The sequence below is a fragment of the Lagenorhynchus albirostris genome, chromosome 18 (genome assembly GCF_949774975.1).
Source record: "Lagenorhynchus albirostris chromosome 18, mLagAlb1.1, whole genome shotgun sequence".
Classification (NCBI taxonomy): domain Eukaryota; kingdom Metazoa; phylum Chordata; class Mammalia; order Artiodactyla; family Delphinidae; genus Lagenorhynchus; species Lagenorhynchus albirostris.
The window spans coordinates 58,046,743-58,118,831 of NC_083112.1; positions in this window are offsets into that span (position 1 = coordinate 58,046,743).

Here is a 72,089-nt window from a genome sequence, read left to right on the forward strand (position 1 = left end):
CAAGTTACATGACCCTTGATTATTCTTCAACCTGTATTATATTGATATTATGTGCACTCACAATATCTTAGCCACACCGTTCTTCTGTCCATTGCCTATTCTGTCCATTGTCTATTCTACAGGCTAGGATTATTCCCCTCACTTGGAACTTTTGCACTTTCTATATTCCTTTATACTAAAATAACTTCTTTACGATTCTTTCCATAGGCAGCTCTTTATTTTTTTCTAGGTCTTGTTGTCGGTATCAACCCCTCAGAAATGCTTTCTCTATCTTGCTATCTGAAGCAACCCCTCTGCCTGTTATTTTGAATAGTTGTACTCTTTCTGTTTTTCTGGAAATTCTTTGTTTCTTTACACGGTTGTCGGTTGTCTTCTCCACTAGAATAGATGCACTATGAAGGCAAGTAACAAAATTTTATTTTTTGTCCTGCTATCCTCAATTCTTAGTGCAGTACCAAGAAGCCCCAGTTTCCTCATTTGTAAAATAGGGATAAGTTATAATATGACTTCATGGGGGTGATTTTTTGAATTAAATAAGAAAATGCATCTAAATATTTAAAAGAGTGACTATAGTGACTGCCAAAAAATATATTTTTTTTCACACCTAAATTTTTGTGCTGATAATCTTCTACATGCTACAAGTGTTTGGCTGCAGAGGGGAATAAATACTATATTTAAAATACATTCAGTATATAGAGATAACAAAAGTTTCATATTTTATATATAATGGATACCAATGATATAATTTATACACATAATGGACATTATACATGTATACAATAACAATCAGTGTCATAAACAACAGATATTACATATCTATCCAAATACTAGATGTAATTCTTTATGATGTGAATAAAGTTTTGTGTTAAATATCATCATGTCAACAATAAAAGTGACTAAAGTAAACACATAATACTTCTGACTCTCTCTTTATACATTTATATTCAATTTAATGGGATGGTCTTGTGAAAAAATAAAATTGGTCTTAAATGTAATTTAAAATTGTAAGTTAAAAAATGCTATTATGAAGCAAATGTAAAGTAAAAAAGAAAATAATTTGTCTTTTACTAAATTTCCAATTTTAGGAGGACTTCTTTTCTTCTTATTATCAGAGTTTCTGTAAAAAATTAAATGAGTATAATGATGAGCAATTACAGAATGAGATATCTTTAAATCAAATCAGCCTGTATCATTACTGCTTTCTTGAAAAACTGATACTGTAATTGTTAGAATAATACCTGAACCTGTGGTGAGCTTATGATCTTACAATTACATGGGGAAGGCAAATGAGAGCAGTTATAAATATTACACCACTTGTCTCTCACAAAAAATGAAAAAAATAGTAAATTCAAAGAATAGAAAAATTCTGTTACTTTTTAAAAGAGATTTTTATTAAGAAGAACATAATTTCCATTACTGTACCTTATAATTACCTTAAAAATTGGCAAAATAATCGTTGTAAATGGAAGATAAGTTTAAAATGAAAAAACAGTCCTAGGTTGAAAGGATGCAGCACAAAACAGGGGATTCTTGTGAAGGGAGAGAGTATCAGTGGTGGCTAGGAAGTGGGAGGAAGATTTGAGGAAATACCTTAGATACACATTTTACACCAAAACCCCCCCACAAACAAACAAACAAAAAACCCTCAAGCACACCATTAGACTACAACTGGCCCTGAATAATCTTTTCTGAAACATAATGTTTTAAAATATATTCAAAATGTCACTCTTTCATTTGAACATTACTTAAAGTCATGGCATTTAATTTTCCTAACTTTATAAAAAGTAATGAAATTAATGTGACATTCTGTGTTTTATCTTCTCCCCATCTTCACCCCATCATAGTTCATATGATCACTTTCTCGATAACACTTTCTACTTCTGTTGAATGCTCTCTCAATTAATTAAGTTTTCTTGTTATTTTAAATATTAGTTATCTATGCCTCTTTAGTAATTTTATGCTCCATTTTCTCAATTAGTAGTTATAGCTACAGACAATATGCCATTAAGAGGAGGGTTCATAGGTTATAGATTATGATCTTCTTCTAAATGTGAGCTGACTGTTTAGATGCCATGTCCATAGTAAGAAAGAAAGAGAAACAGATTTATTGTGACCCTTTTCTTGTTTATATCTGCCTTCAGGTTTCTATCAGATTTAATTATGTTAATACAACAAATATTTTCAAATACAAAATGCCTTTGAAGAACAAAGAATAGAAGCAGTTGATAACTTAAAAAGTCAGCCTTGTGTTTACTTTAAAAATATGTCAGATTTATGGGCTGGAAATTTTCTTTTTCAGAATCTTAATTTGTTAATCTGACACAAGCCTAGCCATATAGTTCAAAATAAGCTTATTTTTCCTTTTAATTTCTATAGAATTATTTTATATTACATTTTAAATTAAAAATTTTTAAGTGGTCATTGTGAGGGACTTAATACTGTACTTTGTAAGAAAAATATCTTTTGTTTAAAATACTGGGCAACTCACTGAATCTGTGGTAAAGTTGAAATATTGTCAACTTCTAGAGGGATTCTAGGAAACACTCATCGTAAGGAATACACACCAACCATTTTCAAAGTTTACGTTTTGGAGAATATCCTTGAATTGGTCGACTTTTTTTTAATCATAGTTTTTCCCTCTGTTCCAGAAAAGAAGTGTATCTTATTAATTTCTGGCGTATACACAATAGTGTGAAAAGTAATTCTCTACCCAAAAGGAAATTTGAATTTTTAATCAAGAGATAATTTGGGACCAGTAAAAATAATTCACAACCATAATAGCCTCTTTCACTTCCCAACATTCTTTTAAACTATTATCTCTGATATCTCATGAGTAACCCAATCATTTAATCTCAGTGGCTACAGCAGGTAGGTTTTTTTTTTGTTGTTGTTTGTTTTTTAATCATGCAGGTAGTGTAAATAGATTCAGATGAAATTCAGCAGAAAGTAACTTCATATGTTATTGGTGAGGTGACCAAAATACCAGTAAACCTCTACAAAAATTTTCAGATGGTAATTAACAGAATTCCATCCAAAATAACACCAAGGAATTAGTCTGGTGAAGACGCCATTGCCACTAATATAGAACACTGTACCCTGCAGATTTTACCAATTGAATTGAACATGATATTGCTGTGAGCTCCACTGCTACTGCACCACAAATACTGGATGCTGCTGCAACAGTGCAGATATGACGTCAAATAGACAAGCAGTGAAAGAAAACTAGATAAATTAGATTACAGCAAAATTTACATCTTTTGTGCTCTAATTTCTACCATCAAAAAATGAAAATATTTGGAAAAAAATCTTCAAATCACATATCTCACAAGGGACTTTGATTCAGAAACTATAAAGAGCTCTTACAACTCAATAATAAAAATACAACCAATAAAAAGACAAACCAATAAAAACTGGGCAAATGCATATTTATGGAATCTAAAAAAAAAAAGGTACTGATGAACCTAGTGACAGGGCAGGAATAAAATATGTAGACAGAGAGAATTGACTTGAGGACATGGGGAGGGGGAGGGGGAGGGGGAAGCTGGGGTGAAGTGAGAGAAGCATCTACATATATATGCTACCAAACGTAAAATAGATAGCTAGTGGGAAGAAGCCACATAGCACAGGGAGATCATCTCAGTGCTTTGTGACCACCTAGAGGGGTGGGATAGGGAGGGTGGGAGGGAGGTTCAAGAGGGAGGGGATATGGGGACATATGTATGCATATGGCCGATTCACTTTGTTGTACAACAGAAACTAACACAGCATTGTGAAGCAATTATACTCCAGTAAAGATGTGTAAAATAAAATAAAAGTATTTAGAGTTTGAAATAAAAAAAAACTGGGCAAAAGACTTAAATGTTTTCCACAATCAACTTCTCTAAATTTATATTAATTTTTTAATCTTTCATAAATATGCACACCTCTTGCACATTGGATTTCTTGCCACTTTTTTATGTTATTTTATTTTTTTATTTGCTTTTACATCCCCCAGGTCTTTTATTTATTTGCTCCTCCAAGTTAAAATGCAGAGGGAGAACTCCTATCATCCTGTAAAATTTCTACGTGCACTTCAAGACTCCGATCAAATATATTTCACTCATTAACATTCATGAAAACGTCTGTGGTGAAATTAGTCTCACCATTATTTTACCCATGTAGTAGTCTATTTGCATCTTTATATTGTTACTTATTTTTGTGGGTCATGTTTGTGTACGTAACTGCCTCTCTTTTGAAGACAGGAAAAATACCTTGGTTCTCACTTTTTGTGAGCTTTGTATTTCCCAGGAATCTAAACAGGGTCCTATAAATATAGAAGTTCAATAAATTTGAAGAATTGAATTCAGCACACTCATACCCAGTATTATTTAACAAATCAAGATATATTATTTCACACCTATATGTGAGGTAAATGTTAGTTATCACTTGGGAATACCTGGATGTATACTTTGCTTATGAACACTATACACTTTACAATTGTGTTTTGGAACATTCCCCTTTCCTAGGATATGGGCTTTATTAAGATTTATTAATTTTAAAGTTAAAATCTCTTGGGTGAAACAGGGGTATAAAAAGGTATTTCAGAAATAAATTTTAACAGAAGTTAAAATTATTTATACTTTTAAAGAAAGAAATTTCAAAACATTCATTACCAGGCAATTGCATAATATGATGTATTCATAAACTCTTCCATGATTTTAGTTTTAATGAAAACGTACGTAAAGTGTTTAAACATGATTGGTGTGTATTTTCAGTATTATTCAATCATTAAATAAGCTGTGAGGAAAACTACTAACTTGAAGGCAGCAAATATATTCCTCCTACTTGTTTAAAAATAATCTCTACAAAATATTACATATTTAGCATAGTGATTTTATAATAGTGTTCAGAAAACTCTTAAATATCAGGCAAGGTTCCTGGAAGTTTTCCTCTTGGAAAGTTAATTCAAATCTCCCAGTGCTGTTTCCATCAGAAAAAAACAACTTTTACGTACTGGCATTTCATATTTTTTTGTGTGTGAAATACAGTTTCACTGGTAAAATATTATTTGCAAATATTTAGCTTTATTAAATGATTGACATTAACCTCTGATATATGTGAATAAAATATTTGGTTCAAAATTATTTTAAAATTTCAGTACAGTTTATTATTCCAGAATTAGCCACATTATAATTTAACCACCTTTTAGAAAATATTTTGAAATAGTAGTTTTTGGGGATCAATAAGTAAGCTATTATATAGAATACTGAAAATAATTTCCCTTAATTTTAAGGTGGCATATACTAAATCTGTGATATTTTATAGTAAAGTGTTAGGAGTTTTAAAGTAAATGGAAAATTATGCCAATTAATGATTCCAGGTGGTAGGTATCAGTCATGAGAATTAATAACACAAAAGGCAGTGGTTCACAGACAACACGTTTGGTGATATTTAAGTATAGTTTATAGGCAGAAGAAATGTGCTAATTTAGGAGACCATGGAAGGAACGCTGAGTAATAGACTAGGAGGTATAATTTCAAACTATAGAAAGACTATCAAGGAAGGAAAGATTATCAAAGAATACAGCCTTAACTGATATTAATTTGCAGTGTGACTGAGGAGGCTGAAGACTAAGAAAATATATTTCCACTTGGCAACAAGTATATGATTGCTTAGTTTTGAGAAATGTTTTCAATAAAATAATGTTGAGGGTCAAATGATAGATGGCTAAGCACTAAGTGCTTGATGACAATAACAGCATATATTTTGTATAAGAAATTTTGTAGTATAAGGAGAATACATTAAAAAAATTAAGTAGGAGTAGATTTGAAAATTAAGTAGGGGTGACTCTGAAATGGAAGACGTAGATTTAGAAAATAATGAAGCACTACGACCTCATACCCACTAGAAGAAATAAAGTGGGAGAGAAGTGAAAACAGATGAGTATGACTGAAAAAAATAATTTGCAAATTCTTGCAAACCATGTCTTCTTTCTCAGATAAGGTAGTTTTATATATTAATTACATTTATATATTAATTACGTTTTTGTGGAAGATGCTAAAACTAAGTCTTTGATTAGATAAAAAATAAAAAACTATATATTAAAGTAAAATAAGGAAAAGGTTATTTTCAAACCTTTGGATATTTTCAAACTCGGATATTATTTCAAGTACATGCTCTGCAAGTGTTTCCTTTAAGCCAAGATGATCTATTAAGAATATGTAGAGAGTAAGATGAATCACAATTCTTTTAGATGGTTTCTTTCAAACAGGATAATCACCACTAAAGTTCACAGTGAGACATGACAGCTATAAAAGAACTCTAATATTTTCTGATGAGAGTATCACATTCTGGCACCTTATATTGCTGACTAAGATCTAATCGAAAAGTTATAAACTGTAGCACACGGTAGAATAACAATCAGTCGATCTTAGGAAAACCTTTTTAGGTAAGATTTTATACTTAATTTTTGGGTATTTTCCAAGTTTCTGTGCAGCCTTGGTGTTATATGACTTCATAATATTTCATTATGATACCATTTATGCCCATGTCTAACAAAATGTGTTAATTAAAAATGTTCATTCCCTAGTACTGACATCAGTTTGAATTTTCATATTTTTCCCTTCCTTATTTTGCTATCATAATGATACTAAAAAAAAAAAAACGATATGTATTTTTGTATTAGTCAAGGTTCTACAGGGAAACAAAATCAATAGGATATATTTCTTTGTTTGCTTGTTTATTGTAGGAATTGGCTCACATGGTTATGAAGCCAAGAAGCCCCTTAATCTATTGTCTGTAAATTGGAGAATCAGGAAGCCAATGGTGTAATTCAGTCTGAGTCTGAAAATTTGAGAACCAGGAACTGTGATGTCCAGGAGAAGGTGGATGTCCCAGCTCAGGAAGAAAGCAAATTTGCCCTTCAACTTCTTTCTGTTCGGGCCCACGCTGATGAGAGTGGATCTATTTATTCAGTCTACTGATTCAAAAACTAATCTCTTCCAGAAATATCGTCACAGACATACTCCGAAATAGTTTTATTAGCTATTTGGGCCTCTGTTAGCCCAGTCACGTTAACACAAAATTAGCCATCACACTGAATAGTTTTTTCCTTTCTTTTTTTAATGTTTTGGATTATTTTCTTAAAATAAATTCCTGGGATTGAGATTATCTGTCCAAGATGTGTAAATATTGTGTGACTTAAAAAAGTTAACCTAAACATTTATATGTATTCATCAGTATAGAATCGTTATTCCACCTAGAAATCCTTTTGCAGTCAGTACCCAAAGGGTTTAATGAGCTCATCATTTAAACCACATTGTCTGCAACAATTATATATATATATATATATATATATATTTTTTGCGTTACGCGGGCCTCTCACTGTTGTGGCCTCTCCCGTTGCGGAGCACAGGCTCCGGATGCGCAGGCTCAGCAGCCATGGCTCAGGGGCCCAGCCGCTCCGCGGCATGTGGGATCTTCCCAGACCGGGGCACGAACCCGTGTCCCCTGCATCAGCAGGCAGACTCTCAACCACTGCACCACTAGGGAGGCCCAACAATAATATTTATATGCTAAGATACTGAAATATTTTCAAATGTATACGATTTGGTGTATGTTTTTCAGTGTAATAATTTTTATAAATTATAAGAAATGCTACATATGACAAATAAACATAATTTATACTCTAGCCTTCCATGAATGTGTAGAGCTTTATAGAAGAAAAAATGTATTCTTGTCAAGATTTATCTCAAAAAGTTATAATTCATATTAAATGTCCTATATACTAAAAAAACCCTTTTTTCTAAATAAATATTTATAAATTCATATTATTTTATTTTCTCTCTTATTCCAGAAATGTAGCTGGATTTAATTTTTGAAGAATTTCAACATAAAATTATTTATTTTGTTCATATTTCCTTATGTTCTAAAGTTGTGATTTTAAAATTTGTGTTCTTATATAGATGATTTTAAGCACATGCATTTAAAAAGATGCAGTAAGAGAAATTACATATTATATTTTTATATTTACTGTAGCGGGGTAGAATATTTTACTGTGATTTTTCTTAGATTTTTCTCATAAAATAGACAAACTATGGTTTGAAATTATCATGAACAAGAAGAACTAGTGATAAACCATCTAAAATTACTGGGACCTCTTTGAGTAAGAACAAATATTTTTAATATGAGTATCTTTTTTTGGAGCCAATCAGTTGATTGTAAATTTATGTCATGTATAATTTGGTCATTTTAAATTTCAATTAGATACATACTTATGATACTTAATTTGAAGTATTATCATGACAATACTCTGAATTTTAATTAGATATTTAGGAGATGGCTTGACTATGAGGATATGTTTTATAATATTTAAATATAAAAGTACTTTTACTAAAAATTATATTTTTATTTATATTTCATTATTTATATAATTTATCTTTTCATTGAAAGGCAGTTTAAGTCCAACACTTAATGCAATACATCTATTTTAAGGAGAGAATAATCAATTATCTTTCCTATATTTTACACTAAATATATTTCTTTTATATCTGTGTATGTTAATATATGTGGATCTCCTACCAAGAATGCATTTAGATGTTATATTTTTATATTTTTCCCAGCTCTCTAATGATAGATATCTAGGTCAGTTCCTACTCTGGGAAATAACAAACACCACTGCATTGCACATTCTTATAATGTCTCCTTACAAATGTGTGTGTGTGTTTCTCAAAAAGGTGAATAGTGGGAAAATTGTTGGGTCACAATGTATTACTATATGTCATCGACTATATTTATAGACTATTCATTACATGCTCTCAAGAAGCAGTTATCCCAAATTTTCATTAGTATTTGATATTATTTGACTGAGTTTTTCAAATATCAAGGATCAAGTCTATACCTTTTAAAAATTTACCTTGCATGCTAACTTATAACTTTATAATCTCTTTATAGATTACCTTCATGATATGCCATTCTATGAATAGCTAACTCACATTTACTGCTCATTTTATTCTAATTTATGTTATTTATTTTTCAGGAACTTATTGGATAGTGTCAATAGCAATTTTTGTCAGCTTATTTACTGTAAGTATTTCTCTCAGTTCATCTGCTCTACCAAGGAGCAGAAACACAAAAGCCAGGATTGGTTTACTTGAATGTTAAAATATGGACACCAGTTTCAAACCATACTCATGCTGCCTCAGTATGAGCTGCCTTCCTTACATAAATATAAGACACATATTCAACTTTCTCTTTTCCATTCAAACAAAACATTTTTTTTACTCTTTCATCCAGTATCCATTGACCAAAATCTTTTTATAGTTTCATTTTATGTGAATATATTATATGATATTACTCAGTAATCATTAATCTATTTAAACAACTTTAAAGGACTATGTTCTTAATCAATGTATATATTATATTTATATAGAATATGAATATAAATAAGATACATTATTTATATCTTCATTATTAATATAATAGATAAAAGAATTTATGCTTACACCACCTATATTCTTAAGATTTTTTATTTTCTTCTCAGACAACCTAAAGTTCACATACTGTTAGCTTTTTGAGAAAGCTTCAGTAAAATTCCTTAATCATGTTAATGTAAAATTAAATTAAATATAAAGCCTTAAGTATAAGGAAGAAATATACAATCAAATTAAAAAATTCAGAACATATATTACTAAAAATCATGGTTAAGTATATCGTATATTCCTGAGGTAAAGAGTGACTTTTAACACTAATGACAAAACCTGTAGAGGCAATACATAAACACATTCTAAAAAGTAAATTTTAAATACCTAGAATGCTTCCAAATTAAGGCAAGTTTAAATAATGCAACCTAAAATGACTTTTAAAAATAACGTTACATAAACCCATCCCACAAGTCAAACAATGTCAAAATCTTGGTGTATATTCCTTTACGCATATACTCTATGTATATAATAATGCAAATTTTATTTTATTAAAAATATTTTAGTTTATCCATCCTGTACTTTAACTTGCTGTTTATTCTCTTTAACATCAAAAAGGATATAACATGCAGAATTAAAATTACATTGCAAACCAGTGAAATATCTGTAACACATCTTATTAAAAGCTATTTAAAAGTAAAAATTTAGGAGATAAAAACAATTTAAAAAATTGCCAAAAGAGACTGGTTACAATTACTTGAAAAATATATTCAACTTCACTAGTAATAAAATACATGCAACTTAAAATAGAAATTTAATGAACTTTAATTTTTTCATAAAATAATTATTTAGTTAAAATACTAATTTTTAATAGAAATTTCTGTACAAGATACTTGTAATTCGCCCATACTATTTTACACTATTTAATTGGTAATATGTATCAAAAGTTTTAAATATGTTTCTATCCCTTACTTGGAAGTGGTGACTGGTTAATTAAATCATAATAATATTAAATATCAAGTCATTAATGGCACTGCAAAATTATAATGCCATATTTTAATCGGTAAAACAAGTTTAAAGAACATTCAAGGGGCTTCCCTGTATTTAGAACCATGGTTACATTGTTATGGTTATGCACAGAGAAAAAGAATATGGCTTTATATATTTATATTCTAAACAAGAGAGGAAAAGAAATGATTTAGCATTTGAACAACAAATACATAGCAATGTAAGTATAGGCATTTCATAAAGTTTATGTGGAAAAGTCTATATGAGAGAACAGCTAGAAAGGTTTTGAAAAAAGAATGGTCATATGAAGACCTAACCTTACTAGGAATTGAAATGCCTTTAATATTAGTATGTTTAAGCTGGTGCTACTGAAGGAATAGCAATCATAGCAATAAAGCAAAGTTGAAAGTACAGAATAACTGGGGGAACTTACTATGCTAAAGATTACATTTCAAACTAACATGGGAGAGTAGATGTTTTAGTAAATTGTTTTGAAAGTAGCTATTTTGAAAAGTAAATAAAGCTAGATATCTACACAAATCCATTATCCCAATAACTTCTTCATCAATGATCTAAACTGAAGACACATTAAAACTACAGAACAATACAGAGACTGTTACATTCATAACACTGTAATGGAAGAAGGTCTTTCAAATAATCAAAGGAATCCCACAGGCTGGAAAGGCTAATGAAATTGGACACACACAATTAAAAAAAAAAAAAAACTTTTGTGGAGTGAAAGGGAAAAAAAAGCCTAAACACACTAAAATTAAATATAGATACCTACACAGAAAATATATAAGCATAAAATATATAAATATATATATTACACACTTATATGTGCACACACATATATATGCATATAGTCTATGTAAAATTTAACATATGTCTATTTAAATAATAAATTTATGAATACCTGAGCATATTTTTACAATAATAGGAATTTTTCTTATTACAGTAACAGGGACTATTCCTAGAACAGGAGATAAGAAAATTTCACATCTATACATTTTCACACATAAGCCTACATACATACATATGCACTCAAAGACAGTGAATGAGTTAGAAATACTGTTAAAGCCTTCTTTGATGCAAATGTTCTTTGCATTCTCCACTTCTGAGAAGGTGGTGTGGTCATGTGACTTGCTTTGGCCAGTGAATTATGAGTGGTTATGAGTAGTATATCTGTAGAATAGATTTCTAGACAAACAGTTTTGGCATCGAATAATAAATGCAGTTTAAACTTCAATAGATAGTTTTCAAATAAAAGAGACTGCATAGATGCACGTTCTGAATTGTGTTATCTGGAGTTCCTTAAAGCAGAAGCATTTATGATCCAGTACATAATTTGCAAAATCATCTTTCCAATGCAAAAGTGATTGATCTTGTTCTAGATAATGACTCCTTTCGCTCTGTCCTGGAGGTGAAGTATAGCCCCAACTTAACTGCAAGTGATCTGTGACATGAGTTAGACATAACTTTTTTTTTTTTTTTGGTGCAAGTGGGTGGAATTAAACCCCTGAGATACTAGGCATATAAGCACTGCAGCATAGTCTAACCTGATCTGATACCCTGGTTAGGTTGTAAGCCTTACTTTAGATAAAACTTCCCTTTTTATTACTTATTAATCTTGGGAAAGTAACAATATCTGTCTAACCCTCAGTTTTCTTATACCAAAAGTGTTAAATGCAATTATTTATATAAAAATTGATGTCTTCTTATCTACTTTCAATAGAGAAAATTAGAAGTTGAATGGATCTCTGATTCATCTGCTTAACTAAAGTACTTCCTATGATTTTTTACCTCACCATTTTAGGAAACATTTTTTATTTTCAGCAGTCTTTGACATTTCCCATTGATGAGAATATGAAATTAAGATTGTCTATTATGTCCTAGGATTTTTTAAATTATTTATTTATTTTAACCTTCTTAATAGTTACATAATACTACTTAAGGCTTCTCTTGTGACTATAAATTTTAATTAATATGAAGGCAGGGCAAAAGAATGTCACTATTTATACTTTGAAATATTTTCAGTAGGCATTTCTTAAGTTTTCTCATTGAAACCACCTTGTAAAAGAAAAATCTAAATCCTACCAACGTTTAGACTTTAGGAAGTGATATGTTTAGTTTAAAATATGTTTAGTAGAAACAATTGGAGACAATTCTGAATTAATCAATTGGACCTAGCCAAAAACATTTTGATTTCTATTATTGAAAATTTCTTTTTCTCTGAGTTAGATAAACTTAAATCAGGGTTTGTTTCTCTGATTCATCTCAATACAGTACACTTAACAGAGGGTGCTCAGTGGAGATCTGAGATCTGTTCCTGATGAAGTCCAAAGCCTCCATAGGCCTAGAGGGGATGGCTAGATGGGAAAGAAATCACTGTAAGAGTTTTGAGAATTAGCTAGTTGTGGGAATCCTACACAACTTGCTTCATCATATGATACTTGGAGCTCAAAATGGCAGAAGTAATGATTTGGTCGACGAAGGGTTATTAATACCATATCCATGTGTAACACTGAATAAGGATATCAGGACTACCAAGGTGTGTTACCTTAGGGTAACAGTTACTTTCTTGCTAGTGGAACTTAATATAGCCCATACATTAAAATAAAAATAAATAAATCTATTAAATATATATATATATATAGCCCAAGCATTAAAACTACTCAAAATGAAATATAGCATAGTGTGGAAAATTGTATACAATTCAATTATAAAATTTAAAAAAATAGATCACAATGTTGGGTCCATAGATATTTAAACTTATTCACATTTTGATTTATTAGTGCTGTTATTATTATATAGTAAACACATACTTCATAATTTACTACTTTCTCAAATACGAACCTCCATACTTAACATTTTAAAATTATTTATGAAAACAATTGCAGAAAGAATGCTGTCCATATACACTAAAATTGAGGCTATGTTAATACATACTTTGAGGAGAGGAGGTTCACATAGAAAATTTTTATTTTTTTTTGGCCTCAGTCCAAGTATACCTTTAGGTTATGTGCACTTTGATGGCAAAATATATAATGGCAAAAAATATATAATTCAAGGATAGAATTTCAAAGATGCTAAATGAATGCATGTTAAAAAGTCTTAAAAAATATTTAGTCCAGGTTGAATTTCACCAGGGCTAGATTAATTGTCTTAGTTCTGAATTGATTAATGAATTTGACTTCATTTCTAATGAAAAATATTGTTTAAATATTTGATAGATTTTCCCTAGAATGACTAATGGAATATAAAATATACATTCTTATTAATTCATATAGTTTATTCCTCAAAGAACATTTTAATTCATTTTTTTTGATTAATAACAATGTCCACAAGAAAGGCTAGTCCCCAGCGACATACTGCATCATTGCTGACAACTAAAAGAAAAACAAACCCATGAATATTTAATGTTTAATAACAATTTACAAAATTACAGACCATAATAACGAGAAGAGATTGTGGTATTTGAATTCAGTCTCTTGGTACTAATCATGTAGTACAAATAATGACACTGGAAAATGTATTGAAGCAAGATTTTACAGGTGCCTAAATTCTAATAAAACTTTTTAAAAAGATAACTAGATTTCAATAATCTTAAAGTAGTTCAGGAATGTTGTTTTTAAATTACAGAAACTAATTACCATATTCTTACTTCTTGGAACATGATTAGTACTAGAAATGAATGCAAATATTGAAATTGGCCTCAGATGACCTAACCAATAATACAAAATGCAAGGGGCTAATTAGGTTCATTTCATTAAACACAAAATGAGGGTAAAATTCCTCTCTCAAAATTAAAACTGTCACTAGTTTAAAATCCTAATCCTACATTATAGAACCAGTCTTTGACTAAAAGATGTTTATTTAGTTACACTATATGATGAACACTGTATTAGGCCTAGATTTTTTCAAATTTCAAAATTTAACTAAAATGTATAGCTTAACTTTTTATCAAAAGTTACATATACACAGTAGAATAAAATCACTTTATCCAATAGTATCAGAAGGTGAGCTTTTACAAATGCTCTAATTTTATATGCAACTGAAATCTTGTTTACTAAGTATAAATGCTTGTTATGATTAATCATTGATGTTAGGTTTCTTACCAATGCCTTGAATTGTTTCCCTGCCTCTTAAAACACAACTTTTCTATTACCTAAGTAGTCTAATACATAATTATAAACATCCATTATTGTATGGGATGGGTGATGTATGCAAAGGGTGGTTATTAAAGTTGGAAACATAGGAACTTCAACTTCTGATTAAAATGTGAACATAAAAATCACACTTTATACCATGAAAATATTTTTTAAAGATAAAATTAAAATGATATACTTCTATGATGCTAGCAGTGGATATTAGGTAGCCTCAAATAGCTGAATTACATAGATGATAAGCCCTTCAGAGGGAAGCAGAAAGCTGTTGTTTTCAATAATGGACGCAAGTACATAACGTGTTCATTATATAGTAGCCAGTTTTACAAGTTTCAAGTAGGTAAATAATTCTTAGGGCCAAACTATTAATCATAAAAGAGAAAAATGATAAATCCAATCTCCCCAAAATAAAAACTTATTTTCATCAGTCTCAATTTTAAAAATGGGAAGAACCAGACAGTGAGAAAATATTTCTAATAGATTTATCCAACAGAGCACTTGTATTAGAATACATAATTACTCTTAAAAATCAATACAAAATAAACAAGCAACCCAACTAAAACTGAGTAAGGACTTAAAAGTCCTTCACACATACATATACACATACACACAATATACAATTAGGCAATAAATACAGAAAGAGAAGAGCAACTTCATCATTCTTCATAGAACTTTGAATTAAATTCCAATGAGATATTACTTAGCCCATAAGAATGAAAAAAACTAAAAAGTGTGATAATGCCCAATGTTGGCAAGGAATTGGAACAATTGGAATGCTAAGGCATTCCTGGGGTTGTTGTGAAACAGTAGAACTGCTCTGAGAAACTGTTTAATGTTTTTTAAGGGTAAAATATATCTGCTTGATGATCCAGCAATTCCATTCATAGTTATTTTGTTGGCATCAGAAAAGTATGACCACAAAACACTCATACATGACAGTTCATAACAGCTATTCATGATAGCCAAAATCTATCAATAGAAACAACCCAAATGTTCAAGAACAGAAGAATGATAAACACAATGTGGTATACTCATTCAGTGAAATATTATTCAGCAGTAAAAACACACTGGTGACACACAAAATGCCACCTATGCATCTCAAAACCATTGTGTTGTACTAAAGAAAGCAAACAGAAAAGAGAACATACCCCTTATTACCACATCTATGAACTTAAAAAATGGGTCTAAAAGTAATCATGGTAATAGAAATCAGAAAGGGATTACTTTGGAGTTTGGTGGGTGGTGATGCAGGATTGACCGAAAAAAGTCACCGAAGGAACTTTCTGAAATAAGAAAAAGGTTCTATATCTTGATTGGTGGGTTGGTAACATGGGCATATTCATTTATCAAACTCATCAAGGTGTGTATTTTAAATGGATATAGTCTTGCGTATGTAAATTACACCTTAATAAAAATGCAAATTATGTTGCAGAATATTGGGACCAGAAAATATTGTCATATCAGTTAGAGCACATAGCTATTTAAAATTCATCCCTGGAAGAAATAAATTTACTTGAGTTAAAACAACAACGCTTAAAAGCTGAAATTCTTTATTTTATTTATCATTTTGATGGTGGCTGAGGGGAGATAGGCTCAAAGAAATGGCAGAGACATGAGAGAGACATGTTCTCCAAAGAGCCTAGGTATTTTGGTGTGGGGATTTCCTAGAGATATTTAATGTTGAGAACACTGTTGTCTGGTGGAGGGGGGATGTGAGGCTTAGGCTCTGAGGCTACTTTCCAGTATCTTCTGATAAACAGATGTCAGAGTATTATTATTGGCAGCAGTGTTATTTAGTCGTATGTATCTAACTAAACTATCCCTCAACACGTAACTGGGTGTTAATATTTATACTTAGTTATTTTCCGAGCGGGTTTTTATCGATAAGCTCTGCCTTTATTACAGTTTACTGCTAAGTTCTAAATTCTGTGGAGCCAGAAATATTTTTATCCAGTAAGTAGACTTTAATAGACAGTCTCAAAATTTGTGAAAAAATGAATCACAGATTTATAAAGAAATAGATCTATGCTTTCAAAAAATTTTAAAATTCCTTGTTAATTTTATGAAGAAAGTGGTTAGGTATAATGTTTAGGGGTGCTGAAAATTTATTGATTAATCAAAAGATTTTTGCAATACCTACTATGTAGTAGGACAGTCACTGTGTAAGATGAGAGATGTTTAGCAGAGGACCTCGCTTTTCTGCTCACATCACCCAGTACTCTACATTTATATGCACATCAATATCACTTCTTTTTTTTTTTCCCCCTTGGTGTCCAAATGCAATGGATCTAAGGAGGAGTTCATAATGACATTACAGCTCTCTTGTTATTTTGATGTCAGTTTAAAGCGTTTTCTTGGAGAAGAGTTGGAGACAGTAACATGCTTCTTTAAGTCAAATATTTGGGTTTTCAATTTCAAGCACTTTCTTTGGCTACAGGACCCCACTCGTACCAACCTAAGTGCATATACCAAGCAAAGTACTAGGGAGTTAAGCAATCCCTTGGAGGAGTCCTTAGCCAATATCTGATGGATTTATCCTTTGTTTGTGATAAATTTGAGGCATTAGCCACATTGCCTTCTAAGGTTTCCCAGAAGAATTATAACTCATTTGCTCACATTAGCACCTACTCGAAAGGAAACATCCTTTCTTTCCCTAATTCATTCCTACCAGTAGACTTGAACAGCTGCAGATAGCAAGGGTGATTGAACTGGGGCATGTGCCTGGGGCCTTCATTTTGATAGTCACTTGGTTTCCTGGGTTCTTCTTCATTTGCATCTTTTAGGGACAGGTGTTCAGTTCCGGTGCATGAAATCATGAGCTTATTGTTTTATAACACTTACTCAATTCTTGGGTTGGGTTGTAATGCAACAATAGATTAATGGAACAAGTAAAAAGATACCCACTTTCTGTTACCAATATAGTGGTCACTGTGATATTCTGCAGAAGACTAAAATGTTCAGGGTCTTTCCTATTATAGGATTGAAAGCATGAGAATTAAAATATCCATTGGACAACTCAGTGGATGTGTAATGTTCTTATTTCCATGTTAATTTTAAAAATTTTTTAGGCTTTTTCTTGAAAAGGGTCTAAAGAATTGCTTCAACAGATCTGCATACCTGGTGCCAGAGGCTATTACTCTATTAATATGTAAAATCAAGGTGAAACACTTGTGCAGAAGCTGATAGTCAAGCCATAAACTGGGTAAGTTGATAGTCAAACACTATCATTCACCATCCACCATCTGTTTCTATTTTGTTTTACTTAAATTTTTTAATTTAATTTTTTTACAAATGTAGTCTTTTCATTTTTAAATTTATTTATTTATTTTTGGTTGCATTGGCTCTTTGTTGCTGCACGCACGCTTCCTCTAGTTGCGTTGAGTGGGGGTTACTCTTTGTTGTGGTGCACGGGCTTATTGTGGTGGCTTCTCTTGTTGTGGAGCATGGGCTCTAGGCGCGCAGGCTTCAGTACATGTGGCACGCTGGCTCAGTAGTTGTGGCGTATGGACTTAGTTGCTCTGGGGCATGTGGGATCTTCGTGGACCAGGGATCGAACCTGTGTCCCCTGCATTGGCAGGCAGATTCTTAACCACTGCACCACCAGGGAAGTCCTACAAATGTAGGATTATAAACTGCATAAGTTGATAGTCAACCACTATCATTCACCATCCACCATCCGTTTCTAATTTGTTTTACTTATTTAAATTTTTTAGAACCTGAACTCATTAACTGAATAGGAGTATAATAGGGATAATCTCCCCTATATTGTTTAAAATTTCGATGCTGGCACTTAACCATGCAATTTCACCTGAGATGTGTTATTTATTTTTATTTATTTATTCTGATTTAATTAATACATAACATATAAATATTATTTATTATTTATAGTAAATAAGTTTCATGGGCCTCTCTCAGTTCATTCCATCATAATGGCTCTTACTTCGTTGGTTGACAAGTGATGTGAGGATTCTGACAGCTGTCAGTAATGTCTTTCAATTATATACCCACGGACTAGAGAAATGAACACAGGATCAGTTTTCAATGGAGCAACCATGAAAAGAAATAATCTTATACCTACCAACATGACAGATATTTTAAAGTCTGAAAATTCCAAATGTTGAGGAGAATATCAAATAATAGGAATTTTAATTAAATATTTGTTTTAATTAAAATTAGAATGCAACTTTTGACAAAAAATTGTCTTATAATAAATTTAAACATATGGATTATAAATTCTGATCCAGCAATTCCTTTTCTAGTTAAAAATTCTAAGGGAGTTCCTTTACAGCTACATCAGAAAGAATATGCATATCAATATTTGCTGTGAGTTAAGCAAAAGAAACTTAGAAGAGAGCAAATTCTCAATAGACAGGAGAAAGAATAAATAGGTTGCAGTGAATTCATTTAATGGCTTGATATACAGCAATGAAATTTAGCAGTATATCTCCATTTATAACCTGAACGGATCTCAGAAAATAACACTGAATTCAAAAAATTTCAAATTAATATACATAGCTTGATACATTTGTATACCATTAAGATAAGTAAGAGGATGATAAAAGACAGAGTTTGGAATCATGTGTACACTTAGGAGGAGAATGTGATTAGGAAGGTACCCAGTACGGGCTAAAGGTATTAGTAATATTTTATTTCTTAAATTGGGTAGAAAGTACACAGATGGTGTGTGTGTGTAAATGTGTACATTTCATAATAAATAAAAGTGGAATATAAATCAAAGTGTTTCTAAAAGGAGGTAGTGGCCAAATTTGTCAGGTGGCTAACTCCAATTAGTACAGAAAATGTTCCATATGTACATTTTGCTTACAAAGAGGTAATGAATGACTTTAATAGGAGATTCATTTGAGTTGTGGGAATTAAAGCATTGTTGGGTTGGATTTAAGATGGTGAGTTTCATAGAGAAGAAAGTGAAGACTTAGTGTCTGTAAGTTCAGATATCTTTACTTAGATTTACTGCAAATGGATGAAGAGAGGGTGCAGTTGCTGTTGGTGAAAGAAGGGACAAAATAGATTTTGTTTTGCTTTATTTTTCTTGTAAGTTTTTTAATGAAAAACATTACGACATGCTTTTACTGACTCTGCTAATAGAAAGAACTTTGTGATGCAGAGAATTAGGGCACAATTACAGGCATGGAGTCTTTGAAAAGGTGAGTAGAAATGGGATGCAGGGGACAAGATGGGCAAATGGCGGTTATTCAGAGACAGTGTAACACATAGAAGCTGATACATTGAGAGACTTGGTGATGGGATAACGAGAACCTTCTCTCATAACTGCCTTTTTAATCTCAACCGAGAAGGAGGAGTGGCAATGCTAGAGAATTGAAGAGAGAGAAGATATGAAATAATTTTCCTATGGCAGGATGGGGGCAAGCATTTTGAACTGTTGTAGGATTTCCAGCCACTTCTTAAAAACAATTCTGTTTGTAGTCATTTGGAGTTTTGCCTAATGAGTATGAGAGAGGAAAAATAGAGCTGGCATTATTGAAAGTGATGCAAGAGGTAATTACAATGAGCCACGGAATACAAGGTTAATAAGAATGCAGTTAGGTTATGAAAAGTCAAGGAACAATGTGCTTTAAATATAAAAAGCCTAAGAGATGTGTTTTTATTATCTCTGTGACAATCACTGAACATTATCTTCGATCTCTTTTTTACCCGTGCCCTGTGATAAAATTTTATTTACTAGAAGAAAACAATTGAATAACAAACATAGAAAAGAAATTTAGCAAAGGTTTAGAACATTTTTCTGAAAATACACATAATCTAGTGTTTAGGGCAACATGTAGAATATTGTGCCATTCTTATGCTATTTTTATTGGGTTAAGCATTGACAAATAATTTTTGAGAAAATTTAGTGATTGTTACTGCAGATCTTTGTTGTAATTAGACATAATCAAGATTTAAATTACAAATAAAAACTATCAAATGAATATATTTTTTCTAGGGTCATTTAAACTTTCAGCAAATGCATTGTAACAAATACTCTCCCAGAGTAATATTTGAACACACAGAGTAAAAAAAATTAGGTTTCACATTTTTCTTACAGCAAGAAATATACTTTATTCCCAATTCTTAGTTGGAATATTTTAAAATTCTTAGAAGTTTTAAAGCTTTGCTTACTTAATAAATTAGCTCTCTTTTTATTGTTATTATTGTAAAAATGGAAATTTATATAATGTAATCTACCTATCCATACACTTTATGCAGAAGCCAAACGATACATCTTAATTGTGGTTTAATCTTCAAATTGACCTTCAGAAATTGGGCAATACATTAAATTCCCACAAATGTGTATGTCAGAGCCTATATTCTCATTTTTCTCTCATTTTCACATTTGCATTTACCTGATAAGAGTGAGCTAGACAGTCATTTTAAGTACTTATGTGTGTTATTGGCATTTCTTTTTTAAATGCCTTTTAGACACTCAGCACTTTTTTAATGGATTATTTGTCTTTTACTTATTGATTTATATTTTTAATATAATTCCAATGTTAATGTCTTTGCTCTCACTATATTTCCGATAGCTCTTGTAATCAATTTGTGCTTAAAATATAAATATATTTGTCATACAGTGTTTTCGAAATCTCATGTAATCAGGTCACGTTTTCTGTTTAGATTCTTGGTTTTTCCTTTCATGAATTCTGGGTTTTTATATTACCTAAGAACTTTCCCCTTTCAAACATTGCAAACCATTATAATTTTAGAGTTTCCCTATATTTCTTTCCTGAATTTATTTTGGATGTGTTATTTAAATAAAATTAATATTTTAAATAGATTATGAATTAGTAAGAGAATATTATCTTCCTGGGGTCAATTTCCCCAAAATTATTAATATAATAATCCAAGATCATTAATAATCATCCATGCCCAGATATCTGGTTAAACATTATTTCTGAGTGTGTCTGTGAGGGTGTTCCTGGAAGAGATTGGCATTTAAATAGGAAGACTGAGTAAAGAAGAAGGCCCTACCAAAGGTGAATGGCATCACCTAACCCGCCTAAGGCCAGAACAGAACAAAAATGTGGAGAAAGGAAAGATCTCTTCCTTCTCTGCCTGACAGAAAGCTTAACACACAGAGCTGGAGCTGTGACATCTGTCTTCTGCTCTCAGTGCTCCTGGCTTTCAGGCCTTCAAACTACACCACTGGCCATCCTGGGTTTCCAGCTTGCAGAAGGCAGACCATTTATACTTGATAGTAGATTATTTCTGAGCATTCTCATCCATAAGAATTTTTGTGTCAGATAACATACAGCTCATAATGAATGAGTAGTTCTGAATGGCTGATGTTTTATATGCCACTATTAAGCACTCAGTCTTTACCTGATTATAGTAGCCAAAGTCTATTTCTCAAGAAGAGAATAATTATTGGAAAATGAAGGCATGAATATACGTAAGAACCTTAGAGGCCAGTGCTGGGATTTTCCCATTGGTTCTTGCGCGATATTTCATAAAGTACCCTTGTTTGCCACAGACACATAAAGCACCATGAGATCTGCTGAGTTATAACAACCAAGCAGAAAAACAGAGTGCAGTGAAGCTTGGAATGGGCTGCAGTGATTTCTCCTGCTCTCCTTCCCAGTCAAAACTAGCATGCATGCTTATGGTTTACATGGTAAATGCTCTACTCAAATGCGAAACACATTGCTACTATATTCAAAAAATCTTACTGATAATCGTGCCTCATTTTTAGTGTTAGGTATTCCAAGGTGAAATAATCTGCCTTTCACCATGGAGAGGATATATTGACATTTTTCAGAAAACTAGTCTTTATAAACTTGCACCAAAAGTTGGCCCTAAATTGTTTAATTTTGTGTGATTTATTTATAATTCTTAGAAATACATATATATATATGTGTAGGTATATTACAATAAACATATGTTATAATGTACATTTTATATATGTACATATTCATATATGTATACTTTGTGTTGCACGTAAAATATTTGATGCCAATATAATCACAATTCTTCTAAATTATTTTTTGTCTCCTTCCAGAAGGCTTTATTTTAGCATTTTTAAAATATTCTTGACAGTCAAAGACTTCACCATAATTTTTTGTTGAGTTTCTCCCACTTTATTGTTCTTATAAGGTACGTGATGGAAATTTTCCACCTGGAGCTTAACACTTATTTTAACTTTAGTGAAAATTCAAATATATATATATTTGAATTATACATAAATATATATATATATATTTACATCTTTTGTGCTTACCTCAATTTTTCTCTCTCCTTGTATTTTTGTTATATACTCTGAAAGATATTTCAAGCATATCTTTCAGAATACTGCTTCATTTTTCGACTGTGCTAACTTACTGTTTTGAAATTTTGCTGAATTTATTGTTTTGAAATTTTTGTTTTTAATTATCATGTTTGCTCTTCTTTTCATGCCATTTCTTTCCTTCTTTCATTATACATGTACAACTCTGCAACACAACACATATCTATTTCCTCTCTTTATGTCTTTTCTACCAAACCTTATGCTTTGGTGGTCATGAGGGCTTAATCTTTTTTTTTTTTCCTTTTAAATATTTATTTATTTTGGCTGTGTTGGGTCTTAGTTGTGGCAAAGTGATCTTCACTGCGGCACACAGGATCTTTAGTTGCAGCATGCAGACTTCTTAGTTGCGGCATGCATGCGGGATCTTGTTCCTCAACCAGGGATGGAACCCAGGGCCCCTGTACTGGGAACACAGAGTCTTACCCAATGGGAAGTCTGGACCACCAGGGAAGTCCCCATAAGGGTTTACTCTTCAAGTTCTTTTTTCTTATCTTTTATAGAGGCCTCATTCCCACATAAGTTCAAATATATTGGCATCTTCTAAATTTAATCTTCAATCTATAACTCTATGTGGAACTTCAGATGTATACATTCTTATGTCACCTTGAAATCTGGAATACCTAAGAGATATTTAACCTGTTTAACCAGTCTCAACTTGAACTTATGATTTTCACAACAAATTTATTCACACACTAGTGTCTCTATCACAATAAATAATCATTCAAGCAATGTTTTTTCTGGAACCTTAATAACAATAATAAATCACTCCTCTATTTTGCCTCTTTAAACAATTTCAAGTCCTGATAATTTTAAATATGTATGTTTTCTCCTCTTTGTTGACACTGTTCTAGACTAAGGTCACATTATATCTCTCCAGTATTCTTGTCTTATCCTCATTTTTACCAAAAATACATTTTTGTATTCATCCAATAGATTTTCTAAAGTGCAGGTAAGGTGAATTTTTTGAAATGTAAATTTGATGTGTCATTATCCTACATAAAATATTTCAGTTTCTACTCACTAGCTTTTAAATATAGAGGTCAAATATCTTTATATGAATTAAAAGACTCTCTGTAATTGGTATCTTAACTCCTTCTGATGATTCATCTCTGTTTTTTTAATCTCATATGGTGACACTAATTATCAGAATATTTTTCAATTTTTATAATTAAGAGAGGACACTGAAAAAGAGAGTGGATTACACTGACCTTATACAGTAAGTAATATTCTTAGTTTGGTTGAGTATTCTCAATTGATTTCAATGCATTAAATAGTAATTTTACACACACAGATATCTGTAATAACAAAACACAACCATATAAATACTCATATTCTGAAGAAGTCATAGTAGACATAAGTGTTAATCTTTATTGCTGTACCTACAGAAAATTTAGAAGAGCCATCATTTTGAGCATCTGCTCTAATTTCTACTCATTCATTCTGATGGAAGAGAAAATCTAGAAAATGTATTGACTGCCAAGAATATAAATATACCTGCTGGCAAAGATTAATGATCTGTTACAATGGACAGTGAATCAGCTATATGATGAATTCCATCTCCCTTGAAAAAACATCCTGAACTGTGAAAAATAATATGAATTATACTTACAAAATGGTAATGAAAAGGTTTGATATAAGAGATAAAAGCAATGAAATTCCAATTGCCTATTGCATTAATTTATTGATCAGTAGCTTGGTAAGTGTATAAATTAACAGAACAGTTAAATAGCTAATATCTAATGCTACCGAGTAATAAAACAATTCTGAATATGAGATATAGTGATTTTACTAAGTCATGGTAAAAATAAGCTATAAAATTGTGTTAAAAATATCATCTATATCTCTATCATCTACACACATACATGTGTGTATGTGTACACATATATATACATACATTGTAAAACCTTATAATATTTACTGAATATGTATATATATATATATATATATACACACACACACATTACAAAACAGTATTAGAATCTTATTTGAAAAAAATTTGAAAAGAAAATGGAGGTAAAGTACTTCTTTATTTTTGGTTTCTGCGGAGTTTTATAAAGGGAATGCTAAGCAATAATTCAAAGAATATTGAGGATGAGGATAAACCTCAACTGTAAATTCTTCACTAATACAAGAATTCCATCTTGAATACCTCAGATAGAGATCCTTGGCACTTAAAAATGTCCATCAATGCAGTGTTTGCAGGGAAGTTATTTCCATTTTTGGTCAATTAGGTTTTTTAAAAGATTTTATCTAATGATTTTTCTTTTTAACTAATTGAATTTTACTACCAACATCTGAAATCTCTGTTCAACTTTCATTGAAAACTCTTGGGAAATGTTAAAAGAATATGACCCACTAATATCCACATAACTTTCTAGGTACCACAGCCAAGTTGTTTATGAAAAGCATAATATAATACTAATAATTCAAAATTTTTGAAGTATAACATGTTATATTAGTGTATTCAGTAGGATGTTTGAAAGTATAATAACTAATCTTAACAGAATTTGTCTACATAGAATTTACTTGCCTAGTGAACATCTTTTGAGATACATTTTCACTAGGAATAAATGTAATGAGCTAATAAAGAAAATGAAAATATCTAGGTCAAGTTTGTAAAGAAATAAAAGAAAGTCTGATCACTATATTATTTCTGTTTTTAAATACAGTAAATATATTTGCTAATTTTATGCTTGAGGGACCATGAACTATAAAATTTTTATACTGCAGGATTCAAGTGACATTTGTAAGAGGATGTGGTCCTATCATCTCTCTTAGAATCTAAACTCTTAAAGGATCAGCTGATGAAGAATAAAAATTATGTTTTAAGAATAATATTAGTAGGTATATATTTAATTTTATACATAAAGTACTAGATCTTTAAACATAAATTTAAAAGATTACTAAATGTTAAAAAGCATGGAGAAAGTTCGAATGATAGCTCTAAGTGATGGTAACTTTAAATGAAATTTTCACTGGGAAGATCATTAATGATGTCATTTTTCCCATTTTTATTTACCAAAATTATCTCAAAGCTAAAGAAAAATAATATGCAGAAAAAATTAGGAAAAGTTATTGTCTATTATGCTTTCATTAATCTTTTCTAACCTAAACACAACAGTTTTCATAAACAATTCCTTATATATGAGTATTTTATTTTTATATTTATTGACTAATGCAAAAGAAGTTTGCACAGCTGAAATGTCCACATATCCCTCTACCTCCATTGGGTTGGATAATTAATATCTTTTTCAAGACAATAAAAAAAATGGATAACTTATAAGTTAGACAAATGTGAAACATGTCTTTCCCCATAAGATAAAACATATTTGAGAGAAAATTAAAACTCACATGTTCTATGCAAACATTTTCTAAATATAAATATTTTTTTGTCTGAATATTGATTTAACTATAGTCTTGCTGTATCCATGGGCTTCAGCAACCCAAATATGATATAGCAAAGGGGACCAAAAAAATAAAAAATAAACAAACCAAAACAAAAATAAGTAAAGAGAGAAACCAAAAATGAAGGTGCACAAAATCAAAGATAAATTATTCAAGAGAGAGATGAACTGATGGAACACATCCAATCTTGCTGCCAAGTGAAGTAAAGTGATGTCAGAAAGTGTCCATTGGGTTTGGTCCAATTTTGGTCATTGATGAATTTGATAAATTTCAATGCAGTAAAGGAGAATGAATTGGATGGAAGAGTAAATGGAGAGAAATGTCTTTTCTCGTATTATTGCTGATAATGCATCTGGTTTACATAACACCTGAAAATGTTTGATAGTACATATTTTAAGTCATCCATGAGCTGATAAATTTTTAAGGATTTATCATGCTAACCCCAGTGAAGTAAAGTAAAATAAAAGCTGATTTTTCCTTGAGGAATTTAGCGGAGAAACTCAAGCACTGGTTTTCATAGACTCAGTTTTTGTGGAAGACAAAGCTTTATGCCAGTACATGTATAATAAGATTCTTGCCCATAATGTTGAAATCCCTAAGGGTTGTTCCCCTATCTCAAAGAACCACAACAAAAATTGTTTTGGCTTTATGCGAAGTGGGGGTGGGATAGTCTTAGAGAAGTTTTAAACCAAAGCTGGTATTCAAAGGTTTTTATAGATATAACTTACATTGCCTGGGATATTCAAAAACAGCCCAGCTTTGGAGGAAAATCAAACTAAATAGACTGAAACTCCAGCGGGACAGCCTTTATAAGGTAACAGTGTATCGTTGAATACTTTCTTCATAGAGAGCATTTGCTAACACTAGACATGGCTGATGATTGAACTTGGCCCTTACAGAAGTACTCGACTGGGTAAAGAAAATCTAGCAAAGGTTTGGGTGTTTGTGCTGTTCTGGCACAGCAAATTTGAAAATCCAGGCACCCTAAATGTGTGATTCTCTTTATCTTATAGTCCAGTGGTCCCCAACCTTTTGGCACCAGGGACCGGTTTCGTGGAAGACAATTTTCCCATGGACTGGGGCGGCGGGGTGGTGGTTTTGGGATGATTCAAGCACATTACATTTATTTCTATTATTATTACAATATAATGTAATATATAATGAAATAATTATACAACTCACCATAATGCAGAATCAGTGGGAGCCCTGAGCTTGTTTTCACTTGCCACTCACTGATAGGGTCTTGATATGAATCTGCAAACAATTGATTTATTATGGTCTCTGTGCAGTCAAACCTCTCTGTTAATGGTAATCTATATTTGCAGCCACTCCCCAGAGCTAGCATCACTGCCTCAGCTCCACCTCAGATCACTGGGCATTAGATTCTCATAAAGAGCATGCAACCTAGCTCCCTCGCATGCGCAGCTCACAGTAGGTTTCGTGCTCCTATAAGAATCTAATGCCAAAAAAAAAAAAAAAAAAGAAAAAAGAATCTAATGCCACCGCTGATCTGAGAGGAGGCGGAGTTCAGGCGGTCATGCGAGCCATGGAGAGCAGCTGTAAATACAGATGAAGCTTCACTGCTTGCAAGCCACTCACTTTCTGCAGTGTGGCCCGGTTCCTAACAGGCCACAGACCCTTACTGGTCCATTTGCCAAATTCTTGTGCTAAGTATCAGGTTAAGAGTTTCTGTAAAACGAAATAAAATTCCTATAATCTTGCAACATCTAGAAGAAATATTTACACCTAGAGAACGGGGCCTCTTTCAAGTGTACACCATGCTTTTCACTCAAGACTTTTGTTATGATTGGAGTAGGGTGCAATCGAAAGGAAAAACTACAAAGCCTGAAACCTTCAAATAACAGACTCACACAATCCTTCAGTTGAGAATAGACAGAGACCCAGTCAGATTCTCAGCTAAAAAAATTTGGGGAACATTGCAATACACTGAATTTTGTGCCCCCCCCCTCCAAATTCGTATGTTGAATCCTAATCCCCAGTGTGATGGTATTTGGAGGTGGAGCTTTTGGGAACTGATTAAATCAGGAGGGGATTAGTGCCCTTACAAAGAGACCCCAGAAATCTTCCTTGTTCCTTCTATTATGTGAGACACAGAGGAACGATATTCGTTTATGAACCAGGAAGCAGGCCCTCTCATCAGATACCAAATTTGCCAGCTCCTTGATCTTGGACTTCCCAACCTCCAGAATTGTGGAAAATAAATTTCTGTTGTTCATAAACCACTCAGTCTATGGTATTGTGTCATAGCAGCCTGAATAAACTAAGACTAGCATGCACGAGGAATAGGAAAGAACAAAAGGTTAAATGATTCTTAGTAAAATTTCAACCTTGTCCTCACCAAATGAATCTCAGATGGATTGAAGAGATTCATCACTTACTCTGCCTAACAGTAGAAAGTGGGAATGATCTTGTCAAAAGATATCATTTGGAGCTTTTTCTGTTCCTTTCTACATTTTGTCTAAGATAACATAAAAATTATTGCACATATCAAGAGATAAGATGATATGACTCATAATAAAGAGAAAAATAAACATTAGAATGAAACCACAGAGAATTTTGACATTGAGATTAACAGATAAGGATTTTAGAATAATTGAAACAACATAAATATATGGAAATTAACAAAATATGTTAAATAGATGAAAAGATGAAGAGTATTGGTATCAATAGAGTGAATCACCTATACATGATACAAATATGAAACAAAATAGCAATAATTTATAACCCTTTGAATAGGTTTAATAGTAGAAAGGGCACTGTAAAATACTACTAGTTAAGATAAGGTGGATACAAAAAACTAGCAGAAAGGGAAAAAATAGGGGGTGAGGAGAGAAGAGCAGAGTCTTTGACACAAAGACAACATCGTAAAAGTCTAAAATAAGTGTAAATGGAGTTCCAGAGAGGAGAAAGAGGAAATGTAGCAGGAGAGACATTTATCAAAGCTAGCAACACACAGATTCAAGAAGCTCAGTGGACACAATGTGAGAGAAATATAACGAGAGGCCTAATTGCATACAGCACAGTCAAGCCTCTGAAAAAGAAAAAGGAAAAGCAATTTTTCAAAACATCTTGAAAGGAAAAAGACATGTTACCACAAAGATCACCAGAAGACTTATAGAGAAGACTTTAACAAAATCAGTGAGTCAGAAAATATGAAAAGGGTAAAAATAATTTCAAAAAATTACAGATACTAAAAATCTATACCCAACATAAATTTTCCTGGAAAACTCATGGGAAATAAAGTAATTTCAGGCAAATAAAAGGTGAGATAATTTGTCACCAACAGTTCTGTGCTACCAGAAGTGCTTAAATTCAAACCTAACCTCTACTTAACTAGCTGAGTGACTTTTTCCAAGTTTATTTACCTCTCTGTGTCTCAGTTTCCTTATCTACAAATATGAGATACAAATATTGCCCAACTTACAAGAACAAGGTTTAAAGGATTCATGGATTTAATGCATTGAAGATACTTAAATCTATTCCTAGAATTTAAAATATATTTAACATTATTTTTATCAGTTTTAAACATTGTACTGAAAAATACTATTTATTGTTGCAAAATATCTCATTACTGGGAGAATATGTTTCAGTCACTGACAGGCAAGTTTATGTGGATATCATGAGCCAGCAATTGGGATTTAACTTGAATTATTTTCTTGATATAAATCTTTATCTTCCAACATCTCATTTGTAATTCTGGACAAGTTGCATTACCTCTTTGTGCCTCTATTTCTGCCTCTATAAAATATCAATACTATATGTAGCTAACATTGTATGACCATTGTGAGTTTTAAGTTAGGCAATGTATGTTTAGAGATCATAAACATATAGTATTTTTAGTAGTATTATATATTGTTTTTTGTAGACATTATACACAGTGCTGTATAGCAACTACTACACCTATCTCTATGCACTCGTCCAGGATCAATTCCCAGAGATAAGATCCTCAAGAGTAAACATCTATCAACATTTTAAGATGGTAAGTATCATTAGACTGCCCTTTAGTCTATCCTAGAAACTAAAATGCTCACCAGGAATGTACAAAATAGTGCATTTTTACACATCCCTGAAGAAGATGGATAAAAGCATTGTTATATTCATATAAATTTTTATGTATTTTACAGCTGAAAAGAAATAGCTCACATTTTTCCATTTTTCAGCTAATAAAATATGATAAATCACTATGATTAATAATATACTGTGCTCAATGAACATATTTTAAAAGTAGTATTCTAACAGAATTCAAATCTAAAAAGCCATTCATTCATTTAATACTAATTAAACACAATTTGTTTTGATTTGATGATTGTCCACATAAAGTTATATTTATTATAGTGACTACTTGATTGGTAAGCAACAATGATTTGCATAAATAATTTTCATTGGAACATCATAATGCTCCCCCCTTTTAAACTTTTTACTTAATATTTTTCATTACTGGACCTAATTAGAACTCTTTTTCTTCCCAAATGAAACAATAACATATACTTGTGGTTTTGTTCTTATCTTCTTTGAACTACGGACAAAATGAAGTCAATAAAAAATGTGCTGAAGCTAATTCAATGTGGAATGGGCACACTGAACTCAGATTGTTAGAGTTTCAGATGTCCTCAGAGATAATTTTAACGTGATTTTTCCCCCAATGCTGAAGCCCTTCTGTAACTTCTCTAGTAGTTATGCATTCCATGTCTGAAGGGGAATAATTAGTTGTTAGAGATTACTTTCTAATATTGAGCCAAAATTTCTCTTTTTTTGGTCACATTCACAAGCCTCACCCTAATTCTGCCCTAAGATGTCTTAAGGCATCTTCAAAACAAACATTTTTTAAATGTACGAGCACAGTTTAAAAACTAATGAAGTCCTAACTTTTGATAAACCAACTTTGCTTTAGATATTAGAATGATATTTGATTTCCTCTCATTCTGGCTATTCTCACTAGGTAAATTCAATATCTCAACATCTCTTTGTACTTAAGAAGGGAAATTTTTACTTAATTTCATTTAAGACTTTTATTTATTTTACTAAATTTTGTAATTTCTTTTAAAAAATCAATTTTGTAAAGATTTATTTTCCACATTGTCAGGGCATCCAGGAGTAGTAAGTTCAATATTTGCATGTCTCTTTGTAAACTCCAACAGCTAAAAGAAACACAGAGGCTTACCTTCATATATTGGGCATATTAATCAAAAACATTATTTGATATTGAGCTATGTATTATTTAAACCTTTACCAAAAAAATTCTGAAAAGATTTTTTAATTTGAAATAAATATATATGACATTATCATATTCTTTAACATCACCAAACTGAATATTCTTTTCAAAAAAATTCAATTTACTCAGAGCTCTAATGATAAAAAAAGAATGAAAATCTCTGGAAACATAAATTTAAAGTAATCTCATCCTTTTATTCAAACTAACTAAACTTGTAGGTAAATCAAGGTTAAGAGGAGACAAAAATGTCTTTGATAATTACAAGTTAATTAAAGAGAATATAAAAATCTGGAAATGAAAGCATTTTAAATGCTTTGGCCACTTTTTGCCCAATGTCTAATTTACACCTTCATATTTTTAAGAATGAGCCATCTAAAATGTGGAATAACAAAACTCACCCCACAGAAACAAAGGATAAGCTTTAAAAGGGCAATTCTTTCTGCTGCTGCAGCTAAAGCTAGAATTGCCCTGCAGGCAACTGCAATTCTCTGGTACATTTAAGTAGTTCCTACTTACAAAAGTGGAGTAAGGCAAAAGACCCTGAGGAGAAGCCCTTTTGTTTCATTTTTGATCACAGCAGTTTCTATAAAAGATCAAATTTTAATGAAGGAAAAATTAATATATGTTTAGATGATGGAGACAAATAATACAATAACAGCAGCCCCTCCAACCAGTCCTTTTGAAAAAAGAGAAACTAATTACTCATGTGAAGTCTGCTTATAGATCTATTTCATTGCATTACAATTATTTTTGAATGAATAAAATTGCTGGAGGACATATTTTTTCTCTTCCTTCTTAAAATTGGGTAATAATCTGGTAAAGTCATAGCTAGGTGTACCTTTAGACTTGCTGTATTATGTTTCTAAACAACCTAGTTTAACTCTTATAAATGTAAAACACACCCTGTATTAATCCTTTCTGCTTAGCCTCTCAGCAGGATGAATTTAAAGTCATCTTAATGGCCCCAAGCAATATTTTAAAAAAGCATAGAAAAATCTTAAGAGATCATTTGAATCATTCCAATGTCAGAAAAATAACACTCATAAATACAGCCTTCAGTGTTCTATTTCAGACTCATTTTCAAATTCCCAAGGAATAGGGTTTTAATAACAGGAAGAGATAATCAAGAATAAATTTATAGAGTTATACAAAAATAGTTCAGTGAGAATTTGCTCGTTATGGTACTAAATTTGAGATGCTCATCATACCGTGTGCCCCATGGGAACTGGTTTGTATGCAAAACTGATGAATTTGATAAAATGAGGAACGATTTAGGTTCATCATAAATAATTGTAATATGAAAATTCTGTAGAACAAATGAAATATATCACAGGTAAAGAATATGACAAAATAGAATTAATTACTTAAAATTACATTAATATTGTTCATATAAAACTTGAATGTTCTTTCAAACATAAATTTGTTAGTAGATACATAGAGAAACCTATTTTGACCTAAAATATACACATATATTAATTTGTAAATTATAGGAAAACCAGATTTTATGTACTTTATTAGAAATTTACTTGTTAAACATTTATTTCTAGTTCTGAATATGGTGTTTGTATGGTTATAACACTGGGACTAGGTATTTATTATAAAAATAGACAATGTCTGCTGTTTCTTTTTTCATTTGTACACATGGGGAATATATGTTCCCCATGTGTTCAAATAACACAAGGTGTTGGAGCTGATTGGAGAGAAAGTGCATACATTTTTCCTCTTATAGGAATAAATTTTAAATCTATTAATGACAAAGTTGCATTATTATATATATATATATTTTACTTAATATTCTGTTTGAAATCAAGTGTTACTTTAAACTGATAAGAAATTTTCTTAATTATTCAGAGAAGAGGTTTGGAAGTATTTGCATAAATGAAATGATACTTTAGGAATGTTTGGATTTTTAAAAAAGAATGATGTTGATAAAGACATGATATGTAAAACAGAGACATAGTGTGATGTGGAAGCTATACCATGTTAAAAGTTTAGCCATTATGTTATGGCCATTCCTTTGAAATTAATTCCTGGTATTTTGACCCATATATTATTTTATAACTTACTGAGAGAACCACATATTAGCTCTGTGAAATTACATAGCCCATGTGTTTAAAGCACAAATTAGCAAAGAAAATTATCTACATTAACATTTGGATTTGGAGAAACCATGAGATTTAATGATGTTGTATCCAAAGTATTTTATCATCTATATTTTCCCCTCAGATGAACATATAAAATATATATATATATATTTTCTGCTCAAAATGCCAGCAGATTTTGTGCTCTGGTTCCAGGTAAGATAGAGTAAGCATATTTCACCCTGACTCTTCCACCGAAAGAATGAAACATTCCAAAAATGGATTTAGTAGCTCTTTGAGGACTCTAAAAAGTAAATAGTAGCAGACTGATTGGGGAAAATTTCAAGCAGCACTGAACCAATGGTGATTTACCAGTTGTTTTCTACTGTTTTTCCAGGGCTTGAACACTACACAGCATAAAACACAAAAATAAATCATTCTCTACAGATAAAAGAACACCAGGAAAAGCCCTCTTGTTTGGTTCATAGAGATAGAAAGTGACTTTTTAAAGATCACCAGACAGGAAATCACAACGGTCACAACAAGAAACCACAAAAGCCAAGACTGTGAGGAAGAGGAACCTTCTGTTTTGATCGGTGGAGCTCTGGTGCCAGGAGGTTGGAACAAACCACTGTTGCTTTTTGCTCTCTCTCTGTAATTCTAGCACTTGGCCATGGATGTGGACATGCTCACTGAAGTGTGCCAGAGAGCCGGTGACTAAAGCCAGTCCTCCTAACAGAGAACCAAAAAGGAGAGCCCCAGAGAACCCTAAAATACTAGGAAGATTGCAGAGAGGAAAGTGTGTGAGAAAGTGACCCCTACAGTTATCTATCAACTCCTGGGCTTGCTCTTGAATTGAAAGAAAAAAATGGAAAGTCTCAATAAATGCATTGACGAATACAAAAGAAAATCAAGTGGAAATACTACATATAAAATATGCAACAGATGAAATGAAGAATACACTGGATGGACTCAACAGCAGAATGGAAATGACAGAGGAAAGAAACAGTGAACCTGATAGATCAATAGAAATTATCCAATATGAACAAAAAAGAGGAAAAAATAAAAGAAAAAACAGAACAGAAAAGATTCTTAGGAATCTACAGTAAACAAACAGAAGGCTAAATCTTGATGTAATATGAATTCCAGCATGAAAGAAGGTGGTGCTTTAAAAATATTTACAAAATTAATGGCTGAAATTTCCTAAATTTGGCCAAAGACATAAAGTGACGGGTTCAAGAAGCTCAGAGAATCTCCAACAAAACAAATCCAAAGAATGCTATGATCAGGTACGTAATAATAAAACTGCAGAAAACTAAGACAAAGAAAAAATCCTGAAGGTAGAAGAAAGTAGAGCACCATTTTTAAAGTGCTGAAAAAAAGTCCTATATCCAGTGGAAATATCCTTCAGGAATGAAGGTGAAAGACATTTCCAGATGAAGAAAATCTAAGAAAATCCATTACCAGCAAATTTGCTCTAAAATGATTGCTGTTAAAAGGAGTTTTTCAGACTGAGGGGAAACAATGCCAGACAGAAACTTGGAACCTTAGCAATGAAGGAAGAACAATGGAAATGGTAAATATTTGGGTAAATATATTAGATTATTTACCTCTGGGTTTTTATAATTTATTTGATGCTTAAAAGCAAAAATGATAGCACTGACTGATTTGGTTTTTAATGCATATAGATGCAATATACAAGAGAACTGTAACAACAGGAGCTTAGATAATGGTACGTTTTCTATATTTCTCATCAAATGTTAAAATGTTGGTTGTAAGCAGACTGTGTAATTTCAGTATGTACGTTGTAATCCCTAAGACAACTACTAAAAAAAATTTGTATGGAGATAAACTTAAAACTACATCGCAAACCTTAGAGTGTATTACTAAAAAATATTCAAATACTGCAAAAGAAAATGGAAAAAAGGGGAAAGTAATAACAAGAAGAAGGAACCAAAAAATTAAATTGTAGAACTAATTCCATAGGTCAAAAATTACATTAAAGGTATATTATATAAATGTAAATGATCTAAGCACACCCACGAATAGAGAAATAGGGTTGTTTAAAAGTACAAAGAAGAATAAAGATATATCATGCAAACACATCAAAACAAAGCTAGAGTGGCTATATAAATATCAAAGAAGCAAAAGAGCAAAGGACATTACCAGGGATAGGTGGGGCACTGCTTATTCACCAAGAAGGCACATAAGTCTAATATTTATGTGCCTAAAAATGAAATTTCAAAATACAAAAACTGGCAAAACTTAAAGGAAATTTAGACAAATCTACAGTTACAGTTAGAGACTTCAATGTTTCTCTCCCAATAATACATAGAACTATTTATTAAACAGAAAACTGGTAAGGATATAGAAGAAATGAACTCCATCAATCAACTGGATTTTATCAACATTTTTTAGAACATTTTATCCCAAAACATCAGAATACTTTTCAAGAGCATGTGAAATATTCACAAAATGTAATCATTTTTGACATATCCCAATATATTAATACACTATTTATTGCCTTAAAAAAAAAGGCAGAGAATGAGTCAGTGGTAGCCTCACTCCAAAGTTAATCTCTTTAACTTCATTGTAAATGGCATGTGCTTATATCCTTTAACTTGATGAGTCTATTAGATATATTAATGGATTAAAAGAATTGTATTTAAGGCTCCCACATCTGTGTTGAATCTTAAGTTTCAATCAAAAACATATCCATAAACTCCGGAAGGCAGGATGAAAGGAAGAGAGTTAACAGAGAATTTCCCCTAATGTCTAGCACTCAGGTCACAGACAGAATCAGTATTCAGCTCTGGAGCAAGAGAATTTGTATAGGGTATAAGGTGGTATTTCAGTTCACTTTGATGACATTATGGTCTAAGATATGAGGGTACCTTGCAATCGAACATACTCCATTGGCAAAATACTCTGCAGAGCCTAAGCCCAAGGAACAATAGTACAACACTCTTTAGGGCTACATGCTTACCCAATATTTTAATGACAAATTCTGTTAGAAGCTGAGTAGGAATATGGGCTTAGGTTGGAAATTTTATCAGGAACTTCTATTAGATTTTTCCAAGTAATTGCAAATATTTTTGAGACCACCATGTGCAGGTCTGCCATTGGTGAGAGAGAACAAAAGTATAGGCATCGGTTTTCCATACTGCATCTTAAGGCCTACATTTTGAAACTTGTTCTTTACTGTACAATAATGACTGGACACATTGTTGTTCAGTAGTATAGTTATACCTAATTTTTTAAATTAAATATATGGAGAATGTATACACATATACATAATTCTTTTTTTAATTGAAGTATAGTTGATTCACAATATTGTATTTGTTTCAGGTGTACAGCTTAGTGATTCAGTATTTTTACAGATTATACTCCATTAAAAGTTACTACAAGATAATGGCTATAATTCCCTGTGCTATATAACATATACTTGTTGCTTATCTATTTTATACATAGTAGTTTTTATCTCAATCCCATATGCCTATCTTGCCCCTCCCCCCTTCCCTCTCCACACTGGTAACCACTAGTTTGTTTTCTATATCTGTTAGTCTGTTTCTGTTTTGCTATACACATTTTCTTATTTCATTTTTTTAGATTCCACGTATAAGTGATAACATAGAGCATTTGTCTTTGTCTGACATATTTCACTAAGCAGTCTGTTCACATCACTGCAAATGGCAGAATTTTATTTTTTTATGGCTAAGTAGTATTTAATTTTATATATATGTATATGTGTATATATATATATATATATATATATACACACACACACACCACATTTTCTTTATCCATTTGTCTATTGATGGACATTTGGGTTGCTTTCACATCTTGGCTATTGTAAATAATACTGCTATGAACATTGGGGTGCATGTATTTTTTTGAATTAGTGTTTTCATTTTTTCCAGGTAGATACCTAGAAGTGGAATTGATGGATCATACGGTAGTTCTATTTTTAGTTTTTGACTAACCTCTATACTGTATTCCACAGTGGATGCACCAATTTACATTCCCACCAACAGTGTACAATGGCTCCCTTTTCTCCACAGCCTTGCCAACACTTGTTGTTTGTAGACTTTTTGTTGATAACCATTCTGACAAGTGTGAGGTGATATCTCACTGTTATTTTGATTTACGTTCCTCTAATAATTAATGATGTTGAGTATATTTTCATGTGCCTATTAGCCATCTGTATGTCTTTTTTTTGAAAAATGGCTATTCAGGTCTTCTGTCTAGTTTTTGATTGGGTTGTTTGGTTTTTTGATATTGAGTTGTATGAACTGTTTATATATTTTAGACATTAACCTCTTGTCAGTTATACTATTTGCCAATATTTTCTCCCATTCTCTAGGTTGTCTTTTTGCATATATAATTTATTTCTTCTGAATGAAGGAAACACAATTTAAAAACATTATTTGGATAAAGTTATAAATAGATGCTTGAAATCTGGACAATTAGATCAATAACATCCTGTATAGGATGTTATGGTTAATAAGCCTTATTTCTGTATATTTTCCTTACATGTTATAGTACCCTAGGCCATTTAATCTCTATAGTCTCTGAAATGAGGGCTTTAGATTAGATGTGCTCTGTTTGGCTTTTTGACTCTTTGTTTCGGAGTCATGGAGGCAAAAGGATTTTAGTTGGGAACCCGAATCAGACTGATGCTTCATTTAAACTTTGAAGGATGCCTATTTAAATAGAAGGTAATTTATATTTAGAATAATAAAAGGTGCCAAAGCTGAAAACATAAAAAGTGTCAAGGTAACAGAAGTGGTATAATAGAGCTAGCTTGTACCTGCTCATAAAAGCTGTTTGTATGCAACTATTCCCAATAAATTCATGTCACATAAGTAGGATGATATCAGTAATGGTAGACGAATTTACAGTATGGAAAAAGCAAAACCAAATTGTGCCCACACAAATGGTCCATTGTCCCAGCATTACCTGAGTATAGCATCAAAATATACCAACAACAAATAAACGAACAAAAAAAAATCTAACATTTGTCCAGAAGAAAATCAGAGAATTAATAGACATAATGCACAGAGTCTCCAAAAATATTTTCATATTCTTAGCAAAAATTGGAAACCAAATGTAATCAAAATAATTATTTTGAAGATTTAGCCAGAATCCTCACCTCACTTCTTCCTTCCAGTAGGTCTAAAGGAAACTTCAGATTTCACTGTATGAACTTATATATGCTTTCACTTGCAATAGTTTCTGTTCTGTTGGAATAGGCAGTTCTGAGATGGATCTTTTCTCTTCTTCCCATTAAAATGTTCGATCATTGTGCTTCAGCTCTAGCCTCTTCCAAAGACCCTTTTGCCAAGCTGTACTGCTCAGAATCAAATTTTCAGGAAACATCTTCTGACCCTGTTCCAAAATTTGCAGCTATCTCCCCTTAAGTAAGCTATGTTCCTATTTTGTGGTAAATAGTTTAATGATCTTTCCATAGGATGTAGATATTTTGCTTCTGTGGATTTTTTAAATGCAAAAGAACAGATCACTGATGGTAGGACCTCAAGGATCATATTGCTTTTATAACTTCAGGGAAGAACGAAGCATATTGGGGCAAACGAGTAGAAAGAAAACTCTTTGAAAACACTGTGCTCTATAGTAAATATCTTGCTTACTTCCAGCAACACAGAAGCCCTTGGACACAGGCAGACATTTATTACATCTTTAACACTTTTTCACATTCCTGAAAATAAAAAAATACCCATGACCACAATCATGTTTATATCAATGATAATCAGACAGACAAAGACAACTGTTTAAACTGGGATATACCCAAAATATTGCATGGATTAATTTATATATATCCACAAATATTGCCAGAGTCCTTAAGCATAAAAATTATAAAAGCACAGGCATAGTTAGAGATTCAGTCTTTTATATCGCTTATAACTAATTTCAGCTACAGTTTAACATTCAAAATATGTGCAGAAAACTCCCTATGCAATTTCTCAGTCTTCTTCAGTATAGTTAAAAAATTTGTCACATCAGAAGCAAATTCAGAAAATTCTAACAATTTTAGTTTAAGAGCAAATATCTTAATGTTGTGACTATTATAACAAATCACGCCTGCTTTCCAACTCTGACATTCATTTACACACCAACCACAAAGATGAAACATTTTAATTTAAAACGTATCTGTTATATGATTAATATGTAAATTGCATTCAGGGCACAGAAATAGGCAAGGGAGAAATGAAGATCAGTGAGTTGAAGAACTTGCTCTCATGGGACTCAGAGTCCAATGGGTAGGCCAAGAGACATGCATACAGAGTTACATCTCTTGATAATTGCCTGGATACACAGTGTTAGCAAAATAAGCCAAGAGAAGAGTAAAGAGATCCTAATTTGCTAGCAGATGACCATATCTAATGGAGTCTGCCCAGTATTAAGCAGACATATTGCAACATGCTTTAAATTACAGTATCAATACATTAAATTCAAGGTCAGTCAGCCTTGAATTAATGGCCATTATGAAAGCAGATGTATTGATTTCTGTCAGTAATATAATGAAAGTTATTCAAATGGTCGAATGAGAGTACAATTTTTGATCATAGTTAAACACATCTGCTCTTGGGGTACTGGAAATAATTAAATAAATATTCTAGATGAATAAATGCCATGGGTAATTGATTTATATTATAAATTTAAAATATAAAAGAACTATTTTTTGTAGGGCAAGGGCCATTTTGTCCAGTGTAATGTCTGAAAGAGTTATCTATACTGAAATTTCCCAAATAATATTTTCAGACATTAAAGCATATTAATAAGCCTTAATTAGAAATAAAATAAGTCTAATATATTACTAATCTTATCCACTGGAATGGGCAAAGCTGTAACATGGACCCATCAGCTGGTCAGCTAAGCTTGAGATTAACTTTGTGTTTATTTAATATAAGTATACACATTTTAATTATTTATAAGCATGCCACTTCGTGAACATGTTTGGGAAGTGCTGTTCTAACCTCAGAGACTATAAAAAGCAATTTTAGGGACTTGGTACACCAGAATAAATGTTCCTCCTGAGTTCTCTGGTTGTTCCAATGAAATAGTAATTGTACGAAAACCTAAACATAAATCAGGAATTTGACCTAGATTCTTCCTCCTCCCTTATGTCCTTTATGAAATTATATTTTAATACCAGTGAACATTGCTGTTAGGAATAACATGAGGCATTCACTCCTCATGCTAGTAAAACACTGGAAAAAACCTGTGGCCTCTCTTCCCACCTTTGCTCCTCCATGGTTAGAAATACTCTAACAATTTTTTTAAGATTGAGAAGAGGATGCCTCATTATGACCTTTCTTTCCACCTCTCTTGTGACTACTGTTTCCTGCAGAGAGATGCATTCTCAGATTTCTTTCAGCCATACATTAAGTTTTGCAAGGTAGGTTCAGTACTGAGGGAAAGATAAATTAAATCCAGAGCTGTCCTAGAAAGGACGACACTGGCCATACAAAAGGTCTGTGTCTGCTATTGAAAGTTATTTTATTAAATAAAGCTAACATTTTGATCACTCTCTGTTTTTCTTTTGTATCTTATCATTTACTCCCTAGGAGAACTCATTTAGTTTCATATCTTTAAATTTAATCCATTTCCTGATGACTTCTACATGCTAATCTCCAGCCCTGTTTTCTCCCCAGAACCCTAGACTCATTATCCCACTGTAACAGTTTGGATATGTATAACAGGTAACTCAACCATAAATGTGCCCAAAGAGGGAGGAGATATGGGGATATATGTATATGTATAGCTGATTCACTTTGTTATAAAGCAGAAACTAACACACAATTGTAAAGCAATTATACTCCACTAAAGATGTTAAAAGAAAAAGCAATTAAAAAAATTTTCAAGAAAATATAAACAGCAGTTTTCCTTCTAAATTCCCTATTTCAGTTAAATGAATTTTCATTTCTCCAATTGCTTAGGATAAAAATTCATTGTTGACTCTAATTTTTCTTTCCTATCCATCCCATCACCTAAGCAATCTATCAACAAGTCCTAAAGAAGATGTCTTTTAAATATATGTAAGCTGCAACAACTGTCATTACTTCTACTGCTGTATCCTGATCTGAGCCACTGACCTTTGTTTCCTGGTCCATTTTAATAAACTACTAAGTGATGCCTCTACCTCTGTTGTTGCCTCCTAACAACCCATTCTACATGGCAGTCAAAGTGACCTATATGTTTTAGAACTTTCAAAAGTTTGCAATCTCAGTTTGTATCAAAATGTATGTCCTCACCATGGTATACAAATCTTTTCAATACACAGAATGATTATGAAATGTGCACTATACTGTAGCATTCATGACATAGTTTTATTCTTTATTTTATTCTGTATTCACAGCAACACAGAGTAGCTAAAGCAGATTTTAAAATGGACTTCAGCATCTCAGAGATATGGATAAATATTTATATTAGCTTATAAATTCTTGTCATAAAGATACAAAAATTGTCCTTAAAAGAAAAACCATGAATTCATTAGTAAAAAAGAGCAATAGGAAAGAAGTGTATGTACAGGATATTAAAGTAAACATCTTAAAGAATGAGAGAAAGTATAGTGATTTCTTTATAAAATGTTAAAGCATTCTGGCTGTCACAAAAATATGTTATGACATTTGTCTCAATCCAATCTGTGGCTCCCTGGCTGTCATTTAGCATGGCTGGGAAATTCCCTTGGAAAAGAAAAGGCAAATTAAATTTTCATTTTAATATTGCTCAGGAGTAGTCAGAATTAGATTGCTAATTATAGAATCGCTAATTAGAAATACAGCATCTCTAAACATAAAACATTTTTTTAAAGAAAAGCAATGCACATTTTCATTTAGAGATAAGCATTATGTAGAATATGATCCTAAATACTATTCTGATTTTCTCCAAAGCCACATAGAATAGAAATAAAAGGATTGGGAAGGGCTATTTAGCTTAAGTTATTTTGTTGTTTAGTAGAAGAAGCATCATTCTAGTTCCCTGCATATTGAAAAGTCCTCTCCCTTGGTGGAAACCATTTAAATCCCTGAAAAAAAGTACATTTCAATATTGGGTTTTTATAATTAGCTTTGCATTATGTACACATTTTCAGTAATCAAATCCTAACTTGTGGTACAGAATATCAATTTGTTTTGAAAGCATTGTTTATAGCGAATATATCCCTTTAGACAATGCATAACTTGAACAACATACCCAAACAGGCAGGAATAGCCTGTGGGGAAATTTAAAGCTTTATTGTTTTTAGAACCATGACATTATAATACCATGCTTTCTGCAATACTGATTTATAACTTATGTTGTCTGTCTTTTTTAAAAAAACTTTGAGAGTGAACTCTTGGGATAATGTTTAACTTATTTTAGATGTGTATTAAAATGCTCAGCTTCAGCATTTATAAAGTATTTTGATAATAATTTTGCCTCAAGCTGTATTAACTATTAATCCTAAATTTATGTGTTTACATTGAGAATGCATATTCCATATGTATAGCATTTATCTAAAATTGCAAAATAAATGAGTAAAAATGAATTCATCATCAGCAATATCCCAAACTATCAACCACAAGAAACTATTATTTCAACATCATTTTAATGAGACCACTTATTGAAAGAGTATGAGAATAAAATACCAGCTAAAATTTGAAATATAAAATATAGCTCTAGGAGGAGCTATGTGTCTATATAGGAGAGGAGAGGGAGTTAGTTTCCTTTCATTATTATTTAATAAGAAAAAAGTTTAAATCTCAAAAATAGTTGAAAATAACTTGATTTCTTTATTTTATCTGCAAAGTGTGTTTAATTTACCATCCTTATTGTTTGGGAAAACAAAGATGATACAAAAGTTATTAGAACACATAGGTTGTTACTAAAATTATATTTTATTTTGTGATTTATATTCAAATTATAATATAGCATAAACAGATTTATTTGATTTTCTAAAAGTGGGAAGAAGACCCTGAGGTTAATTATCTGAGGATCTAAATCTTTTGATTTCTTTCTTGTTTTAATTTTTACTATATTTGCTACATACAAAATTTTCTTTCCCAGCATGCATTACATCAGATGAATATGTGCTCTAATTTTTAATCAAGTGATGCAAACATAGTTATCGAAAGAACACATGTAGTAGTATATTTTATAAAGTTTATGGTTGATAGACATGATCTTGCACCTCTGACATTCTATCATCAGTAAGTAGACCGGATCTGCGATTGGTAACTGAATCAAATAGAAGAAATGATGTCCCAACTTTATGTAGAAGGAAAATTCATATTTTTTGTAGGAAAAGGCCACAAAGTTATTTTTTTAGAAACACTAAGGTTATGTATATATCAGGAGCTTCACTGTAATCGTGCATGTGTCTTGCAAAGTCACTGCAGTTTCAGCATCTTAAAAAATGAGATTTGTGTGTGTGTGTGTGTAATTTTACGTAACTTTTATTAGTTTATTTAAGATCACAGCAAAGGGAACAATTTTCTGTTCACCTCAAAATTATCCACAATAATAAGTATTGGGTGAGAGTGGGCTTCTTCCTCCCATTTCTGAGAGATGTAAAATCTTGCGCCTCACACTTAACAGATATAAAATAAAAGTAATTGTTGTATAATATATTCAGTTATGTATTTAATTTAAAACATCTATTGAGCAGCTATCAAGTTTTACATATCTTTGATTTGTAGTTTAATTAGGCACGTTTTCTATCTGCCTACTGCCCATGTCCATGGACAGAACACATACAATTAAATAATAATTGAGACAACTCTTAGCCTAAAATTGTAAATGTCCATAGATTCATAAAATATGATTAATATAATATTTTAGAAATCTAAACATATTTATATGAGATCTTTGGAGTTTATTGCTTGGTTCTTTTCCTAATAAAAATATATGTGAACTTCTCCTGTTTTGGAGTGATCTTTTTACAACTGGTCTAGTCCTAGAAAGGCCTGAGATTTATTCTAGGAAGCTCTTGTTCTCTGACTAAATCTACACAGAAATACGTAATATATGAGTACTACTTTGAAGATTTAAAGGATTGAAAAATTCAACAATAAAAATACTGAAGAAGGCCCAAAATACATGATAGTTATTCTAAAACAGTTTATTCCAGAGTAAGAGGATGTTTAAATTATTATGTATTAAACACTCAAAGTGTGCCAGGAACTCTAGTAGTTGCTTCATACATTCAATTATCAAAACAATCTTAGAATATATTACTATTCCTTTTTTACATATAATATTACATAACTTGTACAAGATTGTATAGCCAATAACTAACCTACCTAAGTGGGTCTTGGACCTAGGTTTTTGTGACTCCAAATAGTTTCTTATTTCTGAAATAATACTGATCATTTACAAACACATATTTTTGAAAATGGTAAAATAATTTAGTTCTAATTAATGTATCAATTCATTAGAGTTTCACTATTTCATCCATTTGATATTTTTTTTTACTAATTATCTACAACTTTTATCATACTGGGCAAGGTATAGAGGACGCTGTAGTAAACAAGACAGAAATTGTTCCTGCCCTCATAGGTCCTATGCTCTAATGAGTAAAGCAGGAATAAAAAATGAACATACAATTATTTGTTTTTAGTGATTTTGTTAAGTGGTATAATAGTAGTGTCATAAGCATCTACAAACACAGACCTGACTTGTCCACTGAAGCAAGGGATGGTTTTCTGATTGAAAAATGATTAATATGCAATCTAAGTTAGAAAAAGGTGTAAAGGGTGACAGGATATTCTAAGTAGATGTGGTAAGCAGAACAATGGCTCCCCAAAGAGGCCCACAACTTACTCCCTGGAGCCTCTGAATATACATTATGTTACATGGCAATATTTGTAGATGTGATTCAGTTAAGGACCTTGAGATGAGGAGATTATACTGGAGTATCTAAGTGAGCCTAATATAATTACAAGTATGCTTGTAAATAAGAGAGAGACACAGAAAAGTCAGTCAGAGAAGGAGATGTACTAATGGAACCAGAATTCAGAATCTGAGAGATTTTGGAAACTGCTACCCTACTCACTTTGAAGATGAATGAAGGATTCACACCCCAAGGAATTCAGGGGGCTTTGAGAAGCTGGAACAGGAAAGGAGATAAATTCTCCACTAGAACCTCCAGAAGGAAGACAGCCCTTTCAAAATCTTAATTTTAGCCCAGTAAGACCCAATTTGGACTTCTGATCTCCAGAATTTTAAATTAATAAATACATTTGTGTTGTTTCAAGTCACTAATAATGTGCTAATTTGTCATAGCAGGAATAGAAAACTAATATAGCAGAAGAAATAGAGCACGATGTAAGGCCAACTGGCCCGAGGCAGGGGAACACAATCAGATTCACAGGTTGCATCAGACCGAAATTCTCCGGACCACCCAGTTCCAGAAACTGCCCTGGAGACATTCCGGACCACCCAGTTCCAGGAACTGACCTGGAGGCTTTGAACCCAGCCCAGCCTTCCCGCCTTTCGAGGGGCGGGACTAACGGTCCCCCAGGATACCCGAAAAGACCACCAAATAAGGAATACCCTGCACCCTCTCAGATTCACCACACCCCTTTCCCTTCTTCCCCTATAAAATCTTGCCCAACTCTGGCCTGGGTGCGACTTCTCTGGCCCCTTTCTCTCGGACCAGCGAACCTCGCCCGGGAGCACTCCCTAATAAAGCTCACTTGAAGCTTTCCTCTGTTTCGCGGTGCCGTTTGTTAAGATCCGACCTTACACACATAAACCCCAAGGTAGGAATGACCATGCCATGTTCACAAAAATACAGTTTACGGCTGGAGAAATGGAGAAAATATTTAAATCATTTTAAAATCAGATCCTTATAAAGTTCTTTATTCTTCTCAAATCTCCATGAATCGCATAGGAAGGTTCTCAGGTGTATCTTATATCTACCAAATGACCGATGCTTTCAGCAAGTGTGGTATTTTAGATTGCTAAGGCTGCTGTAATAAAACACCATAGACTGAACGAGCAGGTTAAACAACAGAAATTTATTTTTTCCAAGGTTCTGGAGGCTAGAAGTCCCAGATCAGGGTGCTAGGAAGATTGGATTCTTCTGAGACCTCTGTCCTTTACTTGCTGCTTTTACAAATGGTAGTCCTTTGTGTACATGTGCCCCTGGTGTCTCCCTGTGTCCTAATCTCTTCTCCTGATAAGGACACCAGTCAGATTGGATTAGCTCCCACCTTAATGGTCTCATTCTAACAATTAACTTTTTAAAAGCTTAAATCCAAATAGAGTCACGTCCTGAGATACTCAAAGTTAGGACGGTCTTTCTCCCAGCTCACTGTGCCCTCCTTGCTTCTGAATTTGTAAGTAATAAACCTGACTCTACTTCCTTTGTGTGGGTGTATTGAAACTTTACCTTCAGTCAAAATAAGCCCTTTGGTTTCACTTCCCCAAAGTGGGAGTTTTGATGCTAAAGAAGTTAGCTGCTGCCCCTGTGTGGGTAGTTTGTGCCTCTGAATTCAGCAGCTCATAATCTGCTTATTCTAAATTCAATATACCAGCTCCAGCTTCTCAGCACCTAGAGCTTCAAAATATTAATTCTGGGGGGGATACAATTCAACCCATAATAAATGGTTACAGAACATCATCCACCATGGCTGCTGTGGTAGACACAATATTTTCCTTAAATTCTTTTTTTTTTTTTTTTTTTTGCGCTATGCGGGCCTCTCACTGTTGTGGCCTCTCCCGTTGCGGAGCACAGGCTCCAGATGCGCAGGCTCAGCAGCCATGGCTCACGGGCCCAGCCGCTCCGCGGCATGTGGGATCCACCCGGACCGGGGCACGAACCCGTGTCCCCTGCATCGGCAGGCGGACTCCCAACCGCTGCGCCACCAGGGAAGCCCCCTTTCCTTAAATTCTTGACATAAATGATGATCACTCCTCAAGATCCATTGAAGTTAGCAGTTGCCATATGACTTACTCTGACCAAAGAGATATGAGAGAGACACTGGAAGTATTTAAACGCCTGACTCTTTGGGGGCTCTTCCTGCATTTGCCTTAACCAGTGAGATTCCAGATGGTGGAGGCTCTGTCAGTCTACAGGCTGGGCTAAGTAGAGGATAACTGAAATCAGAGCCTCATGCCATGGAGACGAGGCATTCTCACTTGTTTATAAAGCACAGGTACATTTTCCTCATTTTTTTACTACAACATAGCCTAGTTTTTGCTAACTATGTGCTTTATCTCAATTTATTTTGTGCATCCATTAGCAAGGTGTGTCATAAGGTAACTGCTTCTTTGCTTTACGCCATTTCAGTTTAGGAAAGGTTTCATAGGAATGTTACATTTGGATGGGGGGAAATGTGTAATGTGTTTGTGTGCATCCACATTTTTTCCCGGAATGATAAAGAGGGAGAGTAAAAAGTAGCAACAGCAGTAGAGCTGCTACTGCTATTCTTTCTACTCCAGGAATATTTATGATGTCTTACTCTGTCCCTAGTTGTGCATTAGAGTTCATTCATGTCATAATTTCCTTTATGCTTTCTTACTGTGCTTTGGTTTACATTTACACTTAAGTCAGTTTTCCTCTTTTATTATTTTCATCTAACTAAGGCAAAAGATCAGTATTTTCCTTTCTGTCACTGTGATTTTTTATTGTTTACTTGAGCCTCTGGTATTGATTTCCACTCTGATCATTTTAGGACACCAGATGTTATTGATTCAGCAAATACAGCTGAATCTAGATGTGTCCTGGACTTTGATTACTTTTGATAATTTCTTCCAATACATTTTGAGAGGTTGCTTTTAGCTTTGTAAAACACTCATTTTATAGAAGAAAAATATTCATGTTTTGGATTCCATTTAAATAGTTGACCGAAATACTGCCTTATATCAGGAAAGACCTTATTTTTTGGCAGAGGAGGTTTATCTTCAGGAAGGGCATATTGACACTAGGACACTAGAAGAGCTAAATATAAAGGAGCAGAAAGGAAACTTGTTCCATTAGATGTGAAGCCATATTCTAAAGACAAGGTAAGTAAAAGAGTATTGAGCAAAGAAGTGAAAGTCCAGTAACTTACATGAGTTACTATATTGCATTTCAGTTTGTGTGGAGGGGAAAAGAGAGAGAGAGAGAGAGAGAGAGAGAGAGAGAGAGGGAGAAGGGAGAGAGGGATATGTTTGGGTGTGTTTATTACACAATTAGGTTTCAAAAAAAGTGGTGCATCATGCTTTGTTACACAAACCAAGGTTTTTTTCCCCACTTGTTTGTCATTTTTAATCCCATAAAGATTGGTTTTATTAAATTATTGATTCTTTAGAAGTTAAAAACATGATTTTTCAGCCTACATTGTATATCAGAGATGCCATATGTCACACTTGTGGACACTGAGTCATAAATTAATTACTCCTGTCTCTTTCTCTTTCCAACTGTGTGGATCTTGAATGTGGAGCTTAGAGGTTGAAGTGTCATCTGGAAATGACGAACACAAAGTTAATAGCCAATCACTAATAATACGAAAGAAAAATACAGGTATCCCCCACTTTTCAAAAGATCGCTTTACGCCATGTCACTTTTACAAAAGATGCATATTAATACCTGTTTTCACTAACAGAAAAAAATTCAAAGATGCTTTTCACTTTTACAAAAAAAGCTGAAAAGTGAAAATAATGTTCAGTGTTGGTTTTGCAGCAAGTCATAATAGAGGCAACACACACCCTGAGCAGTGATAGTGGCACCAACAAGTTCCTTCCCTGGAATCTATACTCAGTGTTTTAGCATCAAACCTCCATAGCCTTGAACTGTGTCTGTGAGCATCTGTGCTTTATCTCAATTTATTTTGTGCATCCATTAGCAAGGTGTGTCATAAGGTAATTGCTTCTTTGCTTGACGCTATTTCAATTTAGGAAAGGTTTCATAGGAATGTTACTTTTGGATGGGAGGAAATGTGTAATGTGTTTGTGTGTATCCACATTTTTTCCCGGAATGATAAAGAGGGAGAGTAAAGAGTAATTACACCTAGAGAGTAGGACTAAAAGGCTAGTATGAAAGAGTAGCTTGCTTTATATTATACATTTGAACTGGTGGGGTCTTTGAACATATTCCTGCTTAAATATATATAAATAAATTAGAGGAAATAAAGTAATTGCTTTAAAGTAAAATACATACATATGTATGTATTTATATAGTATATATAATTTTACTTTAAATGATTTAATTTACTTAATAAGTCCTTTCTTCCTAGGCAAGAAAACTGGGTCACTCAATGGAAAGAAATTCCAATAGGCATTATACATGTCATTAGCAACATTCAAAATGAAAAACAGTAGAGCGACATCTATGCGATACTCAAGGAAAGAAAGTATGAGGCAAGAATTTATATGCATCTCACCTGTCCTTTAATTATCAAAGCTATAGAAAATTTTTAGAAATGCAAGAATTCGGAAAATATCACACTAACAAGATCACACCCTTTCCAGGAAACTAGATTTAACTTCGTCTACTTAAGAAATGACTGTGGAGGGCTTCCCTGGTGGCGCAGTGGTTGAGAGTCCGCCTGTCGATGCAGGGGACACGGGTTCGTGCCCAGGTCCGGGAAGATCCCACATGCCGTGGAGCGGCTAGGCCCGTGAGCCATGGCCACTGAGCCTGCGCGTCCGGAGCCTGTGCTCCGCAACGGGAGAGGCCACAACAGTGAGAGGCCTGCGTACCGCAAAAAAAAAAAAAAAAAAAAGAAATGACTGTGGAAACCTCAGGAAAGGGACTGAGCATTATATATGTTTAACTGTAGATCTAAAATTAAGACAAGAGAGAACTTAATGGTTGAGTATTGCTGTGCTTACTGTGGATGATATTGATAATAAGTGAAATTAATAAAATGTTAAAAGAGAAGGCACAGGTAAAGGAAGAATAATATGTTTCTCAATTGCCTCATAAGGACAGTTGAGTTTCAAATAACATCATGTAAAGTTTAAAAATTTTGAGCAAGTGTAGACATATGCAACAATTAATAAATAGATGCTTAGGAAGATACTTCTATTGAGTAAAATGGATGCTGGAGGAGATTAGGGCAGAGGGTTACAAAGATATTACAAGATAATTTTAATATTACTTATAATGGAGAACCAATCAATATAGTACAAAGGAGGAAGGCCATTATGAGCATCATTCATCCATTAGATTGGCTAACAAAGTAAAATTCAATTCTATTTTAGATATAAGCCACAAACATGATCAGAAGTTTAAAAATAACAGGATGAATAAAAATACCATACAAAGTCAAACAAACAACAAAATGGGGGGGACAGGTAATAGTTATAATCTCCATAGCTTGCAAAAGTAAAAATCTAGCCAAAATTCTAAATAAGAAAGAAAAGAAAGAAAATCTATAGGCTTCAATACACAACAGAATTATAATACCTATCAACAGCTATGCACAAACAAAACAAAACAGAAAGCTCAATAGGAATCTTTTTGAAGCAGAAACTACGGGATATGAAATATAGAATGGCACAGATAATAATAGGAGGTAATATTCCTCTGCAGTCCAAGACATATCAAGTGTATAAAAATTTGATATGGGTATAGGAGTACTAAACAATATAAGATGAAAAGGTAAAAAATATATATATATATTTATATATACCAAAGCCTGTAATCTTAAAGATTATAACTTTGTTTCAGCTATATACAAAACATTTACAAAGAAAAGGACCCTATAAAAAGTCTGAAAAAAATCATGATATGTTTTTAAAAATTTATATAATGTCCTTTTGTCAGAATAAAATAAAACTAGAAATTAACACAAACTTAAAATACTTTATCTTGAAGTTGAAATCAGGATTTTTTTCCTTTTAAAAGAAACAGCCCTTGTGTAAAAAAAATAATTTTGAATATTTTCCAGAATATAAATGAAATGAAAAAAACATAATATATCTAAATATTTGATATAGCTGAGGCAGTTTTAGTAGGAAAATTCATAGTATTCTAATACCTACATTAGTAAAAATAGTAAAGGAATAAAATGTCCAATAACAAAGCTAGAAAAGTGACAATAAATCAATAAGAAAAAATAGTAGAAGAAAATAATTCAAGAATAAGAAAGCAGTAAACAATGAGTTAAAAAGCAGAGATAAATTAGAAACAATAACTAAATATATACTATTTGGTTGTAAAAATAAATCAACAATAGAAACAAACTGTTGATTAACCTAATCCAGAAAAGAAGGGGAGGGCTTTGGTTACTTGCATATCACCACTGAGTCCCACACCATACTTTTATATATTCTGTTCTACAAAACTGTGATTGTAATCTGCAAACTGTATATCCAAGGACCCTTTGCTACTTGGCTTTTTACTAGACTTAGACTAGAGTTCAGAAGGTGGTTGGAAGAGAAAGTTCCTTCTTTTGGTTCCAAAAATGTATCTATTGCAGGCAGCTTCAGTGTGTAATTGTAATGTGAGGGTCCAGGATCTAGATCTGCTCAAGCCAGCATGTTTGAATGATTAAGCACCAACTGAGAACCAAATTGGAGAAAGAAAGTTCAGAAAAATAAAAACTGAAGACCAAACTTACATACGACTATTGGTTCAAAATTACAAACAGTAAACACAGGCAAAGAGTATAATAAAATAATATATTTTTTTACTGCAAATATCATCTGGTTGGAAGATAAAAATTAAAGAGAAATCTCATCATAAGTAGTAACAAACAAGAAAAAAATGCCTTAGAAATGATGAAAGTGTGCTAAACCTAATGACATACAATCTTCTCTTATAGGAAGACTCATTAAAAAGAAAAATTCTTGTCAAGTACAGTTATATATTTGATGAAATACTAATAAAATGCCAAGAGGATTTTGTGTCTGAAACTAGAAAAATTGATTTTAATTTTTTTATAGAAAAATATACAAAGTAAGAGCAACCAGGCAAATCCTCAAAAAGGTCAGTGATGTGGCTGAGGCAGAATGGGTCTAGCTCAAACAAAAAAATAGAAATATAGTATAAATATTTTATAAATAAAGCTGTATGATATTGACACAAGAAAGATTACCAGAAAAAACACAACAGCACAGATCCAGAAATAGATTAAACAGTTAGTATATGATAAAAGTGCTATTTCAAATTAGTGGGTAAAACAACATTTTTCTAATAAAGAATTTTGAGACAATAGGTACTAGTCTCAAATAGAAAAAATAAAAAAATAGAAAAAACATTTTTTACTGGAAAAAATAAAATTTGGAATTGTACTTCATAAAACATATCATAAAAACTCTAACTGGTTGGAGATACAAAAGTAAAAAATAAACATAGTATCAAAATAAGCAAGATTTAGAAGGAGAGATGAGTGAGTTCATTTATATACTGGAAACGAAGAAAGTTTTTTAACTAGGATTCAGAACCCAGTAACAATTAAGTAAATGACTGATAAATTCAACTACAGAAGCATTAAATTTTAATGTATAATATGTATGTATATATGCTCATCGTTTTTAATGTATATATGTATGTATATGTTTAATGTAATGTATATGCATATATAGATATTCATTTATCTATACATCTATCAATAACCCTAAATTAAAGACTGAATATGGCCAGATAAGTTTTAAAATAGTTGTAAATAGAATTACCTATGTCTACTTTGCCATCACCTAATCACATTCTCCCTTTATTATATGTAAAATTTCTAAGGAATTTCAGTACAAAATCGTATACAAGTACTTTCGATAAAAATGTATACAGTATGTTGAAAAGAAATCGTAAATTATTTGAGCCCTACTCATTTGTTCCTCATTTGTAAATATGGAACAATCATAATCATACGTATCGTGATATTTGTAGAGAATAAGCATCATTTTGTGCCTTTTTTCTCTGGGAAATGTATTCTCCTTTTTGGACCTGCCACTATTTCCCACTCATCTCCATGATGTTTGAAGGCGCTTCACCAAACATTCTGGGAAGGGAATTGAGCAAGAGAAATCTGTCTTTCATTTTCTGTATTTATGTAGCAAAGCTTAAAACTATCAGTGGAAGCATTTGCTACCATTCAGACATGAGAAATGGGTAAAATTAGAATGAAGAATTAGAAATGGAAGAGGATAGAGGGTGAAAGAGAGTTGTTACTTCACAAACTGGCCCGTGTACTTGGAGGGTAAGGAGAGACCTAGGAAAGAGGCAGACCACTCCGCATTGGTAGATGGCAGGTTTAAAGAGCAAGGGAACTTACTACAAGGCTTGCCTTGGGCCACTGAAAGATGAGTAGCTCTCCCGCACCCACCCATCAGAATCCTAAAAGCTTACATAGAAGCCTTAACTGGGTTCAGCCATGTATACAGTCCAGATGGTCTTAAGAACACATTACTCTCTCAAGGCTGCTTCCTTGAAAACGCTCCAACTATGGGAACTGTGCACTGAACATAGATTCCAAGGATGGGGAGGGGATAAAGAGCCTCCCATTGCCAGTGTACACATTCCAGGTCGATCTGTAGTCATGTCCTCTCATGGACCTCCTCCTCTTTTCCAACGAGAGTACACACATAAGAAGAAGCAGGAATGAGAGAACAAGCTCATGCTTTTAAACTGTTGTCTGTATTTGTTCCGCAACCACACTTTTGTCCACCGTGGGGTTGAACCACACTGAAGCTATCTTGTCAGCTCCATCTTAAGCCTGTCTTTCTGAATGACTGAGCTTTACCCTACTCACAAGGAATGTATCCAAGCTAGATAAGGTCCCCATCAACTTGCACCCTTGCCTTCATCTGATGTAAAAACTGGAAGACTGCCTTTTGCTGACACACTTGGTTAATGGTCATGAGACCACTGGGGGAGAGGAAAAACCCCTGGTTCCCATTGATGCAGACATGCTTCTCCCTAGTGGTCAGGCCCTATTTTTAGCTTTGGCCCCTTTAAATTCCCCCGTACCCTTTGTGGTGTCACAAGCAGCTGCAAATGCCTCTGGATCATTGTCTGTCTGAGCCTGCCTGTATGTAAGTTACCCACAATAAACTTCATAATTGCACTTTATGGAGTTGTCGGCTTTGTTTTTGGTCTCAAATTTCCTTCTTAGTTCAGAGGATATTATTCAATATCTTCATCTCCCAGCAGTCCACTAAGTTCCAAATGTCAGCTGAGGACCTTTATAATAAATTCATGTAAATACTTAGGCTAGTATAGGTTAATATGTCTGTCATGTGCAATCAAAAATACCCTTACTTATTCAGTTATTGTAGAGATCAAATAAAAGCACCTCATAAACTATGAAGCCCTATACAAATATATGGTTTTATTATCATGATGACATAATACTTTCCTCATGTTGACTCAGTTCTTATGAGTGTCTTTTTCACCTTTATTCAGAGAGTTTTAATGACTAATAAAATTCAATTAGTAGTGAAAAGACACAATGATATTACTCAGTGAATTTTCAGATCCAAGGAAAAAGTGCAGTTATGAATGGATTTGAAGTCTGAGAATTTCATTATAGCACTTTATGAATAAAAGTGAGATTTAAATTTTTTTATATTATCACAATGATTACAGAGCTATGAAAAAGAACACTCTTTATGACTATCCAAAAACCAAAACTGTTTTAAATAAATTATCACACATTAATTTTAAAATATCGTGCTAAGACAAAGGAACATTTTGAACCCAGTAATGGACAGTAAAGAACATTTTGCAAGCATAGAGAATAGAGTGGCACTGTCGAGGTTTTGGAAAGGTAACTTATTTAACAACAGTTTTACAAGCCATTAATACTTGATGTATTTTTATATGTTAGTTTTTTTTTCTGTTACCTAAGCAGAAATAAAAAACAAAATATTTACATTCAAACAAAATATGCATACCATTGTTGACTTTTATGTTCCATAAAGCAAATGGAATTTACCTTAAGGCTTAAAAACTCTATCCTCCGAATTTTTCTCCTTTATGTTCATTCCTGCTTCTCTTTCAAGGCTTGATACTCTGTTCTTTTTTTCTTAGATGCTCCAGTTCCCCCAACCACACACCCAAGACAGAAAGCAAAACCCAAACCCGCACATATTCTATATCTCAAAAAAAATATTCAGACCATCATAAGAGAAAATTAGACTCCACACATTTGTAAAATGTAATTTCTGCTTTAATTCCTCGTATTTTACTCCAGGGAGTACATCAGTGTGATAATAGGTATTTGTTGTTTCTAGCTCACAGCACACTATCTTCCATTTTTCCCAATGTTATCCATTTATGAAAATTAATAAAGTTTTTGTTTAAAGAGATTCTGAACCTATTCTACTTTAATAGATTATTTTAGAAAAAGCAGCTCTTTTTGTAAATGTTCTTCAACAACACTCATGATGGTGGTTCACGGAATCAAATCCACTTAATTTCTTTTTTGCCTAGCATATGACTATACCAGACTTTAGTAGATGTGGAGGGAGCCTGGTTGAAAGACAAAAAATAATCAGATTGAGCTCTACTGTATATAAAGGATAGGGCACAAAGCAACTATATTCTGGGATTCCCCAATTACAGAGAAAATAAATGCCCTTTTCTCTTAAAAAAAAAAAAGTTGAGCGGAATTTCACTCACCTGCTAGTGACAGTGAAAGGACTACTGTTACTAACATTTATTGAGTGCTTATTATATGATAGATGCTAATATATTCTAGGTACTATTTTAAGGCGTACCTTTCCAAACTTTGTCATCACCTTAGATTACCTGGTGAGTTTATTCCAGTTTGACTGTTGAGATGACTTATTTCCTACTTGGATATATCTTTGTGACTCAGTCTCCAAAATATGAATAACAAAAAAAAATGCATCATCACCTAGATCATGGCTTAAAAGTTAACCGCTTTTTCCGGTTCTTTCCTTTGTATATAGTTCCAACCTTCCCTGATCTTCAAACAAAAAGCCTTTTTTCAGAACAATGAGTAGTTTTTCTCCAAGTTTTTTATGTCACACTGTTCCTCTTTAGACCATTCCTAAGATGATTTTATTACAATGTAAGTTTTCCTTTTATGTTTAATGTTTAAGATTCCCTTTTAAAAGCCTAATTAATGGTTTCCTATTTCAAGTTCTAGTTCTAAAGGCTTTTCATCTTGCGTTTCACTGTTTTATTTTTAGTTCTTAAAGCTAGTGTCCCCTCGCATCCTTATTCTTGATTTTTACAGAAATGTGTTTGAGTAAAGGTAAAGTCCAGCAGAGAATCATTAAGCTTTGATGGAATTTAGGTAATATTTGTAGGTGCAAAAACAGAAATTACATCTATGTGGAGTCAAACCAAGGGAGCTTACAGAGTTGGAGGATATAAGAGACAAAAACAGAGCAATTGCAAAATCGTAATAGATCAAGTATGGGTTTGAGATGTTTTGGATTGATAATTGGAAGTTAATTCTTGTGTGGAAATACCCTACTGTAAAAGGTAGAAATTGGCAAATTTTCTTAAAATGTGAATTATAGTTATAGTCACAGACAGGATTAACTATATGATTTTTGGGGCCCAGAGTAAAATGAAAAGGTGGGGCTCTTTATTTAAAAATCATTAATAAATTAAGATGTCAACATCAGAGTTTTAAACTAAGCATAAGCCCTTCTAAACTGAGGACCACGTGTGATGGCAGAAGTGGCATTCCGTTGAAGCTGGTGGGAATCATTGTCATGAGGATATGCCTATCAGATCTCTGACCTCAGGGAATCTAATTGACAATTGGTCCCAGCTGCTGTGCTTTGAAATCCATCAATACACTCTCAGTGAGCTCATACTTCCAGTAGTGTCCTCTCAGCAAGGACTGAGAGTGCCGGGTCACTGAAGCTGGCCTGTTCTTGGGAGATATGTTATATTGCTAACTGGTGACTTTGGCTTAAAGACTCAACATTGTCCTTGTCATTAACTTTCTTAGAACTGTACCCCTGTCAGTCACATCGGGTCATGGATACCCAGAGACCCAACGTGCCAGCATTGACTTCCTGTTAGAGGCATTTTATGGGGACAAAGTAATATATAGCATCATGGATAACTCTTGCCTGTGAGGGTAAGAGTTAACACCTGTGAAACTGCTACCCCCATGTCCCAATTTCACAAAGAAATATTTGCTCTGCTTTGGTAGGAAAATGAATGTACTAACCTGGAAGCAAAGAGAGAGGAAGGTACTCTGATCCATCAAAAGGTAACAGAGGTAGAAAACAGGTAAATTGAGAATTAAGTTAAAAATATATTTTTAACAGCTCTGTCTGCTTCAAAGGTTTAGAGGAAGAACAAGGGAAATTAAACATTAAAGAAAGATTATAAGTATATCTAATTGCTGTAATAAAGGAGGTGACAAGTAAAGAATGTTTATGCAGTCATTGATGTACTGCAAGTTATTTAAGACCTGGGGAACTCAAACGCTGAAGGACGCCAATGTTTTGTGGAGGACCACCTGGCTAAGTACATGTAATTTCTTATTGGATGCATAAGGTTACAGAATTTGGAAGCATCAATAAACAGCTTCAGTTCAGAAATCTGTTAATGATGATTCTCCAGCTGGTATAAAAGAAGAGGGAAGTTTTTTCAAAAGGCTGGATTTATGGACCTAAGGAACTCAGGAGGAGAAAAGAAAAAGAGTGGAAGATGGACACCCAATAAAATATATTCCAAAAATGCCCTGAGTTTCTCCTGTGATTGAAGCAATGCAGACAGAATAACATGAGGTGGGATTAGGGTAAGACTAATAATGTCACCTGTGGCTTGTCCTCAATTTAGAGTGCCCTGCTCATCATAGAGAATATATTTATGCATTGTGATTCCTGCATGGAGTTGTTAAAGACGAAAATGTAAATAGAATGGTTTCAAATATTCAAGAGATTCATTGCGAGGAGAAATTATATCAAACTGTTGTCATTACAGCTAATCTGGACATAGGATGGATGAGGTCATAATTAATCTCCTCATGGATGATTTCTGTCATTTGATTTCAAGATATCAGTCCATAGGATCTGGTCAAGTGGCATAGACTGGTTAAATTTGGTACAAAACTAAGATGAATTCCTCTATTTTCTATTTTTTTTCTAAAATGCAATGTCTAACAAATACTAGGTAGAGATATTATTTCAAGCGACATTTTTGCTGCAGTACCTTGAAATATAAGAGTGTAGAGATTGAATTTGATATCCTATTGTCCTTTTGAATCACTAGGCAGATCTGAGGCAGACATTTGCACAAATTTGATAAATCTCTTTTGGTGTATTCCAATAGACTTCTATCCATTATCAAGAATAAAGTCCAGGGACTTCCCTGCTGGCGCAGTGGTTAAGAATCTGCCTGCCAATGCAGGGGACACGGGTTCGATCCCTAGTCCAGGAAGATCCCACATGATGCAGAGAAACTAAGCCCGTGAGCCACAACTACTGAGCCTGAATGCCACAGCTACTGAAGACTGTGTGCTGCAACTACTGAAGCCCGCACAGCTAGAGCCCATGCTCCACAACAAAGAGAAGCCGCTGCAATGAGAAGCCCGCGCACCACAACGAAGAGTAGCCCCTGCTCACCGCAACTAGAGAAAGCCCACGTGCAGCAACGAAGACCCAAAGAAGACCCAATGCAACCAAAATAATAAAAATAAAATATTTAAAAAAATGAATAAAGTCCAAACTGAAGCTATAGACTAGACAGTCTAAATAATAGTGTTCAGACCAATACCTGAAACCTATAATACTTTACTTGCTCAGCAGCTGCCCTTCAATCCTTCTAAAAACATTGATTTTGCATCTACAAACAAGGCTCATATGATAATTATTACCTTTTAAATTCTTGTCCCCTTGTCTGATATTTTGACTGATTCAGGGGTCTTGATTTCATTAAAGTAGACTAAACTGTTTTCCAAAGCTAAGAAAAAGTTCAAGTGTTTCTCTGGGGACAAGCCTGCTCATCTTCTGTGTGTCCTTTTTTCCTGACATGTGTTGGAAGCCTGCCTGGTAAATGAAACCAATAAGCTATGGGAAGCAGAGGCAAGAAATGAGATGAAAATGATTTCATGGTGAAGGCCGTGGTTCCATTAGTACTGAGGCTCTGCTACTCTACTGCTTTTTCTAGAGTTATGTGAGCTTTCTAAAAAAGCTTTTTGGCCAGAGTTACTTGGATTTGGGATTTCTTCCAGTCTTTGTATTGAAGTGAAGAAGAGGAGAAGACATTTTAAAGACTGGCTTTTCTGAAAGGGTTTTGGAATACTACTTTTTCAACTCTAACTTATTATTGAAAAGTAGATAGCACTTGAAATTGGGAGAGAAATGGTAGAATTAATTTCTCAATGATTTTATTATTGCTGAAATCATTTAATTTGAGATGTGTTGTCATTTATTTTGTTAGATCAAAGTTCCATAAAGGAAAGGGAATTTGTCTGTTTTGTTTAAATATCTAGTCCAAGAAGAACTCGATAAATGTTTTATGAATCTTTAAATGTACTATGCATTGTAGAAAACACACTAAGAGTTAGGATGGACAATGCAGTTGGAGTAGCCTTTTTAGAAGCTTTTTGAACTAATCGAAAATGAAAAATATGGAAGAATATTTAGAGGTTTAGCTGCCCATATAATTAGCCACATAAAAGTCATATAAAAAAGTGGCACAAGTTGAGAAGATTTTTACGTGTTTTTACATGGAAATGGTATCAGACTCTCCCCTGAGGAGAACATGGTGAACAGTACCTTTGATGATAAGCTGAAGAATGGGGACTTCCCTGGTGGTCCAGTGGTTAAGACTCCCGCACTTCAACTGAAGGGGGCAAGGGTTTGATCACTGGTAGGGAAAGTTCCACATGCCACACGGTGTGGCCAAAAAGAAAAAAAAAAAGAATTTAACAAAATGAACTAAATAGTAAGTGAACTAAATAGTAAGTGAGTAAGTAAGAAAGGGATACTTTCTCCCTTTCTTCACTCAGCAAATAATTCATTCATATCGTACAGGGGGTTGGGCACTTAATGTGTTTTAAAGCAAGACACAGACGGAGAAGCTTTCTTCCTCTTGGATTGAAAGCTGCTTTTTAACTTGATACTGTTGCCAAAACTCGACCTCTGTTCACTGGTGCCAAATAGAAACGCAGAGAGAGTTTTGCGTGAAGTAAAAAAGAATAGCTTTATTGCTTAGCCAGGCAAAGGGGGCCACAGCAGGCTAACACCCTCAAAGCTGTGTGTCCCACTTTGGAGGGGGTAGTGGGGAGTCTTACAGTGTTCAAGGAGCAGGGTGTGATCAGCTCGTGGACATTCTTCTGATTGGTTGGTGGTGATGCAATTGGGAGTCAACATCATCAACCTTCTGGTTCCAACCTGTCTGGGGTCTACATGCTTGTGGGCACCAGTTAACTTCTTCTACCTGGTGTGGGGTTTCAGTATCTGCAAAACAGCTCAAAGGACACGGCTCAGAATGTTATCCGTAGCCCTTGAGGTAGAACTAAAGGTCCTTGACTTTGCTTAATGGCTAAAGTATTATTTTGTCTTGCTTGACTGTTTTCCTCTCTTTCTGCATTGTCTCACTTCTTTGATTAAATTTATTCTTTGACTAAAGTTTTTCTACAGATAAAAGGTGGGTGGAGGACATGGGTGGTGGTCTGTTTTGGGAAGACCTCGTAGGGTCCTGCTGGCTTACAGTACTTCCATCCATTAGCAAATATCCCTTTTCCCATGCAGAAATTTCAAGTGTAGAAAGGCCCTATTTCTTAGCAAGTTAGTCTATTTTTCTGAGTTCTTATAATGTCTGTCCTTAAAACACCGTCATAAAAATCTCTTTATTTATGACTATTACTTCTAAGAATATTAGCTATTTAAGGTAGAAAAATCTATTACTTTTACCAAAAAAAAAAGACAATCGGTAGAAGAAAATATTTTGTGGTGATTTAAAGTTAAACAAATACATTTTAGTGAAGCAGGTTAAGTATATTTTCCTTAACTGCTATATCTGACTCAAAAAAAATTCCTTAAAGGAGGAATTCACAAGAATAGTCATTATTGTACTATAAATGATCGCAAAACATTTTAACAATTGAACATGGAAATTAGATTATTTACAAATGAATTTATTATATTCCAAATGAATACCAAAGTATCAAAAAAAACCCTTCTTATAATCAATCAAAAACAAATTTAAGAGTTTTTGCTTGTTTTAAGAGCTGTTATTATGAAGAGCCCTAGAAATTAAACATTAGCTGAGAAAAAGAAAAGATATGAGGACCTATGAAGAAAACCCCAAACTCTATTAAGCAACCTAAAGACAGACCTAATTACTTTTGAAGCTCTTAACTAAGTTTATCTGCAAAAGAAAACACACCAAAAATACATATTGTATTAAATAAAAAAGAAGTTCAATAAGGGGTGTTGTTACTTAGTATGTATTAAGAACAAGATAAAATAGTGGCAAGAGAAGAAAGAGGCCACAAAATTGTCTTACTGGGAACACATGGGAGGTGTTAGGCAGTTCTGTTGGCATCCACAGCCAGTAGCGTCACAGCTGGGAGATGGCTGGCTCTGCTATCAAGAAACTCATTCTCTACCAATGAGAAGAAATGTCAATAAAATGGCATGTGAGGGGGAAACAAGTTTGGGACCTAATTGGTACACCTGTGCCACAATGTCTTTTCTCTCCATAAGATGTAAATTAAGCCATAGAGAATACTAGAGGAACTAGGACTTCTTAGAAAAATAGAATTTCTCTAGGGAATTCAGGGATGCCCTGATTAGGGCATATAAAATACAAAAAGCCCCCCCCCCCCGCCAAACTAGAACCTCTTCTTGTGCCAGAAAGCAAGGAAGTGCTCAAAAAATGAAAGGGAAATTTCAAATGACACAGAAGCCAGCCATTTGACAAATAGTCAAGTCTGGGACAATTGAAACACCTAAATAAAGTAACATATCAATATTATAATCCATTGACCAAATTTGGAAACCATGACTCCGTACTAATCTAAATTACTACTTTAATAAATACTTATATAGTTTCAAGTATTCTCTCTACAAAATATCTATTCATTATGAAGAGTAGAATAATAACTTTGCAATGGGGAAATCTGGCCAACAACACAATCAGGTGATCAAAGTGAATATCATTAGCAATGACACAAATCATTTGGGGCACTGTGATCTGGCAGGACACAAAGAGAAGGAAGAACACAACATCACTTCTCTAATCTTCTTGCCAAAGATGCATAACCAGAATCTAATCAAAAGAACCAAATTGAAGTATATTCTACAAAATAAATGACTGGCAATCTTCAAAAGTGTCAAGGTCATGGAGACTGAAGAACTCTTCCAGACTGAAGGAGACATGACTACAAACTAAATGCAAAGTGTAATTCCACACTGTCTGGATCAGCTGGCATTTGGCTGATCTAGGCTGTGTACTTCACTGGTCTTGACTTCAGGCTGTGGACTGAGTTCAAGTCTGTCCCACAACTTTCATTCTCTGGATCAGGAGGTACCTTAGGCACAAGTTTTCATGGACAAAATTCAGGGCAAGCTCAAGTGCACAAGTATAGCTCAAGTTCCTGCTCACTTGACATCTAAAAACATCTAATTTGCTAATGCATGTCACAAAGCCAAGCCCAATATCAAGGTGTGGGAACACACATGGCTGTATAATACTGCTATAAGAGGGCGGTAAAGAATTGAGACCAATACTTCAACACGCCTCACTTACTATGTGCCTTATGCTTGTGTAGGCTTGCTATACAGTCTGCCACACAAGATGAATTCTTATCCCAGGTATGAATCAGTGCCAGTCACATTGCTGAACCCAAGGAAGGTGCTTTTTCTTACTAATCTACTGTTGTAAAATGTTCTTTTTCAACTCTCGTTGATGAAGTGACTATCATGTTAATGGCCTCTAACCATCTAACAACACAGTACATTGGTTTGAGGCAAAGGTAGCCTTCCTGCAGTTTGGACCTATCATTATAAAATCTGTAAACATTTTGTATCATCAGTTCAATTTTTTCTGGCCTGGAAAAATACTCACAGATGTGATTTAAAAATAAAAAAAAGACATGAACAAGTGTGATAATTAAAGCATGGTTTGTGAGTGATAAAGTAGAAAATCCTAAAGGCCCTCAACAAGGTAGGAGCTAAATATTGCTGGTTTATTCCATGGAAGTTAAAAAAGAATAAAGAATAAAGGAGAGTTAAAAAGAAAAAGATAAAAATAGTGGTGAAATAAGCTGGCTTTAGGATCACAATGCCTGGGTTTATGTGCTGGCTCCAGTATATAAAAATTCTGTGACCTGATGAAAAGCACCTAACCTATCCATGTTAATATCCTCTTCTCTAAATCTGGGTATGAGGAACATTTATTTCATGGGACTTTTTGAGGATTAAACGAAATAAGGCAGATAATGCTCACAAAATGGTGCCTGGCACAGCCCATTTCAAAGGCTCCTAGGGCTTAACACTACATTGAAATTACTATTTAATAATTACTTATTATTACTTTTAAGCATGATAATAAAATTAGTCTATCACTAGTTCAAAAAAAATAGATCAATAAACTAACATAAAATGTCCCTAATATTTAGTTATATATGACTATATACATTATTATGCATATATCAGCTATATATAAATACATCACTAAATATGAATTATCTATAATGATGTGCACATAAAATATCTCCTAATGTCATTAGAAAAATTAATTTTTAAAAAGCAGTAATCTAGTTAAACATTTGGAAAAAAAATAAAACTAGATTGTCCGTCCCCAAAACATTTTGGAACCTATTCCATAGATTTAATTAATCATATATTAGTACAGATCTATATATTTTAACATACAATATCAAAGATTTAATACAAATTCAGTAAAACTTCCTTAGTATGAGGATGAGGACAGAAACTACAACAATCTTTATTAAATAATTTTCTACCTGAAAAAAAAAATAATAATTTTCTACCTGAAATCAACTCCTTTCTGTAACAAAACAAAGATTACACAAATGTGAATACATATAGTGAGAAAATACATTATAATAAGAAATTTTAATGAATTAACTCTCTTTAAATTTATCAATAAAAAAGACAAAATTCCTGTATTATTTTTTAATAATGAAATGCAAACTAATTGAAGTGTTCAGAGCTTTGTTTAAATCACTAAAAAAAAAGAAAGGAGGGTTTTTATTTTCTGAAATACTATAAGCATTCTTTCCTATCTCCAAGACAATGTGGTCTTAAAATATTTACTTTGTAATGCTTTGTTTCATTACATAATTAAATTGCTATAAAGTCAAAGTTTCCACTAGTTCCTAATTACTTTGTTTCACTGGACCCAATACTACCAAATAAGTTTAATTTCACTGTGTTTAGAGGCACTTGTAACAGAGACCACTTTACCCAATCCAATTTAATATGACCAGATATAGGAATTAACTTGTTACTTATTTCACTCCCATACGTATTCATTTATCCATTCAAAAGTAGTTATTGAATATTAATTATGGGCAAGGAATAAGATATAGCACTTTTTTATACTTATTTAAGTTAACCTTGTCAATTGTTATATTTTCCTTTTGGCTACCACAAGGACCTATTTCACACACACACACACAAAAGGTCCCAACTTGGTGTAATCTTCCTATATTTATACATTCATTTAATTAATTTATTTATTTAACTCTATTTATTGAATATATATTGTATGCCTTTGGTTATTTCATGAACTTTATATGGCAAGATATAATAAATAAATAAATAAATAAATATGATTAATTAAGTAGAAAAATAAAATATATGATGGTGATAAGTATCATAAGATAATAAAAGCAGATTAAAGTGATAGAAAAAATATTCAGTGATGTGTACAACTATAGCAACATTTTAGTCACTATTATTTTATATCAAAGGTTTATAAAGTTTTTGAAAATTATTTTAAAAATCACTACCTTTGACAGGATTATTGTTTGATTATTATTTTTTCAAATGTTAAATATAATTGGACCTCCATTTATAAGAAAATAAGATCATTTAACTTGCTAGTTGACATTCCAAGTAATTATTAGTCTCATATAATGCTGTATGATTTTTAAGACATGCATGTGTGTTCTTTTGTGTATTTCAATTTTGACAGAGATATCAATCTAATTTTTTCCTTTTCAAATATTCCTAATGTCAAGGTATAAATATACAGATACTTTCAAAATAAAATAACAGGCTACCATTGTAACTAATATTCAAATTACATAATTATTATTTTTTTCACAGGTACAAGTAAGGTAGCTAGTTCAGGGCAAAATACATAAGAAGAAATCCTTTGACTTCAAAAATTAGACCAAGGATTTGAATACTTTCCATTAAAATATTTTATTAATTTATTTTCCTCCATTCGTGACTACAGATGAGCCTTATAATAATTCTTCCTTAGTTGAAATTTTGTTTCTTATAAAAGGTACTTCATTTATCTGTTTACCTAAGACTCTGTCCAACACATTCCTTGATGCATGCATGAATGCATTAATTGGTTATTCTATCATTCATTTAATGCCTAGTTAATGAGTATCTTCTAGGTAAAGGGCAATGTCCTAGGAACATGAATGGACACTGAAATCAATGATGTCTGTAAGACATGGCTTTGGTATTCATAATTTAACTTCATAGAATCTAAGAATTATAGTGCATGATAAATTACTAATGGCCTCTAAACTGTCATGAAAATGCTCTTTAGAACAATCTGACATATTACAATGGTGAATTCTCTACAACATCATGGCATTGCCTTCTAAGACTCATTAAAGAGGGTATTCTGAAATATGAAGGGAGTCCAGATGTTCTGCAGTCAAGAAAACAGTAAAGTCTATGAGACTATTTTAGGACACCACAGTATTCCAGCCCCTCTCTCAACCGCCCTAAATGCACTCTGGGGACAAACTTGATTCCTTGCTCATCCATGAACACACCACCGCTTCTTCCTAGTCTCCATTTTATTTTTCCTAATTCTAAAATGTGCAATGTTTCATCTCCATTATCTACTGGTGACTTAGAGAAACTTTAACTTCTCTCTCCCTGGCTTCGCTCAACACACAAGCATGCACACATGCGCACACACACACACATACACACACACACACACATTCACCCCAAACCTCCAAAAAGTACACACTGTTGGTAAAAACCAGTGTGCACTTTCTATGGAAACATGTCTTCCAGTCAACTCTTCTGACCACTTTCAAAACATCAACCCTTAAGTACTAGCAGTCATTACGGCCATCTTCAGTCCACCTAGACATCGAAGACTGACTCCCCAGGGAAACATGTTCTCGGTACTACTGAGCCAACACTTTTTATTTATTGTAATAATAGTAACAGCAATGTCAAAAACAACAGTAAACAACAATATAGCTAAGTCTCTGATCATTACTTTTCATAACTGATAATCTATGTGATAAAACTAAAGTTTTTGTCATACTTTTTGCTGTTGGGTATACTTATAAATTTATTATATAGATTGTTACATTTTAGAGGGAAAAGCCTATATGATATTTATCTATCTATCTATCTATTTTTGTGCTTTGTATAGTGCCCTATAAAACAGGGTACTCATTACATATTTATTGAGTTTAGTAATTACTAGAAAATAACTCATGAGTGCTACAAGAATATTGGCTACTTCATTACACTGTTTAAAAGAATTAGTTTTGTTTCCCATCATCCCCTCATTACATTTAATGCTATAATTAATTATACTTAATTTTTACACTTGGATAAAATTGGAGAAAAGTGGAAGAGAGCTCTGATATTGTCACAATAGCTTTTGTATAAATTCTGTTAAATCTTAAATCTTTTTTTTTTTTTTAAGTACAAGTGTGTGGGCTGTGATCCTGACAAGCTTCTGAAAAATTCTTATCAGACTCTAGTTGCTCTGGTGATCAACCATCTGTTTATACAACTGCAATTTTATTTCTTTTGGAAGATTAGAATAAAAAAAGGAAATGAGAGCTTCTCTGCTTATTTTTTCATCATTCTATTTTGTTAGAGAACTTTTAGTATTGGAAATTAGAAATCGTGATCATTAGAACAGTTTTCAAAAGACATCTTTTGATTTTATCTGAAATTAAAAAGATAATGACCTTTAACAGCTTATGGTACTTTGCTAATAAGATCATTTTGCTAGATATGTAAGAATTAATATAAATATAAATCTTATATAGACAACGACACAGAGGAAATGGAGAGTTTTAATTTTTTTTTAATTTTAAGAGAGACACTCAAATTGTTGTTTTAAGGTAATATGCCAAGTACAAATTCATAGAAAGGAAGAAAGGAGGCAATAAACATAAATGAACCACTTAAATGGGAGAGATATGAAAAGGAGAAATTGGAGCAGAAAAAAAGGAAGAAATATTAACTGCTTGCTACGAAAATTTCTAAATTTTGTAAATGTTATAAAACCATTGTGTCTATAAATAAATATGATTAAGATCCCTCCCTGTACCCATGAAGAGGCTTGTACAAGTCAAATCCATAAATTATGAGCTTCATTAGCTTCTTAATAATTCTGCCTCTGGCAAAGTTTACTTAAATTTTGGAAAATCTTGAAAACTAAAGGAAAGAATCCTCTAATTCTGAATGAGAATATATGCCAGGCTCAGAGTAAGAAAGCTGTAAATCTGAAACTTACCAATTACATAAACAAACTAGTTAATGAACAGCTGTATTCAATGAGGGTGTGCACAAATAAGTTTATTAACTTAATAATTATGAATAATCCTTACATGATGCTTATTTTTAAGCAAAAACTTCAGGGAATTTGCTTATTACCTATAATATTGACCACTGAGGTATGAAACCAGAAATTGTTTCCCAGGAGCTCTTTTGGCTAAAAAAAAAATTAAGACTGACTGAGGAACCCAGGTAGATATAAAGACATTTTAAGGAAAAGTAGAACAAAATCAACATTTTCATTGTAGTAGTTTAACTTGTGTTTGATCCCCATAATGGAGAGAGAGAATCAAATACTTGCTGTGTGTTAGAATCAAAATGGCCTTTGAATTATAGGCTCATTTCTGATAAATTAGATAATTACTGCAGAAAATTTTACATGCATACATAGATGTATTTTATACCATTTGTAAAACTGCCTTATCCAGGTAGTATATATTTTTCATAATATTCTTGACCTAACGGTACAGATTTTCCTAAGTTCTCCATTATCAAATATCACTTCTGGTTCTTCCTCTTCTGGAATGAAAAGTACATTATGCTTTACATTAGTGATATCATCACTAAAAAGTGAACCCCAGGCAATGAACTCTTAACTGAAAACAAGGGTGTAACCAAGAGAGTCGTTTCTATGTAGTTTGCAAAATAAGCCTGGGTCTGAACTGTACTTAAGGCCATTAAGAAAAATTATGCATTATGCACATTTTTTCTTAATGATCTAAAATCTTTAAAAAAGAAAAGAACAAGTGGGCTACAGTTTAATAAATAAATAGACTTTCTTTAACCATATGTTGACTAATCAAAATAGTTTCAGAACTATCTGCTCATTAAGCAATTCATGCCAATTCATCATTGGCCCACTTTCACCAAATTTGGCTAGCCTAAAAATTCCATCTGAATTTTCCATGCAGCATACCAGGTAAGATTTTTCAATGTACATCCCCATGTGCTTTATTTTCATATATTTTCAAAGGGTACACTAATAATTATTATTTTTTTAAAGATTCAAGTATATTGATTGTTCTTTTCAATACTTGAAGCCTGATACTTTTTTTGTGTGTGTGGTACGCGGGCCTCTCACTGTTGTGGCCTCTCCCGTTGCGGAGCACGGACTCCGGACGCGCAGGCTCAGCGGCCATGGCTCACGGGCCCAGCCGCTCCGCGGCATGTGGGATCTTCCCGGACCGGGGCACGAACCCGTATCCCCTGCATCGGCAGGCGGACTCTCAACCACTGCGCCACCAGGGAAGCCCTGAAGCCTGATACTTTGAATTAAGGGTTGACTTATGTCATATGCATGTGACAGATTCAAATATCCCTTTCAATTAATCATACTCCAATTAAGTTAATGTCCATTATATAGAATTACTCTTTTTGAATTCTATTCTAGCAGAATTACGCTGGCAGCACTTAGCAATAAGAGCTGATCTATTATACATATAGGACCTACCATTTTTTCTGTAACCAGAGTAAAAGCCAGTTGACACATAGCTACTTCATTGCAATGTAAAAGGATGAAAAAAAAATGGTTATACCATGTTGTTTTGTAAATGGATTCTTGCTTTACCATATCAGCATGCAGCCATTTTTCATAAACAAGTTTGCTAGGAACATTATAACATTATATCCTCATGGTGTAGTCATCCATCTAACTATGCAAAGAAGTAGGAATTGTCTTGTTAATTTCAGGATGGTGTACAACAATCTTTCCCCTGAGATGTTTAATGAGCTATAATGTTAGTTTACAGGCTCATCTTATTTCGTGTTAATTTAATTTTTAACAATAAGAGAAATATAATATACCAGGGTTTTCTTACATCCATTGATACTACAAACATTTCATAACTTCTGTTAACATTACTGGAAATGTCAAGAAAATATAGCTGCATGATGTTGCTTAAAAGAGAATTTAAGATATTGGGGATTTTTGTCCTCTGTGGTGAAGATACCTACACTACATTATATTCTACTGTGTAAGTTTTCACTTTTTCTCATGTTATGTAAAATGAAGTTTAAAGTGGCAACCTTCCCTACACACATATAGAATCAAAATTTTGGAAATCTCTACACTATGATGTCTATTTGATTATGTTATATCCAGAAAAAAAAATCTGTACTGTTTATCAACTACCCAGCTAATAGTGGAGGATAATTTATCAGGATCAAAAATGCATCAGAGTAAATATTATTACAATATTTGAAAATAAGCAATTTTTTAAATATGTGATTTGTCCCTTGGCTAGAAAACTTAGAGCGACAACTGTCAAATAAGTATGATGGTACTTGATAAGAAATAATGAGAGGAAGAAAAGAACACAGTATTCATATGCAACAAAGATGAATTGCAGTACACTCAAAATGAATTGTATGATTTTTTAAAATTATAATGAATAGACTTGTAGCATAGAAAGTCATAGTTGCAGCATGCAACTAACTCAATGATATTGTATGTGTAATTCAATTATATTGTATGTCTAATTCTTTTCTGAATCTACAGTTTGCGAACAAGCTATCAGGAATAACCTCTTGTACAAAACTTCATGAGATGTGTGTATTGACTTCATCAAATCCATCAGTTGTAACCAATATCACTGCTCCTTGATTATATATATATGCTTTAATGTTGCTGCCAAATTAGCTAATTTCCTTTTGTTATCATCATTGATTATTGTCCACTAAGTATATCAAGAAAAAGATTAGGCAATTTTAGCTCAGAGATCTCAGTTTAAACATCCAAATTTTATTTTCAATATAACTGAAAATAAAAAAGTTTAAAAAATAGTACAGATTCTGGAAAGTCTTGCAATATTTTTTTTTTTTTCTGAAAGGCAGGAAACATGACTCTGTTTACCGGCATCATTATGAAGCTTTCCAAAGTCAGTTTTCAGTACCTATTTGTTTATTTGATTCACCAGCAAGGTGGCAAAAGAAGCATGTATATTTTCTTTCCTCTTCTCTGATGATACCTTATTAAAATGAAAATACTATGATGCAAAGGGAATAAACACACAAAAGCTAAGATTATGGAGGGAGAGATATCAGAGGATGAAAGATGTTAACTTAAAAAAAAAATGAATACAGCAGTTGGAAGTGAGTTTACTAATGAAACAGAGAAAAGAGAGCATTTTTCCAAAAGAGATCCAGTATCAGACTGCCTTGAAAGTGGGAGTCAGGTCTCCAGGCAGAACACTTGAGAATCTCCAAACATGATGTACGCACAGAAATAGTGGGAAACTGGGGCTGGAAACAGGCTCATTAATTAAAGGTCTAGCTATGAAGTCACAGTACTAGTCAGCTCTTGAACTTGTCTCTTTCACTCCATTATGGAGAGTACATATCAAAAGATTAAGACCAGGTAGAGACCTGAGGACTAACCTCTAGAGAATCTGAATAAACTGCCTAGGGGATAGTAGGGATACCATCTTGGATATTGGTGACTCAGGGTTAAGCTATACTAATTTATTCCCCAGAATAAACTATCCTTCAAACTATCAGTTATCTTGCCATCAAGAAAAGACAGCCAACTGGCAAGATCTACCCAAGTCATTTCTGTCTTATTTAGAGAAAGGCCTACCAGGGAAACAGAACTAATACACAACAACAAAGGGAATACCAAACTTCTTTCTAGAAAATCAACTCATTATTTTTTTGTTATTGGTAAGCAAAGGAATAGTTTTATTCTGAGGTCCTAGAAAACAAGTTATTAAGTTAGTACATTGACGTGGTATGCAGCTTGTAGCATTTAGTAAGTAGCACATATAATTGGACATAGAGTTTTCACACATTTTTAAAAACAACCTCAAATTTTGAAAACGTTGTAAGTACGGTATAACAAAAATTTTCCCCCTGAGCTTTTGTAATCACATTGCT